Here is a 53483-nt window from a genome sequence, read left to right on the forward strand (position 1 = left end):
TCTACAACTAACACTTCTCCCTATACACCCATGAGCACTTCCCTCTCTACTGCTAATATCTCTCCCTATACACCCATGAGCACTTCCCTCTCTACTGCTAATACCTCTCCCTATACACCCATGAGCACTTCCCTCTCTACTGCTAATATCTCTTCCTATACACCCATGAGAACTTTCCTCTCTACAGCTAACACTTCTCCCTATACACCCATGAGCACTTCCCTCTCTACTGCTAATATCTCTCCCTATACACCCATGAGCACTTCCCTCTCTACTGCTAATACCTCCCCCTATACACCCATGAGCATCCCTCCCTCTCTCTTTCTCGCATGCGCTAATACCTCTCCCTATACACCCATGAGCACTTTCCTCTCTAATGCTAACACTTCTCCCTATACACCCATGAGCACTTCCCTCTCTACTGCTAATACCTCTCTCTATACACCCATGAGCACTTCCCTCTTTCTACTGCTAATACCTCTCGCCATGCATCAAAGAGCTCTTCCCTCTCTACTGCTACCTCTCCCTATACACCCATGAGCACTTCCCTCTTCATTACTAATACCTCTCTCTATACACCCAAGCATTCTGCTAGCATTTCCTGTTGCTCTATTACATTGTCTGCGTACCTTTAAGTTTTCTGAAATAATGACCCCTATATCCCTTTTCTCAGATAACGAGGTTAGGACTGTATCACATAGTCTATACTTCCCTTAGATAGACAGGAAGGAGTAAATATTTGCAAGAGTCCAAGAGACGTCTCCATGCGCCCCAAGTAGGATTTCTTAGGGACTTGCTAGGAGCTCAGCTAGACTTCTTTTGCACAGCAGAGGGAGTCTTGGCTAAAGAAGATATACCCACACACTGGCATAAATAGCAATGCAAAATAAATTTGGTAAAACACAGTGATAGAACTACAGCCATACGACAACCAGTTACTCTAGGAAACAGGATCTGTTCTGGGATACTGCACGAGAGGGTCCTACCTACATTTATTCTTCAGGACTAGTAATTAAGAGGACTAACTCAGTTACTCAGCAAAGATATGTATGCACAAGTGCCTTGAGCATTCCAGAACCTGCAAAGGGCTTCAGGCCAGGCCTGGTCAGGAAAAGTAGCTACAACTGTCTGTCTACACCCGGATAAGTGGCATTGTAGAGCATCTGTGGAACTATAAGTACCACAAGGATATGACAGGAGCCCACCAATCCCACTTGGGAGAGAGTAACTTTGGTTCTGTACCTACAACCCATTTTCCGTGGCTGAGCAGAGTGAAAGAGAATCTTAAGGATCCCCACATTTTCCAAGAAATCTCAGGGTGTTCCTTTGTTTTAGTCTATCAAATTGGATTGTTAGTTACGCTATAAATAATAGAGACATGGGGGGAGATTTATCAAAACCTGTGCAGAGGAAGAGTGGTGCAGTTGCCAATAGCAACCAATCAGATTGCTTCTTTCATTTTCCACAGGCCTCTTTAGAGGCCTGTGGAAAATGAAAGAAGCAATCTGATTGGTTGCTATGGGCAACTGCACCACTCTTCCTCTGCACAGGTTTTGATAAATCTCTCCCATGGTTCTCAGGCACCAGCAAGTTTCCCTTTCATTTCTTCTTTGGAGGGAGTGTCTCACATAGTTAAAGACTACACACTAAACAGGTTCTTTAAAGGAGTACTCTGGAGCAAAGTTATTTTATGGCATTGCACAGCTAGCACGAAGTTATATAATAAAGTCAATTACCTCAGTAGTGTCGCTTGCACGCATCCTTGACTTTTACGATATCCGGAAGTACAGCTTGTCTGCCAGAATTATGAATTTCGTTCCCCGACCGCGGCAATCTTTGTAACGAAACGTCACCACTCTCAGTCTTCTCCTCTCTAAGCCTGCCCCCCTCACCGCGATCCAGTCACTCCCATCCTTTGCATATTCATATAGTCTTCGTTTGCACAGCCGTCATTGGCTGGGCTGTGCAAACGCGTCAGAATATCCTCCGCCAATCAGCGTGATCCGGCCGCGCGTGCGCACATACCATCTCTTTTGGACCGGACATGGGATAACTGTAGGATACTATCAGCGCGATCCAGGCGCGCGTGCGCACATGCAATCTCGCCGGGACCGGACGTGATAATTGTAGGCGAATGATATCCCTGATAGTTACGCTGGCGTAACTAACAGGGATATTCTACAAACGACTTAGTAACTTTTTTTTAGCATATAGCTATATCTACGCTGGGAGCCGAGTGCAGCAGAGGAGCTCCCTTTCATTGGTGCAGGGGAGTGGAGGGGGAGGGAGACAAAGATGAAAGGGGTGTGTTTAGGGGTATGTGCGGCAGCGGGGGCGTTTTTATTAAAATTATTAGGTAAGAGAGAGGGGAGGGGTTGAGGAAGAGGGAGGCACAGAGGGACAGGAAATTGTAGCAAGGCAGCATGGGGGATGACGATTTTTACGTCATCCTCCACACCACCATAACCAGGAAGTAGCAGAAAATACGTGGCCCCGCAGTGGGAGAATGGCTGGAACGATTTCAGAAATAAGTACATGCGCAGAGAGGTACAGCCAAGGGGAACATTTGGGGGGTATAAATTTTTAAATCAGAGTACTCCTTTAAGAATGGAGCAAGAAGACCATGTACTTCACAGTTGCTCTTTGTCTCCAAGAGCTATGAGGCACACACTGGCCATCAGGTTGACCCCTTTTGAGGTAGATAACTCTAAATTAGGAGCATGACACAGGCATTTTGGGTGGCAAGGGCAGAAGTAAAAAAAATGGTGCCCCTCCCCCATGCAGGGCCAATAAACATATATAAACTCCCTCTCCTTACATACAGAAGGCCATGATGTGCAGGCTTGATGATGTCTGCCCCAAGTGATCTTCTCTGGCTCCTCTACCGGCAGGCAGTGTACACAGCATGATCCAGGCCTCCATTAGACGTGTGGAAGCCACAGGGTGTGAGGAGATACCTGATCTCTTCGTGACGCCAAGGTACTGTTATCCTACACACGGTCCAAGGTTGGAGACAGCTTCTCCTGGGCCAGACACGGGAGTAAAAGAACACACTGACGTCAGGTTATGGATAACTGTCTTTACTGAGCTGGGTGCAGATGGTTATACACAAACCGCTGGCTTTAGGAGAGCGAGTGCAGCGTAACCCCTTGGGAGCCCTGTTGCCTTGCTGGGATTGTGGTGCTTTCACCAAATAAATTGATACTGACTTGTAAGACGGGTAGATTGATCCTGGTAGCTATGGTTCTGTCAAGGTATTATAGCCTTCTCCACCAGGGCATGAACGTCCACCGTGCAGGTGATCCTTGCAGAATGATTGGATTGAATACATTTGATATGGGCCTTCCCTTGAGGCTTCTACACACAGCACACCTTAACCCCACTGTGACTCAGGAACAACTGGACTAGAACTGGGGCGACTCCTTCCCCCACTACACTATGAGGGCAAGAATTTTGGGGTTTCCATTGGCAGGCAGGGTCACATGGAGTTTACGCAGCTCCTTTCTTAAGGGTACAGTAACAGATTTAACATACAACTGAGTGACAACAATAAAATAATTAGAAAAATATATTAATCTCTCCATAGAGTGCAAACATAATCAATATGGCCAAAAGTCTTCCAATGGACCCAACACTTGTTCTCCAATACTGCCCAAAGAAGTCTGAAGCCACAGGACACCTATTGGTGCTGGGACACCCCACATGCCCAGTATGTGACGCCCCCTTTCTACACAATGGAAGAGATTCATCAAGACCTGTGCAGAGAAAAAGTTGACCCATTGCCCATAGCAACCAATCAGATTGCTTCTTTCATTTTTAGAACTAATTGGTTGCTATGGGCTAATGTGTTTATGCCCCTGAATAGGATACACATATTTGAAAATATAGACACCAAAGTTGGACACCAAAGCGCATCTTCACCAGCTTAGACAAAAATCCTAGCACCATCCCAGCCTTACACCGACCTTTCCATTCTAGGTGAGGTGTGAAGGGTGTAACACTCATCTTCTGCATTCCCCTAATACTTTGGATTTCTTCCATAATGAATGGCTCCAGTATGATAACGTTTTTACGATTTGTGTGATAAGGTGAGGTGTTTGCACTGGCGCTAGGATTATTGATTGATCTTCTCAGGTGCTCGGTCTCTAAACAAAAACTGGGAGGTAAGAAAGGGACAAAAGGAACGCAATACAATTTGGGTCTGTTTTATGAAAAGCCAGCCCTCCACCCCCTCCTTCACTGTGTATGAATTGTAGTGTTGTAGAGGTGAGGAGCTCAGTGTGTGTGCAGGTGACAGAGACGGGAGACATGAGTCGGTACCCAGTAGAAGCCAAGGCTGTCGGACTGGTGCAGCATGATAGACAGAAGGTAAGTCCCCATCCTCTGCTTCCCCTGTAATACCCCTTCACATTGAGGACCTTCCCTCCATCATCTGCCTCCCCTATAATATTACTTCTTCACATTGAGGACCTTCCCTCCATCATCTGCCTCCTCTATAATATTACCCCTTCACATTGAGGACCTTCCCTCCATATCCTGCCTCCCCTATAATATTACTTCTTCACATTTAGGAACTTCCCTCCATCTTCTGCCTCCCCTATAATATTACCCCTTCACATTTAGGAACTTCCCTCCATATTCTGCTTCCCCTATAATATTACCCCTTCACATTTAGGAACTTCCCTCCATCTTCTGCCTCCCCTGTAATATTACCCATTCACATTGAGGACCTTCCCTCCATCTTCTGCCTCCCCTATAATATTACCCCTTCACATTGAGGATCTTCCCTCCATCTTCTGTCTCCCCTATAATATTACCCCTTCACATTTAGGAACTTCCCTCCATATTCTGCATCCCCTTTAATATTATCCCTTCACATTGAGGACCTTCCGTCCATCTTCTGCCTCCCCTATAATATTACCCCTTCACACTGAGGACCTTCCCTCCATCTTCTGCCTCCCCTGTAATATTGCCCCTTCACATTGAGGACCTTCCCTCCATCATCTGCCTCCCCTGTAATATTACCCCTTCACATTGAGGACCTTCCCTCCATCTTCTGCCTCCCCTATAATATTACCCCTTCACATTGAGGACCTTCCCTCCATCTTCTGCCTCCCCTATAATATTACCTCTTCACATTGAGGACCTTCCCTCCAACTTCTGCCTCCCCTATAATATTATCCCTTCACATTGAGGACCTTCCCTCCATCTTCTGCCTCCCCTATAATATTATCCCTTCACATTGAGGACCTTCCCTCCATCTTCTGCCTCCCCTTTAATATTACCCCTTCACATTGAGGACCTTCCCTCCATCTTCTGCCTCCCCTATAATATTACCCCTTCACATTGAGGACCTTTCCTCCATCATCTGCCTCCCCTATAATATTACCCCTTCACATTGAGGACCTTCCCCCCATCTTTCCCGATAACTTATACTACCCTTCTATAATTTGTTTATAATATAGCAAACATATAGACAATGCACACCGGCTCTTGCACTGATAGCCTAGAGTCCCGACGTGTTTCAGTCAATGTATGATCTTAATCATGGGCATGGTCATGTATTGACTGAAACGGGTCTGATTACAGTTCTTGTGACCATGGATATACACATTTTAAATATGTTCTATAAATCAAAGTTTTACTGAAGTTTCTTTTTTCTGGATCATTCCTTTTGGAAACACAGCAGTCCACCGGGCGATACATTTAAATGGTACCTAAAATTACCCTGCTGTATACCTATAGATTACCATAATGTCACTTCTGGCTCCATTTTGTCCTCTTTACGATTGGCTATGATTTTTGTTTAAACTGTTTAAACGTATCTCCTGGCGTACTGCTGTGGTACAGATCTGAATAAGGAAGGGTCTCTCAATAATAAAGCTGATCCACTGGTTATCCCTTTGGTGGTACCTCCAGTAATCAGGTGTCATTTTGGGGGAACCCAGCAGCAGGGGTTCAGTTTACCTGCAGTGCCCCCACAGGATACATAAAGCACTGCGCGGTTCTCATTGAAATCAGTGAGCTGTATAATGCATGGACATGGCATTGATTTTGATTTATATAATTTATGTCTCTTGTGTTCTCGCAGCTCTACATGTTCTCCATTCTCTGGTCGGACTGTAATGATATTCTCATATACAGGACATGTGACGACTTCAAGAATCTCTCCGTAAGTCTCCTATGTCTTGTATTTGTATTCACCATGTAAGCTATGGAGCATTATACAGCAGCCTTAACATATGGGATTAATATGTAGACAGATAACAGCCCCTATAATAACCACAATAACAACCCAGAGTCCCCATAATAATAGCCCCAGAGTCCCCATAATAATAGCCCCAGAGTCTTTATAATTACAGCCCTGCTATTCTCATAACAGCCCCAGTGTCTTCTTAAAGGGGTACTCCGGCGCTTAGACATCTTATCCCCTATCCAAAGGATAGGGGATATGATGCCTGATCGCGGGGGTCCCACTGCTGGGGATGCCCGTGATCTCGCATGCCGCACCCCGTTAAAATCAGTCCCCGGAGCGTGTTTGCTCCAGGTCTGATTACTGTCAATCACGGGGCCAAGACCCCCCTACCACCACCACGTGCACCAAGACCAGCATTTGCATACTTCAATTTATCTATTTATTTTGGGAACGGTACATGTGATGAGGGCAGATGTTGTTACCCTAGGTGCAGATGGCATTAACCCCTTGTATTCGTGATGCCAGGGTGTGGTTTATCCTCAATACCACCCGAAGGTATACCGCTGGATCCTGGGCTAGGCACAGGGGCAATAAAGACTCTGACGCCAAGTTACGGACAACGGTAGCTTTACTGAGGGTAGATAGATGTACAGACTATACAGTTCAGCCAGGGCCCAAGGAGGTGACCAGTGACACAGAGACCTTAAGGGCTTGCTGGGACTTGTAGTAGGACTGGACAATTCAATGCAGACCACGCTGACTTGACAGTTGCTGACAGGGACTGACTTGACTGACAAAGCTGTGACTGTATCTTACTTGCATATGACTATGGCTGCAGACTGGACTTGAGACCTCCAATGACTCTGGACACAAACACTAGGACTCGACATCACTGCACTGGACCTCAGCAACAAGAGAGAGCAGAGCTCTAGGAGAACGAGCTAGGTCCTCACAGGACTTATAAGGGGAGACTAGCAGGGAGCCCATAGGTCACCCCTGGGATCACCTGATCACTGGTACCTTCTGGGTAATAATCACATGGTACATTTCTTAAAGCAACAACACATTATACATTATAATACATAGCAAAACATATATACATATAAACAAGTACAAGGGGACACTGAAGGGAGGCTGCAGGACAGGACAGCAAGGGTGCGAGGTAACACCTCCCATACTGGGCCACCACAGTACAATGGAATAAAAAAATGTAACCTGCATTAGATTCAGCATCTCACACACTAATATCATGTAAAAACAGGTTAGTGTGGGTGATGCTTCTCACAGATTCCCTTTAAGGGGTACCGCGGGGAAAAGAAAATGTTTTCAAATCAACTGGTGCCAGAAAGGTATACAGCTTTGTAAATTTCTTCTATATAAAAATACTAATCCTTCCAGTACATATCAGCTGCTGTATGCTCCAGAGGAAGTTGTGAAGTTCTTTCCAGTCTGACCACAGTGCTCTCTGCTGACACCTCTGTCTGTGTCAGGAACTGTCCAGAGCAGGAGAGGTTTGCTATGGGGATTTGCTCTTTCTCTGGACAGTTCCTGACACGGACAGAGGTGTCAGCAGAGAGCACTGTGGTCAGACTGGAAAGAACTACCCTACTTCCTCTGTAGTATACAGCAGCTGATAAGTACTGGAAGGATTAATATTTTTATAGAGAAGTAATTTACAAATCTGTATAAAGTTCTGGCACCAGCTGATTTTAAAACACATTTTTTTTTCCTTTGGAGTACCCCTTGATGAAAGAATCAAATTACTTGTAATGAGAAACATGCAGGGCATAAAATGACAAATAAAACAAAATGCTTATACTAATAATAATAAATAAATAAAAAGATAGAAAGATCACATTATGGAGAAAATTTTGGATTGCTGGATTGGTGTTTTTCTTCATTTTTAATTTTTTTGTTTGTTTGTAATTAAGGTAAAAAAAATAAATAAATAAAAAACACCCTTACAAAAGTTGTGTCTGTTTGTAGACAAAGTTCAGTATAACACATCCTTCTGTCTGACCAGATGCGATCCTATCCCGGACATGGTCTATTGTAGTAATTGCTGGGTATAGTAAGTATAACCCTCATTCTCTGCTTTGATCACGCAGAAATTACTCGCACAGAAGTTCCCACTGGAGGCGGGCGCGGTCAATAAAGAAGAGAGAATTCTTCCCATACTTAAAGGTTAGTGGCGCATTTCATACACACAGATAACATCGGGGGCGGATGCAGGTGATGCGTAAAATTTCAGCGGTCTGTGATGAATGTGACAACACTTCCAGGAAAAAACTCTTTTTTATATATATCAACTGGCTCCAGAAAGTTAAACAGATTTGTAAATTACTTCTATTAAAAAATCTTAATCCTTTCAGTACTTATGAGCTTCTGAAGTTAAGGTTGTTCTTTTCTGTCTAAATCCTCTCTGAAGCCCAGTTTAGAAGCAAATCCCCATAGCAAACCTCTTCTAAACTGGGCGTTTCCCGAGACAGGTGTCATCAGAGGGGATTTAGATAGAAAAGAACAACCTTAACTTCAGAAGCCCATAAGTACTGAAAGGATTAAGATTTTTTTTATAGAAGTAATTTACAAATCTTTCTGGAGCCAGTTGATATATATAAATAAGTTTTTTCCTGGAATACCCCTTTAAATTTGGATCTTTATGTCTAGAAAGCAATGCTTTCCAAACAATGTGTCTTCAGCTGTTGCAAAACTACAACTCCCACACTGTTTGGAAAACACTGCTATAAAGAGTCATCCTAAGGATATGTTCACACTATGGATTTGTAGCTGAATCTCCGCTTGCGAAATTCAGCGAGCGGAGATTCAGCCTGGCAGCCAGCGGCGGCAGTAGGACCGCGCGGCACTGCGCCGTCACCATTGACGGCTATGCAGTGCTCGCGGACTTCCGCGCAAAGAATGAACATGTTCTTTCTTTGCGCAGAACAATTTCAGCGGCGGAATTGTCCTAAGGCTAGGTTTCCACTTGTTTTACCAGTTTGTTTGTTTTTTATTCCTGTCATTTTTTGACCTGAAAAAAAAAAAAAAACAACAACACAAAAAAACTTTGGGATGAGTGTGTATAAACTGCATCTGGTAAGAGGTAGAGTAAAGAGGTGCACAATTTTGCGCAATTTGCACTAGTAACTAATGAGTAACCACACCCACAAAGAGAAGAAAAATCTTCACTATGGCTAACAGAGGGGGGGGGGGGGCTAACCTAAATTTGCTAGCTAATTCATAAAGCATATATTTTGAGCTTAGACCATCAATAACCAGGTTTTTCCACCAAATATTTACAATTTTGCCCTTGATAGATCTCCCTCTCAGGGCTCATTCACCCTACGGATTTGCCAAACAGAGTTCGGCTCTGGAAATCCGCTTGCAAAATACGGTACAGCAGCCTCCTATTGTTTACAATGGGATTCTGCTGTACCGTTAACACTATGGAATTTCCACGGTGAACGCCGAAAGCATGTTCGTTCTTTCGGCGGAATGCGCTCAGAAATGTATTGCCGTCTATGGAGACGGCACATTTCCGAGCGGTCCTAGCGCCGACTTGTTTTACTGCCAACCACTCCAGACAGACTTTCTACCCGGAATAGCTCAATTTGCAATTTCTAATACTGGTATATTCTTCTGATACAAAGAAGCCTTCCTGTCCCCCTGGCTCATAAGGGGGGGGGGGGGGGGGGTTCTGAATGGGCCCACATCTGTAAGGTCTGGTTACACCCGGTAGCAGTTCCCTTTAAGAAATCAATTGCCCCTTCAGTTTGACTTGGCCAGTAGCACTAGGAGGGGTTGACTTTCTTCCCCATTAGTCATGTAAATATTAGACTTTCCCTATTTGTGGATTTTACGAGGACCATGTAATATCACATCCTTAAACACAGCTGTTTAATATGAGGAAGTTAGCCAAAAAAATCCGGACAGAAAATAAAATCTCAGAAAACAACGAATCCAGGAATTTACGAGCCGGTTTATTGGAGTTAATGAGCCACAATCTGCCGATCAGTTACAAAGGCTTGCGTATATAGGATGGTTCTGTACAGATCTTGGCACTGAAGACAATGCAAACTTGTCAGAAGATACCTTAGTGTTGCATAATATTGGCATCGTAAAACGGAGTTGGTTAGTATTGACACACCAATTCGTTGGGCACTCCTCATTAAACATCCATTTGTTGGCCATTTTTAAGGCCTTCTAGCCAGAAAAACCTACAAGATCTCCAGAAATGTCCACTTTGGGGTCTATGTACTAAAAGAGGAATTCCATCTTCCATCTTATCCCCCATCCACATGTCTGATCACGGGGGAAGGGGGAGGACTATTATTTGTTCGACCACTGGGACCCCCCCCCTGCAATCTTTTGTTTGGCGGTCCGGTTGTCAGGAATAGCTCTGCTATGCCTGTTTAGTTTGGACTGGTTTTCCCTTAAGTTTTCCCTCAGTCAAGATGGTGGATTGTGTCTCAGCTGGGTGCCATCTTACTTCCTGTCTGATATATAAACCCCTCAGGCCTGTTGCTCAGTGCTTGAGTATTGTGTCTGTGTTCCTGCCTGTACAGTCCTCTAGCCTGGAACTTGCTCTCGGGTCTGTTCCTCTACTTGCGGTTTACCCTGCTAACCTTGTGTACCTGCTGACGGATTATCAAGTCTCCTCCTGATACCTCGCCTGGATCTCTGCTTATCTTCCTGCTACTCCTGTGCAAGTCTCCTGCATTTTGGCCTTGTCTCTGCCATTGGTCTCCAGCAGTATCCACCAGTATCGTGACACCGGTGTTCTGAAGCTTTGTTAGCAGAACACCGACTCTTCCCTCACTTAGAGCTGCCGCAGTCGACAGTCCCCCTCCATATACCTCTATGGGAGAGCCGGAGATACATGGAGAGGGAGAGTGTTGACCACTACTCCGTCCAGTGGTTGACAGTAAAGTAATGGCAGGGAGTGACCTCTATCAAGAGAGCCGGGGAGCGGGGCAGGTCCCAGCGGACGGCCCCCTGCCATCAGACACTTATCCCCTATCCCATGGATAGGGAATAAGATGTAATGTATCGGAGTTTCACTTTGAGTCCCACCCTGGGTCAATCCCATGATAAAAAGGGATGGTTTCAAGTGTATGCATGGAGTCATGCCAAAGTGGCCCAAGAATACTTTGTCAACATTGGCCTCCGCACACCCTTTACTTACTCAACAGTCAAGTGATAGATGCCCCAGTAAGAAAGCATTGAGCTGTATCTGTGACTTTGTTATGATTTCCACCATTCTGGATACCCAGTCATTAAATTACGGGACCTAATACTTGAGCTTGGCCAAAAATGGAAAGGTTAACCAATATGTTGTTTTTTTTCTTTGCCATTATAGATGTCCCATTGTTGTTCCGTAGTAAGTTCTCCAATCGGTTCTTGGAGAGGCTCCATCTATTAGAAAAGTATTGCAAGGAACTTCTTCAGACCGACCCCAAGATCTCCCAGTGTGAAGAGGTTATCCAGTTTTTTACTCCTAACAAGCAGGACCTTTCTCCGTCCTTTCCTGAAAACAGGTCTGTAAAGCATAAGGTGATCTTAGAGATTATACATGGGGACAAATATTACTGATACCACAAATCAGAAACTCTTTATTGGATTATGTAAAATGGTATAACAACCAGGAAAAACTCTGATGCATTTCGGATCATGCAAGATCCTTAGTCATGGCACGCGTGCCATGACTAAGGATCTTGCATGATCCGAAATGCGTCAGTTTGCCTGGTTGTTATGCCATTTTACATAATCCTAAAATAGTTTCTAATTTTACCACACTTCTGACGTTGGACATTCTTTTGCCTTATCCAATGTTGCCGTTGGATAAGGTAAATATTGGAATGAGGAGTACCTAAAACCATATTATGACTATGTCTTATTTACAGTATGGTGATAATGCCATCAGACAAAGACCAACAAAAGCAGGTTACCCACCCACCCAAGTCAACAAAGCCCACCACCACCCAGCCCATCATATCAGAAGCCTACGTCTGCATCGATGCCTTTGAGACCAAAGATACTAAGAACAGGTCATTCAAGGTGAAGAAGAATCAACTCATTGATGTTCTTATCAAAGATCCTTCTGGTAGGTTCTACATGTCACCTGTGATAAGAGCAGTCACCACCCTTTATATGTAAAACATTAGGCTTCTCTTGCTTTCTCCTAGGCTGGTGGTTGGTGGAGAATGAAGAGAAACACCTGGCATGGTTTCCGGCTCCTTATCTGAGAAAGGCCGAGCCTGTAGATAATACTGACTCAAAGAGGAAATCATTCTATAAAGGTTGGTCCAGGACACCATGTAACCTCGTTGCCCTAGTCTTTATGGCTACCACCAAGACAATGACCAGAAACCATTGATGATGAAGTTCAACATGGTGGCATAAGTCATTAAGATGCATGAAAATGGAATTTTACCTAAATTCTAAACAACCATATAGCCATGGCAGAAGATAACACCAGCTGAGATGGTTCCCTCTAAGTCTTTCTATCTAGTAAGCAGGGAAGTAGGACCTTTGGAGTTGCTCCATCTATGGCAGGTGATACAGAACTGTATCAAACAGTGTTAGCATCCCTGGTGGTCTAGGGCAGTGAAGGTATTAGTGTCAGCATCACTGGTGGTCTAGGGCAGTGAAGAGGTTAGTGTTAGCATACCTGGTGGTCTAGGGCAGTGAGGGTATTAGTGTCAGCATCACTGGTGGTCTAAGTCAGTGAAGAGGTTAGTGTTAGAATCCCTGGTGGTCTAGGGCAGTGAAGAGGTTAGTGTTAGCATCTCTGGTGGTCTAGGGCAGTGAAGGGGTTAGTGTTAGAATCCCTGGTGGTCTAGGGCAGTGAAGGGGTTAGTGTTAGCATCCCTGGTGGTCTAGGGCAGTAACAAGGTTAGTGTTAGAATCCCTGGTGGTCTAGGGCAGTGAAGGGGTTAGTGTTAGCATCCCTAGTGGTCTAGGGCAGTGAAGGGGTTAGTGATAGCATCCCTGATTGTTTAGGTCAGTGAAGGTATTAGTTTCAGCATCCCTGGTGGTCTAGGGCAGTGAAGAGTTTAGTGTCAGCATTCTTGGTGATCTAGGGCAATAAAAGGGGAGTGGCAGCATCCTCAATGGTCTAGGAAAGTGAAAGAATTAGTTTTAGCCTCCCTGGCGGTCTAGCCGGGCAATAAAATTATTAGTGCCAGCATCCCTGGTGGTCCAGGGCCAGTGTAGAAATTAATATTTTCAGCGATCTAATGTAGGGAAGCAGTTAAGTGCAAGATATCTAGTATTCTAGTGAAATAATGTTCATTTTAGGGTCCCTGGTATTTTAATCGCTTGGTCTTCACTTTCTTCCTTTGTTTGTGTTAGGATACTGATAACTGTTCTGACAATTATTATTATTACTATTATTATTATTAATAATAATAACAATAATAATAATAATAACAACAACAGTAATAACAATAATGTTAATAATAGGAATAATAAAGATGATGATAATGATGATAATAGTAATAACAAAGTTATTATAAATAATAAGAATAATAACGATGAAGATGATGATAATAATAATAATAATGTTATTATAAATAATAAGAATAATAAAGATGATGATGATAATAATAATAACAATGTTATTATAAATAATAATAGCAATGATGATAATAATAACAATGTTATTATAAATAACAAGAATAACGATGATGATAATAATAATGTTATTATAAGTAATAAGAATAAGAATGATGATGATAAGAAGTATAACAATAATGATGATGATGATGATGATGATGATGATGATGATGATGATGATGATGATAATATTATTATAAATAATAAGAATAATAACGATGATTATACTAATTATTAATATTATTATTTTCATGTTGATGATGAATAAATCCCTATTTTTACTCTACCATGCCTCCACTATTCCTTTCCCTTCATGTTTCCTAAAAAAAAAAAAAGGATAAAGATAAAAAAAAAAAAAAAGTTCCACCCAGCACCCCCCCTCCCCCTCCCTCCAGCCTCATTGATACAATACTTTTAATAATACTTTTTTAGGACTGTATTACTATGCAGAGAAGGGCTACGAGGCGCAGCACACCGATGAAATCTCCCTGACGGTCGGCGTTGTGGTCGAGGTGATAGAGAAATCCGAAATTGGATGGTGGCTGATTTGGTAGGACTGTTTTTTTTATTTTTTTTATTATGACGTTTTCCAATCAGAGTGCCTCCAGCTGTTGCAAGACTACAACTCCCAACATGCCCGGACAGCCGTTGGCTGTCCGGGCATGCTGGGAGTTGTAGTTTTGCAACAGCTGGAGGCCCTCTGGTTGAGAAACACTGTCCTATGGTTTTAGTTTCAAGACAAACTGGTTTTACACGTGACTGATTTCACGGCAAACGATTTCTCACCTATTAAAGCTGTCAGGACATGCTGGGAGTTGTAGTTTTGCAACAGCTGCCTGGGAAAAACTGGTCTAAGGGTACGTTCCTACGTGAATAAATTGGATGTCAATGGGAGGCCAGACTTTAGAATTTTCGGAAATTTTGAAATTCTGCAGTGTGCACGTTGCAGCAGAACCACATTGAAAACAATGGGACTCTGCTGCACCGGAATTTTGGAAAATTCCGCCGTGTGAATGGGCCCTTAGGTCAGTATTTTCCAACCAGGGCGCCTCCAGCTGTTGTAAAACTACAACTCTCAGCATTCCTGGACAGAAGTTGGTAGTGAAGCTTCCTCATTCTTTCGGCAGTCAGCGCCAGCCACCCTCGGAATCTCCCGACGGTGATTCCTTAAGATATGTTCACATGGCGGAATTTCAGTGCAGTATTCCGCAGAAGAATTCCTCCGGACATTCAGCTGAAATTTACTGCCCATAGAAGCTAATAAGATTTCGCTGACCCATTCACAGAGTGGAATTTACACCACGACCTGTCTTAAAGGGGTACTCCGGTGCTTAAACATCTTATCCCCTATCCAAAGGATAGGGAATAAGATGCCTGATCGCGGGTGTCCCGCAGCTTGGGACGCCCGGGATCATGCACGCGGCACCCCGATTGTAATCAGTCCCCAGAGCGTGTTCCCTCCGGGACTGATTACCGGCGACCGCAGGGTCGGCGGCGTGTGACGTCACGCCTCCGCCCCCGTGTGATGTCACGCGTGACAGCTACTTTCTGGAGCCAGTTGATATATATAAAAAAAAGGTTTCTCCTGGAATACCCCTTTAATTCCTGACACGGACAGAGGTGTCAGAAGTAATTAATAAATCTGTATAACTTTCTGGCACCAGTTCATTTGAAAACATTTGTTTTGCTCAGGAGTAACCCTTTAATGACCGACATCAGCATGAATATTTTATGTACAAAGCTGGCCAATCAGACATGTGACCTGACCTAGCACTTTAGGAGGATAGCACAATGTACATCACTATAGTCAAGGCACTATGGTTGGGAACAAGATGTTGGGCACATGGGCCTGGTAGGTAGTGGGCATCCCGTTATGTTATGATTGATACATAGGCTTCAATGGGGGAGATTTATCAAAATCTGTCCAGAGGAAAAGTTGCCCAGTTGCCCATAGCAACTGTGGTAGCGGGGTGTGATGAAGGCAGATGTTGTTAACCTAGAGCAGTGGTCTTCAACCTGCGGACCTCCAGATGTTGCAAAACTACAACTCCCAGCATGCCCGGACAGCCGTTGGCTGTCCGGGCATGCTGGGAGTTGTAGTTTTGCAACATCTGGAGGTCCGCAGGTTGAAGACCACTGCCCTAGAGGCAGATGGCATTAACCCTTTGTATTCGTGACGCCAGGGCATGGTTTAGCCTATAACTACCTGAAGGTATACCGCTGGATCCTGGGCTAGGCACGGGGACAATAAAGACTCTGATGTCAAGTTACGGACAACGGTAGCTTTACTGAGCGTAGACAGATGGTAAAGTCTATACAGTTCAGCCAGGGCCCAAGGAGGTGACCAGTGACACTAAGACCTTAAGGGCTTGCTGGGACTTGTAGTATGACTGGACAATTGAATGCAGACCACGCTGACTTGACAGATGACAGGGACTGACTTGACTTGACTCATAAAGCTGTGACTTTATCTTACCTGACTTGATGATGGCTGCCGGACTGGACTTTGAGGTCTCCAACACTCTGGACACACACACTAGACAAGACTGCACTGGACCTCAGCCGGAAGAGAGAGAGAAGCTCCACCCAGGGCTTATATGGGGGAGACTAGCAGGGAGCCCATAGGCCACTCTGGGGTCACCTGGTCACTGGTACCTCCTGGGTAACAATCACATGACACGTCACATGGTATAACTCTTAAAGCAACATTACATTTTATAGCACTTTACATGGTAAAACATATTTACAATGGGGAAACAAGTGCAGGTGCCTTGGGCACACTGAAGGAGGCTGCCTGACAGGACAGGAGCACGGGGTAACACCTCCCGTACTAGGCCACCACACAACCAATCCGATCGCTTCTTTCATTTACAACAAGGCCTCTGCAAAATGAAAGCAGCGATCTGATTGGTTGCTATGGGCAACTTTTCCTTTGCAGAGGTTTTGATAAATCTCCCCCCAATGTGTTTCCTTATAGGCTGACATTGCTTCATTTACAGTGGTAATAATCTTCTGGGTTCTTGATTTCTTCCTCCCATAGTTACAATGGAAGATTTGGGTACGTCCCATCCATGTTCCTCAAGCCATATAAAAATCCACACCAAAAACTGCAGGTGACCTTAGACCATAACCTGTCCGGCTCCTCTCCAAATCTCTCCAAGATAGTAAACAATCTAGATACAGACTCCGACCCCCAATATAGGACATATGAGGTCGGGACCCCCAAGGGGAAGCTACAACGGATGAAATCAATATCATTGGATGCTCTCAATGAGGGATCTGACCTGACTTCAGTCACGTCGAGCAGACAGAGTAATGTATATGTGGAATGGGAGATAAAGAAAGACAAGGAGCTCACGTCTCCTTCCATGAGCGGGAACCCAAGATCTGTCCACACAGTGGCCTCCATCCATGAGCGGAAGATGGGTGATGACATGGAGGGAAAAGAAAGGAAAGATTCTGGATTTGAGGAACGTCTGTCACCACGGACATCCATCTCCTCAGACGATGCCGGCCCCACACCACCAGCTCTACCACAAAGGCCTACATTGGAGGAGATCCGGTCCAGATGCACCACCATAACCAGGAATGCCGCTCTACAGGGAAGTGTATGAACCGGTGCACAGGAAGTGACATAAGGAAGTAGACATGTTTATCAATGCTTAGGGGAGAATTATCAAAACCCGTCCAGAGGAAAAGTTGCCCAGTTGCCCATAGCAACCAATCAGATCACTTCTTTCATTTTCAACAAGGCCCCTACAAAATGAAAGAAGCAATCTGATTGGTTGCTATGGGCAACTGGGCAACTTTTCCTCTGGACAGGTTTTGATAAATCTCCCCCTACTTTAATGCCCATACAAGGGCCTGGCCTAGGGTTGCCACTAGAGATGAGCAAACTTACAGTAAATTTGATTCGTCACAAACTTCTCGGCTCGGCAGTTGATGACTTTTCCTGCATAAATAAGTTCAGCTTTCAGGTGCTCCCGTGGGCTGGAAAAGGTGGATACAGGAGACTCTTTCCTAGGACTGTATCCACCTTTTCCAGCCCACCGGAGCACCTGAAGGCTGAACTAATTTATGCCGGATAAGTCATCAACTGCCGAGCCGAGAAGTTCGTGAGGAATCGAATTTACTGTAAGTTCGCTCATCTCTAGTCTCTAGTTGCCACCTTTCTTGCAAAAAAAACAAAACATACCGGCCATGCTAATTTGCTTAATTATATATGCGTGACATCACAGGATACACATAATGGAGGAACATTTTTTCTTATTCTAGCCCCTATAACTTATTTATTTCTCCTTATATGGGGCCTGTATGAGGGGTCATTTTTTTGCACCCCGATCTGTAGTTTTTAACACCATTTTTGTTTTGATGGGACTTTTTGATGACCTATTTTTAATTAAATTCTGGAGTTGCAGTTACTTACTAACTACAACTCTCAGCATGCCCTGATACAGCCTGTGGCTCAGCAGCTGCCCCAAACGAAAACAACAACTCCCAGCATTTTGTGCTATATACCATAGTAGTATATAGTATAGGTCAGTGTTTCCCAACCAGGGGTGCCTCCAGCTGTTGCAAAACTACAACTCCCAGCATGTCGGACTATATAGTAGTATATAGTATAGGTCAGTGTTTCCCAATCAGTGTGCCTCCAGCTATTTCAAAACTACAACTCCCAGCATGTTAGACTATATAGTAGTATATAGTATAGGTCAGTGTTTCCCAACCAGGGGTGCATCCAGCTATTTCAAAACTACAACTCCCAGCATGTCGGACTATATAGTAGTATATAGTATAGGTCAGTGTTTCCCAACCAGGGGTGCCTCCAGCTGATGCAAAACTACAACTCCCAGCATGTTGGACTATATAGTATTATATAGTATAGGTCAGTGTTTCCCAATCAGTGTGCCTCCAGCTATTTCAAAACTACAACTCCCAGCATGTTAGACTATATAGTAGTATATAGTATAGGTCAGTGTTTCCCAACCAGGGGTGCATCCAGCTGTTGCAAAACTACAACTCTCAGCATGCCCGGACAGCCAACGGCTGTCCGGGCATGCTAAGAGTTGTAGTTTTGAACAGCTGGAGGCACTCTGATTGGGAAACACTGGTATAGGTTATGGTGCAACATTCCGGGAGTTGGAGGATTGGTTGGATAAATACCAGCCATTGCATTTCCGGTATTTTTAATTAAAAAAAATACCGTCAGGGTGGCCAAAATGCCAGTAAAATACCGCCCAGGTGGCAACCCTAGCATGGCCATATTAGTAACTATATTTAATAATTGAATACTGAATTTAATAATCAAGTGTCAAGTGTTTTATATATATATATATATATATATATATATTCTATATAAATAAAAATAAAAAAAACTATGCGTTAGGACCTGGGCTTAAAAAAACAACTAAGAATAAAATCAAATCATGTGTTTTATTTTTTTCTATTTTTTTTTCTATTTTTTTATATGTTTTTGTATGATTTTTGTAATGGAAAAATAGAAGTTTATAAAAAAAAAAAAAAGTTAAAATATGTATCATTGGTCTATACAAAATAGAGCCTGTCACAGTGGAGAAGGGGGCGCTCTAGCTTCGGTAGACTCTATTTGCAGTTTTCAAGGTCAACTTGAACTTGGGCTCCGTCTTAACGAAAGGCACTGCAATGAGGCAACGCTTCCACGCAATTACATTTTTGGTGTTTTTGTTATGTAAAAAAAAAAAAAATGCCACTTACAAGATGGCTAAAAAAAGTTGTCTTGGAGTTCTTTTTCTGTGGCATATTTTTTCCCCTGCACTTTAATCATTACAAGTCATGTGATTCATTATTCATTATTTCTATTGAAGTTTTGTGGGGGACTTATGTTTAACCCACATTGAATTTTTTCTTGGTGTTTTATTCTCACCATAGAATTCTATGGGAGAGAAAAAATGCCAAGCGCCAAAAAAGCCAATGAAGAGGGACAAAACACTAAGTGGGTTTGGCGAATATCTGGCCACTGCATGTTTTTTTTATTTTTTTATTTATTTATTTTTTTTTTGCTTCCATGGACTTCTATGGTATGAAAAAAAACACCAAGAAAAATGCAACATGGGTTTAATATTGGGCATCTAGTACGTGGTGGCCATAGGTCCAAGATATTATTGAGATAATTAGGGTAGTAGTTCTGAGTAGCCACAACAGCTTAAAGGGGTATTCCAGGAAAAAACTTTTTTATATATATCAACTGGCTCCAGAAAGTTAAACAGATTTGTAAATTACTTCTATTAAAAAAATCTTAATCCTTTCAGTACTTATGAGCTTCTGAAGTTAAGGTTGTTCTTTTCTTTCTAAGTGCTCTCTGATGACACCTGTCTCGGGAAACGCCCAGTTTAGAAGAGGTTTGCTATGGGGATTTACTTCTAAACTGGGCGGTTCCCGATACAGGTGTCATAAGAGAGGACTTAGACAGAAAAGAACAACCTTAACTTCAGAAGCTCATAAGTACTGAAAGGATTAAGATTTTTTAATAGAAGTAATTTACAAATCTGTTTAACTTTCTGGAGCCAGTTGATATATAAAAAAAAGTTTTCCACGTGAGTACCCCTTTAAAGGGGTACTCCGGCGCTAAGACATCTTATCCCCTATCCAAAGGATAGAGGATAAGATGCCTGATCGCGGGGGTCCCGCCGCTGGGGACGCCCGTGATCTTGCACGCAGAACCCAGTTATAATCAGTCCCTGGTGCTTGTTCGCTCCGGGTCTGATTACTGGCGATCCCGGGGGCGGAGCATTGTGATGTCACGGTCCCGCCCCCGGGGACTGATTACAAGCTCCGGGGACTGGTGCTGCATGCAAGATCACGGGGGTCCCCAGCGGCGGGACCCCCGTGATCAGGCATCTTATCCCCTATCCTTTGGATAGGGGATAAGATGTCTTAGCGCTGGAGTACCCCTTTAACACATGACCTGCAGCTTGACCAATGGGCTTTGGCTCAGCCCCCTTCTATTTAAGGGGGCGGCCATTAGAATTCTCTCTCTTTCTGCTGAGGTCAGCAAAGCACAGACATCACAGATCCTGCGTCCAGTCCACCTGGAGGCCATAAAGCCTGCACACCAGCCACATTGTCAGTAAGTCATCTCATCTATGTCTGCTGTCTCTACTAAAGCCAAGACACTGATCAAGTCTATTCTAGTCTGCGTGGCTGAACTAAAGTCTATTACAATAACTACAAGTCCCAGCAAGCTGCAGGGCCCTTTCTGTGTTACTGGTCTACTCTCTGGGAATCTGGCCGAGCTGTACAGACTATAACAACTGTCTGACCTCAGTAAAGCCTCCGTTAAACCATAACCTGGTCGTGGACTCTCATTTCACTGCCTGGTGATCGGGATAGCGGAGATATCGTTTGGGTGGTTCCCAATACCCAAAAACCACTCTGGCGTCACGAACATTAGAGGTTAATAACACCTTGCCCCTGGGGTTAATACCATCTTGCCCCTGGGGTTAGCACCATCTTGCCCCACCCTCCTACACCGCTACACCTCATGGTCCCGCCATCACCGTGGGTCACCACAGATGACAGGTAACTGGCAGCTGTGCCTAATCATCTCCTCACCCTGAGTGCGCGCTCTAGAGGATACAGGGAAAGAAGAGGAGCTCACACTGCCCCCTGTGTACCACCCTATTAACAGGCAGTGGCCGGCACCAGCGCAGTGCTGCTTGTGATCCAGCTGGCCAGCGGGATCACTGACGTGAATGACGACATTTTTGAGGGTAGGGGCTCAGGTAGAAAAAGAACAATTCTCATTATTAAAGGAAATCTGTCACCAGCGTCACCTGCACTAACCTGTCGGTACCGACAGGTAGTGCAGGTGACACTGATGACAACGGTACTTACCTTGTCCCGTTCCATGCAGTCGTTATTCGGTTATTCGGGTTCTTCTGCTCCGGGCCTGGCTTGGAGCATGGGCGGAGCTTAATGACATCACCGCTGCTGTTCTCTAGCAGCGGGACCCAGCAGAGAACAGCAGCGGTGACATCACCAAGCTCCGCCCATGCTCCAAGCCGGGCCCAGAGCTGAAGAAATCAGAGAAGATTACCGAAGAACGACTGCACGGATCGGGACAAGGTAAGTATCGTTGTCATCATTGTCACCTGCATTGTCAATCTTCCAAATAATTCAGCGACGAAACTTCCTTTATCAAAGCATGGCGGCCATGTGAGCGAACCCTTAGAATACAGCTGAGAGGAGGAAGCACAGCAGCTCTGCAGACAGGGCCGGCCTTTGGGGTGTGCGACCTGTGCGGCCGCACAGGGCACCATAGCAACAGGGTGCCGGGCGGCCGACACAGCTCGCAGCCCCCGTCACCTTCTGGACATCCCTGTGTCCCGAAAAATCTTTATCTCTCTGTGGCGGCCCCCGCGTTAACTTTAAAAACGCAGGGGCCGCCGGGAGGTAGCACACGCAGGGACGTCACTGGCGTCCCGTGCGTGCGCGCGCCCATAGGAGAAAAGCAGAACCGAGCAGAGCATCGAGGAGGACGTGCTCACATGGTAAGTGACCAGCGGCACATCATCTTCAGTGTTCTGACCTCCGCTCCCCGGTCCCGGGACCTACTGCTATGGCCCATAGGCCATAGCAGAAGATCGTGACCCCGGAGTCGGAACACTGAAGTGGGGCAGTAAACAGGCATACAGCCTCCAGCCATACACTATATGGCTGAAGGCTGTATGTCTGTAGGGGAACTGTACTGCACCTAATGTAAGGAACTATACTGCACCTAATGTGGGGGAACTAAAACCTAATGTGGGGGAACTATACTGTACCTAATGGGGAGAACTATACTGCGCCTGATGTGGGGGAACTGTACTGCACCTAATGTGGGGGAACTGTACTGCACCTAATGTGGGGGAACTGTACTGCACCTAATGTGGGGGAACTGTACTGCAACCTAATGTGGGGGAACTGTACTGCAACCTAATGTGGGGGAACTGTACTGCAACCTAATGTGGGGGAACTGTACTGCAACCTAATGTGGGGGAACTGTACTGCAACCTAATGTGGGGGAACTGCACTGCAACCTAATGTGGGGGAACTGTACTGCAACCTAATGTGGGGGAACTGTACTGCAACCTAATGTGGGGGAACTGTACTGCAACCTAATGTGGGGGAACTGTACTGCAACCTAATGTGGGGGAGCTGTACTGCCAACCTAATGTGGGGGAACTGTACTGCACATCTAATGTGGGGGAACTGTACTGCACATCTAATGTGGGGGAACTGTACTGCACATCTAATGTGGGGGAACTGTACTGCACATCTAATGTGGGGGAACTGTACTGCACATCTAATGTGGGGGAACTGTACTGCACACCTAATGTGAGGGAACTGTACTGCACATCTAATGTGGGGAAACTGTACTGCACACCTAATGTGCAGGGACTTATACTGCCAACCTGTCTGATTAAGGGGGACTGGTGAAGTGGGAGGGTCTGATTAAGGGGTGAAGGGGGGGAGATGGTCTGATTATGGGTTACAGGGGACTGAGTAATAAGAACATGGGACTGGTGTCTCGGGGGGTCTGAGTCTGCTTAAGGGGGACTGGTGAAAATATTTGTTACAAAGATTTTTTTCCTCTTTGTGTATGTTTATGGGGTAATGGGGGGGGGGGGGGGCACCACAAGGTTAGCTCGCACAGGGCGCCTGAACACCCAAGGCCGGCCCTGTCTGCAGACACAGCTTTCTGGTCATGACCTGCTATGTGACCTCTGCAGGTTCCGTGCAATGAGTCCTCCTCTCCTTCTCCTCTCTGACCGATGGTTTGCGGAAGCTCTAGGATGTTGAAGGAGACTGGAGGATGCACGGCCTGAAATCTGAGCATTGCTGTGCATCGTCCATTCTTCCTCTCCGAGGGCTCATCCACGCTACTGAATCTCTGCACGGAGATATTCCTCTTCCCACAGAGTATACAAGCTAAGAGAAGGAGAAAGGAAGCTTCAGTCATGCTGCCAAACGAACAGTCATGGAGGACTTCAAGATGACGTAAGATCAATACTTTTATTAAATACACTCAACGCGTTTCAAGGCCGTTCCAGGCTGGAACTGCCTTGAAACGCATTGCATTCATATATAGTTGTAATGTCAGTTTATTTATTTTTTTGTTTAGGTGTGTATTCACACACTTGTTTGTTCAGAGCAGTTTGCTATTCCACTTGGATTGTGAATGGTTAATGCTCTGAGCGAATGAGAACTCGGGTGGAGTTATTTTGGCAGAGTTCTCTTGCATTCTGGTGGTGGTTATTGAGTTACATAGTTACATAGCATGCTTCTTGTATTTTAGTCTGTGTTACATTAGTCGGTTTTAGGATTATTTCTGTTCAGCTTTGTCGGTGTTCACTCTATGCCTGAGTCTTGCTTGTTACCTGTGCCCTGTATGTTATATTCCTGTTTGGTATCCTGGAGTCTATTCAGACTCATCCGGGTTTAGTCTAGTGTTTCATGAATTATATTTCTGTTTCCTACTGGGTCAGCATTTTGTCCACACGGTGGAGTGTGTTCGCTGGCCAGTAGCCTATTTGGCTTTATTATTAATGGCTACTCCTATAGGGGATTGAGGAGTCCAGTTTGTATGTTCCATGTCCCAGTGTGAACAGTGTCCTGTATTTATATCCTGTTTGGTTGATCTCATCTTTTTCCTTTGTATTTGTACTTGATAGTTGTAGTGATAGTTCTCAGTAACTTACCTGTTCAGTTTAGTGTTTTGGCTCTCCTGTTGGTTCTTCTGTTTATCCCCTGTCCCCTGGTCGGTCTTTGACAATAGTACATCCTTTTTCAAGGACTTAGTGAGTCATTGGCTATCCTTAGGATAGGCCATCAATATCTGAATGGTGGATTACTGACACCCAGCCACTCACCCCCAACCATTGCCGCTCCTTTGGGATGTACACAGGAAAACGGAGCCAGAGGCCCTGAGTTCATTGATTAGCGGCCATGTTACTGCAACTCAGCTCCCATTATGAAATGGGTTTCTGTCTTTGTTCGCTGTGTACGTCCAGGTGCAGCAGGTAATTGGCACTGATGCTGGGTTTCGGCACCTCACCCGCCTGATATTGATGGCCAATTATATAATCAGGGAAATCAGTTTCCTGAAAATGATTTAGGGATGTGTTATGCAGGTGTCTAGTGTAATGATAATGAGCTTTAATATAATGAATTTATGATTTGTATTAGGTAATGTGGAAACAAAATATATTGTGTGGTAAGCCTCTGGGGTAGGGGTAGTGTAGTCAAGGTTTTGCTTTGGTATATCAGGGGTTAAGGTTAACCCTATAGTTTGTGACGCCAGGCTGAGGGCTAGTATGCTGAGGTAATTCTCCGGCCTATCGCCGCCCTTCCCAGTAACGATAGGTGCATGCATAAAATGACTGAAGGTCCACAAGGTAGCTGAACTTGAACTTGGATAAACTTTACTTAAAGGCTTGCGGTACATCCAATGAACAGTAACAGTCTCATCAATACAGTCTCTATACACTTCAGTGACTGGCAGTTGTTGCGGACCTTGACTTTTGCTATAAGTCTCTGAATTCAGGATAATTTGCAAAGATCCGTCCGGATTTAGGGGATAGATAAGGTCCGGTGACATTGCAGAGTGCTTAGGGATTGATACACTCACGCTTTGGTAATGATCAGCCATCGCCGCAAGGCTCGGGCCTAACTCACTGATGTCAGCAGCGCAGATCCTTCTCTCATCAAAGCCCGGGAACAAGAGAGCGAGCTATGGCCGCCACTCCCTTATATGGGCAGGGCCGTTTTAATTGGTCCGAATATCTGTCACTCACTGTTACAAGGAATTGTGGGCGCAATACGTCACAGGGACCTCCAAAGGTCCTTAAGCAAAAACCATAGAGTTTATCTGATCACATGACCCGCAGGTCCTGCTATGCTCCGTACAGGTAATTAACCACTTATATACATTTGTACAATTATATCTATAGAAATCCTGAGTAAACTGTAAGATAACTAATATCTAGATGAGAGGTGACAAGGGGTGGACTAAATAAGAAGGACTCCGACGTCCTAGGGACTCTGGCTATGGGGACCTATATACAGGTACCGTATAGGATGCGGTACCGGGACACCACAATTGTGTCTACTAAGAGACAGAGATGGGTGTTTATACCTCCTAATATGCGATTCTTTTTATTTTTATTTTTATTTTTTTATAAACTGTTTATCATTTTTTTTCAATAAAACATTCATTTTAACAAGAAACAAAAAGAGTTATATAAAGCAGCAGCAAGAGTGTGGAATAACACAAAATATCCAAGCAAAACTGTCAGAATATGATAAGAATCCCATATCTATGTAGCTTTAAAGGGGTACTACGCCCCTGGCATCTTATCCCCTATCCAAAGCTGCTGGGGACCCCGGGGATCGCCGCTGCAGCACCCCGCTATCATTACAGCACAGAGCGAGTTCGCTCTGCACGTAATGACGGGCAATACAGGGGCCGAAGCATCGTTACGTCACGGCTCCGCCCCTCGAGGCGTCACGGCCCGCCCCCATCAATACAAATCTATGGGAGGGGGCGCGGCGGTCGTCACGCCCCCTGCCATAGACTTGCATTAAGGGGACGGGCCGTGATGTCACAAGGGGCGGAGCCATGACGTCACGCGGCTCCGTCCCCTGTATCGCCCGTCATTACGCACAGAGCGAACTCGCTCTGTGCTGTAATGATAGCGGGGTGCTGCAGCGGGGATCCCGGGGTCCCCAGCAGCGGGACCACAGCGATCTAGCATCTTATCCCCTATCCTTTGGATAGTGGATAAGATGTCTAGGGGCGGAGTACCCCTTTAAGTTTTTACCATGTCTCTATAAGTTTAGAGTAACGGGTACTTAAATTATCAGTCTATTAATATCTGCAAATGTAATTTAGTCATAGACATAGCATTCTATAAAATTTCTATTAAATTCCAGAAATGGAATAGGTAACATGAAGAGAAGAAAGAAAAGAAAGAAAAAAGGGAAGAAAAGAAAAAAATGAGAGAAATAAGAAAGAAAAATAATATACCTGTTAGACTAAGGTGTGAAATAAAGAATAAATTCATACCCATGCGACTCCTTTCGACCCACCTCCTCTCAGTGTGAGTTATCTCGTCTTCCTAATACAGTGACCCCCCGACTTACGATGGCCCCGACATATGATCATTTCAACATATGATGGCCTCTCAGAGCCCATCGTATGTTGAAGGCAGCATCGACATATGATGCTGCTGTGTGTCGGGTCCATCGTACAAACAGCTATCTGACAGCGCTGACAACTTCAGCAACTGACAGATAGTTGTATAATGTCCCCGTGTGCCCCGTTCTGCCTCCTGTTACTCACATGCTGTCCTGCTAACATGCTGTCCAGGCTTCCACTGTGAGCTCCGTGTAAGCCCCACCCCCCAGTGCAGCCATAGCCAATAGCCTGCAGCATCTTGATGCAGGCATCCAATGAGCTGCTGGCTGCCCTCCCCTTCCTTTCCTATAGAGCTGTAGTCGGCAGGATGGTAATGGAGGACATTCTGTCCCCCCTGAAGGTATTTAAAGAACTGTACAGTACTGTATGCGATGTCACACATCACATACAGTACATATACACACTATACACCCCATACATCAATGTTTCCCTATCAGTGTGCCTCCAGCTGTTGCAAAACTATAACTCCCAGCATGCCCAGACAGTCAATGGCTGTACATGCATGCTGGGAGTTGTAGTTGTGCAACAGCTGGAGGCACCCTGGTTTGTTAAACACTCCCCATACAATGGTCATCCCAGAACCAATTAGCAGTTTCCCATAGAGATATGTATTCAACATACAATGGTTCCGAGGCCCCAGAACCAATTACCATTTTTACATAGACATATGTACTCGACATATGAAGGTTTCAACATATGATGGTTCTCCTGGAACCAATTAATATCATATGTTGAGGGACCACTGTATGTGATTCTTACATTGGGGGGTAGGGAGGCTTCTTCAAGAACCCCCAAGTTTTTTTTTATAGTAAGCCTCTGTCACTTCCTATATCTATTATTCCTGACCTATAATCCCTCAATAACGACACATATTTGGGGACATAGAGGGAGATTTATCAAAACCTGTGCAGAGGAAAACTTGCCCAGTTGCCCATAGCAACCAATCAGCTTGCTTCTTTCATTTTTATGAAGGTCTGTGAAAAATGAAAGCAGCGATCTGATTGGTTGCTATGGACAGCTGGGCAAGTTTTCCTCTGCACAGGTTTTGATAAATCTCCCCCATAATGATTGGGAATTTTTGCTTGTTAAGAATGTATAATTATTTATTTAGTTAGTTAGTTTATGCTATTGTGGTAATTGTTTGTGTTTTTTGACATATAGGGCTTCGTTTTATATAATTTTTACACACATAGGGGGAGATTTATCAAGACCTGTGCAGAGAAAAAGTTGACCAGTTGCCCATAGCAACCAATCAGATCGCTTCTTTCATTTATTTAGAGACCCTTTTTAAAATGAAAGAAGCAATCTAATTGGTTGCTATGGGCAACTGGTTAATTTTTCCTTTACACAGGTTTTGATAAATCTCCCCCCCTAGTGGAAGAGTGTAGAGGAAGAGGGGTGCAGTTGCCCATAGCAACCAGATTGCTGCTTCTTCCATTTATCCAGAAGTCTTTTTGAAAATGAAAGAAGAAATCTGATTGGTTGCTATGGGCAACTGCACTGCTCTTCCCTTACACAGGTTTTTTATAAATCTTTCCCATAGTATTTCATCATTATTGGCTTTAAGAGTATGACAGGGTGTAAATGTCAAAAAAATCAAACAGAAACTTTAAAAGTTGAAGTTATATTTGTGCGCGCTAGTGTATAACGTTTAATCGATAACATGACTTCTCTAAATGGCGCCAAGACGAGGGATTTGGGTGCACTAAAGGGGTACTCCGGCGCTAAGACATCTTATTCCCTATCCAAAGGATAGGGGATAAGATGCCTGATCTCGGGGGTCCCGCTGTGATCTTGCACGCAGCACCCCGTTGTAATCAGTCCCCGGGCCCCGCCCCGTGTGACGTCCCGCCCCGCCCCCTCAATGCAAGCCTATGGGAGGGGGCATGACAGCTGTCACGCCCCCTCCCATAGGCTTGCATTGAGGGGGCGGGATGTCACACGGGGGCGGGGCGATGACATCACAATGCTCCGGCCCCCATGATCGCCAGTAATCAGACCCGGAGCAGACATGCTCCGGGGACTGATTATAACGGGGTGCTGCATGCAAGATCATGGCGGGACCCCCGCGATCAGGCACCTTATCCCCTATCCTTTGGATAGGGGGATAAGATGTCTTAGCGCCGGAGTACCCCTTTAACTCAAAAAAGCTAACATCCAATAAGAAAAAAGAGAGAACGAAAATCTAAAATTTTTGAGTTGGTGCACACACGTTAATAATTCTAATACATTTTAGTAAAGCAAATGCATATTTTTAATATCTGTATACAGTACAACATAGCAGGGGTTAATCACTATGCAATCTCACATTGACATAGAAAATCATATGAAAACAACAATTAACCCCTTAAGGACTCAGGGTTTTTCCGTTTTTGCACTTTCGTTTTTTCCTCCTTACCTTTTAAAAATCATAACCCTAAAAATCCATATTATGGCTTATTTTTTGCGTCGCCAATTCTACTTTGCAGTGACATTAGTCATTTTACCCAAAAATGCACGGCGAAACGGAAAAAAAAATCATTGTGCGACAAAATCGAAAAAAAAACGCCATTTTGTAACTTTTGGGGGCTTTCGTTTCTACGCAGTGCATATTTCGGTAAAAATTACACCTTATCATTATTCTGTAGGTCCATACGGTTAAAATGATCCCCTACTTATATAGGTTTGATTTTGTCGCACTTCTGGAAAAAATCATAACTACATGCAGGAAAATTTATACGTTTAAAAATGTCATCTTCTGACCCCTATAACTTTTTTATTTTTCCACGTATGGGGCGGTATGAGGGCTCATTTTTTGCGCCGTGATCTGAAGTTTTTATCAGTATGATTTTTGTTTTGATCGGACTTTTTGATCACTTTTTATTCATTTTTTAATGATATAAAAAGTGACCAAAATACGCTTTTTTGGACTTTGGAATTTTTTTGCGCGTACGCCATTGACTGTACGGCTTAATTAATGATATATTTTTATAGTTCGGACATTTACGCACGCGGCGATACCACATATGTTTATTTTTTATTTTTTTTACACTGTTTTATTTTTTTTATGGGAAAAGGGGGGTGATTCAAACTTTTATTAGGGAAGGGGTTAAATGACCTTTATTAACACTTTTTTTTAACATTTTTTTTGCAGTGTTATAGGTCCCATAGGGACCTATAACACTGCACACACTGATCTCTTATACTGATCATTGTTATCCCATAGGGACCTATAACACTGCACACACTGATCTCTTATACTGATCATTGTTATCCCATAGGGACCTATAACACTGCACACACTGATCTCTTATACTGATCATTGTTATCCCATAGTGACCTATAACACTGCACACACTGATCTCTAATGCTGATCACTGGCGTGCATTAACACGCCTGTGATCAGCATTATCGGCGCTTGACTGCTCCTGCCTGGATCTCAGGCACGGAGCAATCATTCGTCGATCGGACACCGGGGAGGCAGGTAAGAGCCCTCCCGGTGTCCGATCAGCTGTTCGGGACGCCGCGATTTCACCGCGGCGGTCCCGAACAGCCCGACTGAGCAGCCGGGTCACTTTCACTTTCACTTTAGAAGCGGCGGTCAGCTTTGACCGCCGCTTCTAAAGGGTTAATACCGCACATCGCCGCGATCGGCGATGTGTGGTATTAGCCGCGGGTCCCGGCCGTTGATTAGCGCCGGGACCGACGCGATATGATGCGGGATCGCGGCGCGATCCCGCTTTATATCGCGGGAGCCGGCGCAGGACGTAAATATACGTCCTGCGTCGTTAAGGGGTTAAAGGGGTACTCCGGTGAAAACCTTTTTTCTTTTAAATCAACTGGTGGCAGAAAGTTAAACATATTTGTAAATTACTTCTATTAAAAAAATCTTAATCCTTCCAGTACTTATTAGCTACTGAATGCTACAGAGGAAATTCCTTTCTTTTTGGAACACAGTGCTCTCTGCTGACATCTCTGTCCATTTTAGCAACCATGCATAGAAGATGTATGCTAAGGGCAGCATGGTGGCTCAGTGGTTAGCACTGCTGCCTTACAGTGCTGGGGACTTGGGTTCAAATCCCACTAAGGACAACAATAAATAAAGTGTTATTATTATAAATCACGTCAGCAGAGAGAACTGTGGTCGTGATGTCATCAGAGAGCATTCCAAAAAGAAAAGAATTTCCTCTGTAGTATTCAGCAGCTAATAAGTACAGGAAGGATTAAGATTTTTTAAAAGAAGTAATTTACAAATATGTTTAACTTTCTGCCACCAGTTGATTTAAAAGAAAAAAGGAGTACCCCTTTAACAATTAGACAGCTACTAGGTAAATATTTAGTCACTGACTCATTTCCCGTTTAAATATGGCAAGTTATATATGAGCTATATTTAAACGGGTACTGTCATTAATTAAAACACATTTTTGCTATTGCACTCCTTATGGTAAATAAAAAAAATCTTTCTAATGTACTTTGTTTAAAAAAATAAATAAAAATTCTATGTTTTAATTGTGTTTAAAAATAGCTGCCACCCACTATATGTCTCCCTACTTGTCCAGAGCACATATCCCCCCCCCCCCCCCCCATCTCTTGCACAGACTTTTGACTCCTGCTGCCCTGGCAGAAGTTCAAAAGCAGGAAATGCTGAGGGGGGTGTGTGTGCAGCCTTATCCAATCATAGCTCATCTCACACTGAACTGCTCTGGGCTGTGTGTATCAGAGTGAGGGAGGAAGTTCTCCCCTGTATGGCTTCAGATGATGTCACGCTTGCTGGGGAACGCCCCTTCCCAGTCTGTGAATCTGACTGAGCAGAAAATACAGAACAATATCAAGGTAGAAAACTAAAAAATAATAAAAATAAAGGCGGGGGGGGGGGGAGGCAGTGAACTGGGGGATTATAACATTTAAAAAGATCATGATAGGTACTCTTTAAGAAAAACATGTAAATCCTGAATCAGCAGGCGAGGTTACAAAGGGTCCCACTGTTCTGAGTAACTCCATTTTCTTTTGTCCACCACTTTGGGATCCTGATCTGCTGACTTAAAGGGGTACTCCGGTGCTCAGCGTTTGGAACAAACTATTCCGAACTCTTGAGCCGGCGCCGGGAGCTAGTGATGTTATAGCCCCGCCCCCTCATGATGTCACGCCCTTCCCCCTAAATGCAAGTCTATGGGAGGGGGCATGACAACCGTCACACCCCCTCCCATAGACTTGCATTGAGGGGGCGGGGCTATGGCATCACGAGCTCCCGGCGATGGCTCCAGCGTTCGGAACAGTTTGTTCCAAACGCTGAGCAGCGGAGTAGCCCTTTAAAGTTACCTTCAACTCCACCAATGTTCATACCCCCTTTACTGGGAATCGTCAGCCTGACCTGAAAACTGTTCACTAAAGGTGCCACCTGGGACCTATTACCAAACTGGCTGAGCCAAGGGAGCATCGTGATTAGGATCTCCAGCGTAACCCTGCTTAATACCTCTATTATGTCAACTGGACATGGGGTACAATGCCCAACAACCTAAGCATTTGTGTCGAAAACCTTAAAATGTGAGTTTTTGTACTGCCAGCCGACTGTCCCCCACCCAAACCTGATTCCCACACATTTCAGGGTAAGACAAGACTATGGCCCTGATTTACTAAGAGTGTTGTGTAGGTTTCCTTGTGGGTTTTAATTCCCTACAATTACCCTTTTCCACTGTATTTACTAAGGTTTCCCTACATTTTGCTTCTTTTTTTTTTTTTTGCACATGCTCTGATCTGTCGGGTTTTCCTCAGCTGAAATCCACCAAATTTTTTGTGGAAACTTTAGTAAATATGTTGGGTTCTTGTGAAAATGTCGGGAACACGCCCCTTTTCGGTGACCACGACCCCTTTACCCAATGGACACGCCCCCTTTTCGGTTTTTCTTAGTAAAATGGAGAGTTTGTCGGGTTTTTTTCAATTCTGGCTCAAATTCGGGCGCAATGTGCCAGAATCTGGCGCACAACCAGACAAAACATGTCGGGTTTGCAATAGTAAATGAGGGCCATTGTCTGAAGCTCATGGTGCCTCTACCACGCTAAGCCTCAAGATGTCCTACAATGCTTTGCAAACACTATTTTTATTTTATTTTTATTTTTTATTTTTTTTAAAGAATGCCAACTCTCTTATTTGTTCCTCAAATACTGGCATAGATGGGAAAAGCCCATAACCAGTCACCAAACATCTTTGGGATTTTCCCTTCCGTCCTCTTTCTTTCCTTCTCGGAGGAATATGTATTCTTGAAGTAGAAGAGAAACTAATTCCACAAACTCACAAATTCCCTATTCTCAATCTTTTCTCTTTGCTGTATAATACCCCTTGTGAAGGCTCAGCAAACGAGTGCCGATTAGCCAGATAGGCGCATGTTGGCTGTATCCTCTCAGCCTGTCTTAAAGGGGTATTCCAGGCAAAAACTTTTTTATATATATCAACTGGCTCCAGAAAGTTAAACATATTTGTAAATTACTTCTATTAAAAAATCTTAATCCTTTCAGTACTTATGAGCTTCTGAAGTTAAGGTTGTTCTTTTCTGTCTAAGTCCTCTCTGATGACACGTGTCTCGGGAAACGCTCAGTTTAGAAGCAAATCCCCATAGCAAACCTCTTCTAAACTGGGCGTTTCCCGAGACAGGTGTCATCAGAGAGCACTTAGACAGAAAAGAACAACCTTAACTTCAGAAGCTCATAAGTACTGAAAGGATTAAGATTTTTTAATAGAAGTAATTTACAAATCTGTTTAACTTTCTGGAGCCAGTTGATTTAAAAGAAAATGTTTTCCAGTGGAGTACCCCTTTAAATAGTCTGTACCCCATTTGCAAAAATTTTGAGTGCCCGCTTCTCCTCTGGGATCTGGACCTATAGTAGCACAAGCCTCTGCGCAGCCATTATTCCACTATACGCTCACATTCCGCTGACCTTATTTCCATCCAGATGAATCATAGAATGATCTTGTAATTATGTCACAGTTTACTCCTGAGTAAAGAATTTGGAAAGTTTATGATTCCTCAATAATTATTACACCGATTTAATGAACCACTTTATAAACACTCCTTAAAGGGGTACTCCAGTGGAAAACTTTTTAAATCAACTGGTGCCAGAAAGTTAAACATATTTGTAATTTACTTCTATTTAAAAATCTTAATCCTTCCAGTACTTATCAGCTGCTGTATACTACAGAGGAAGTTATGTAGCTCTTTTCTGACTGACCACAGTGCTCTCTGCTGACACCTCTGTCCGTGTCGGGAACTGTCCAGAGCAGGATAGGTTTGCTATGGGGATTTGCTTGTACTCTGGACAGTTCTAGACACGGACAGAGGTGTCAGCAGAGAGCATTGTGGTCAGACAGAAAAGAAATTCAATAAGAAAAGAACTTCCTGTGGGGTATACAGCAGCTGATAAGTACTGGAAGGATTAAGATTTTTAAATATAAGTAATTTACAAATCTGTTTAAAGGGGTATTCCAGGAATTGTTTTTATTTGACTATGCTACAGGGGCTGTAAAGTTAGTGTAGTTCATAATATAGTGTCTGTACTTGTGTGTGACAGTTTTCTCACAATTCTTCTGTGATCTTCACCCCAATATTTATCTTTACCAGCATACAAAATGACTGTTGTCTCAGATTTTTCCCAGGTTGCAATGTGGCCGAGACCTGACATCACTAGTCAGCTGATCACAGGGAGCCTGTCAGCTTCAATGGGTGGAGCGATCGCTTGGTGGGAGAGAGAGATCAATCTGCAACAGCTGTAGGCACCCTGATTGAAAACCACAGATCTTTTGAATGAATGCAGCTCATTTATGTTTCAATGGGTGGGGTGGCTGATGTGTGGGAGGGAGGAAAATGGAATTATGGGATTTGTAGGCAATAGAAGAAAACACAAACAGGAAATACCAGTTCACAGAAAGCTAGCCACAGTGTTATGGTAATCTCACAACATAGCTATTTAGCCCCAAGACAAACGCAGATCCTTCCTAAGCATGTCCATTACTGTCTGCCAGGTACCGTACGTACTAAAATCACCTTATGATGGATAAATCCTTTTAGCTTTCTGGCATGAGTTGATTTTAAAAAAAAATTGTTTTTCACTGGTACCCCTTTAAAGGAGAAGTCTCATGCATAAAAACGCATACCCTATGTGCAGAATAGGGGATAAGTTTTAGACCATGGAGCATTATGACCCTCACACAAAGCGACCACCATGTATCTCTATGGGAGTGCCACCATGTATCTCTAAGAGGGTGGAAGGGGGAGAAAAGCTCTCTCTTAAAGGAGAAGTAACAATTTAACACTCTCATCGATAAGGCTCAAAATATACTCTGCACCTGCGCAGTTGCAATGATATACATGGACGTGGTTGTATGGGAACTACACCCCAAAAATGTCATAAGCTAACGTAATTTTTACATCATTTTGGGGTTAGGTATAGGATTTAGGGACAGTTTACATGCAGGCATGGGGGAAGTTAGATGCACATGTTGTCAACACGTATGATTCATGCACTAAATATAGATGTGTGAACGTGACCGAGTATTACACCGCACCACGCCTAAGCTTCTGAAGGATGCAGGGGGAATGTGTAGGTGTCCTAATAGCTGTGTCCATATAGCGCAGTCAGTATGCAATCCCAGACACCACCTATGCACAAGGGTGGTGCTGTTTCTTTAACCCAATTAACTTCCATATTCGGCTGCGGGACATGAGGAGGAGCTGCCAGGCACTTCTAGTGTAAGATGATCAGATCCATATCTCTATATCTCTCCCTACATCAGAAAAGCACCGCAGACTGTCTGAGGATCCCACTGAAAACACCCTGACCCATTAAAGGGGTACTCCGGCGCAACGCATCTTATCCCCTATCCAAAGGTCCTGCCGCTGGGGACCCCCGTGATCTTGCACACAGCACCCCGTTACAATCAGTCCCCGGCGCATTGTGATGTCACGGCTCCGCCCCCGTGTGACATCACGCTCCGCCACCTCAATGCAAGCCTATGGGAGGGGGTATTGTGATGTCACGGCTTCGCCCCCGTGTGACATCACGCTCCGCCCCCTCAATGCAAGCCTATGGGAGGGGGTATTGTGACGTCACGGCTTCGCCCCCGTGTGACATCACGCTCCGGCATCTTATCACCTATCCTTTGGATAGGGGATAACATGTCTTAGCACCGGAGTACCCCTTTAAAGGGCTACTACGCCCCTAGAAATCTTATCCCCTATCCAAAGGTCCCGCCGCTGGGGACCCCCCGTGATCTTACACACAGCACCCCGTTACAATCAGTCCCCGGTGCATTGTGATGTCATGGCTCCGCCCCCGTGTGACATCACGCTCCGCCCCCTCAATGCAAGCCTATGGGAGGGGACATTGGGACGTCATGGCTTCGCCCCCGTGTGACATCACGCTCCACCCCCTCAATGCAAGCCTATGGGAGGGGGCGTGATGTCCGTCACGCCCCCTCCCATAGGCTTGCATTGAGGGGGCGGAGTGTGATGTCACACAGGGGCGGAGCCGTGATGTCACAATGCTCCGGCCCCGTGGACTGATTGTAACGGGGTGCTGCGTGCAAGATCACGGGGGTCCCCAGCGGTGGGACCCCCGCGATCAGGCATCTTATCACCTATCCTTTGGATAGGGGATAACATGTCTTAGTGCCGGAGTACCCCTTTAAAGAGCTACTACGCTCCTAAAAATCTTATCCCCTATCGAAAGGTCCTGTCGCGATCTCTGTGCAGCACCTGGCGTTCTAAACAGTATGGTTAGAATGCTGGGTTCCCGTTGCCAGGGTCGTGATGTCACGCCACTCCCCCTCCATTCATGTCTATGGGAGGGGGCGTGACATCACGACCCCCGCCACGGGAACCCAGCATTCTAACCATACTGTTTAGAACGCCTGGTGCTGCACGGAGATCTCAATCAGACATCTTATCCCCTATCCTTTGGATAGGGGATAAGATGTCTAGTGGTGGAGTACCCCTTTAAGGACTTGGCCTATTTTGGCCTTTAGAACATCTTTTTTTTTTTTTTGTCATTTAAAGGCAAACGGTCACCCGAGGTTATAGTGCTGGTGAGCAGGAGACCGATGCGGGGTCTCGGACTTCTATACCTATCTGCAGACTGGAGCCCCGATCACCCGAATGTCCCCCTCTTCCAGCGCTGACTTGCGCTTTGAGGCGGGCCCTCCGGTTAGATTTAAATATTCATAAGCGCTGGTCACGTGACTGCTCGTGCCTACTGATCGCTCACATGACCGGCACTTATGAATATTTAAATCTTTAAATAATTTAATAACTTATTTGTTTGAATTGTTACAGACACGACAACAGTCTGAGTATGTATATATATATGTATATATATATATATATATATATATATATATACACTGTATATTTATTTATTTTTTACATTCAATTACATTTTTATTGTCCCACTTGACCCTATTATTGCTTCTGTATTGAAGTATTTTTGTTTGCGTAATGCTGACAGGCATCCTATTGGGGCCTAGGAAGTGTAATAAGATGGCAGAGCAGACAATTGTTAAAGGGGTACTCCGCTCCTAGACATGTTATTCTCTATACAAAGGAGAGGATAGGGGATAACATATTTGATCGCGGGGGGGGGGGGGGTCCGCTGAGTGTTACGGAAGCCTGGGGCTTCCATGATCTCCTGCACCATTCACACTACTGAATTTCTGCAGCGTTCCGCTCGTGACTTCCGGTAGTTGACACACAGAGCTACAGGGAGCTCGCTCTGCCATCGTTCCTTGACTATTGGCAGCACATCTGCATTGTCATATACACTGCCGATGTGCTGTGTGTGACCTTACCCTAAATAACCATTAAAAAATATGTTCCTATAAAATTCTACCTGACCTGCCAATCACAGTTTTTTCTATTACGATGCATTTGTCCACCAGTGTGTGGGATAGAACTTACCATCCACAAATTCAGTGTCAGGTGATCCCCCTTTGTTGTATACAGAGCATAATGCCATCAGGTAAGCACATGGTGGAAGACGGCACTCACAAATTCTAGGATAGGGTTAAAAATGCACCCTGAATTCTTGCACCCTGAATCGGCTGTGCCAAGGGACACACTAGTTCGGTGCCCCAAATGTGCACACTACTGACGAGTCCAAGTCTCACCCAAAAAACAAGTGTTCTTCAAATTTATTACCTCTAAATGGCATCACGGAAGAGATAGTAGTGAAGGCCCATGACTGTGTACGGAGAAACAATTCATGTAGGTTAAATGGGTTATCCAGGAAAAAAACTTTTTTTTATATATATCAACTGGCTCCAGAAAGTTAAACAGATTTGTAAGTTACTTCTATTAAAAAAATCTTAATCCTTTCAGTACTTATGAGCTTCTGACGTTAAGGTTGTTCTTTTCTGTCTAACTGCTCTCTGATGACACCTGTCTCGGGAAACACCCAGTTTAGAAGCAAATCCCCATAGCAAACCTCTTCTAAATTGGGCCCAGTCCCTTTTCCCTGCTACCGCGGCCATTTACATTACACTGTGGTCAGCCTATCAACGGACACCGCTGCAGCCGGCAATAAGCTGAATGCAGTGTAACGCAACAGGGCCCAGGACAGCAAGAAGTCCGCGACTGGAGGACGGGACACTGATATCATTGCACCAGGGGAATGTCAGTAGGTGAGTTAAAGGAAAAATAAAAAAAGATCCCATAGAGTACTCCTTTTAACTTTTATTTTTATTAAATAATGGAATTGCCCAGTTTTGATAACGTTTATTTTGATCCCTTGACAATAAACTTTTTATAGGGTGTCCATCTGTTTATATATATATAGACATTTTTTTTTTCCAAATTAACTGGTGCCAGAAAGTTAAACAGATTTGTAAATTACTTCTATATAAAAATCTCAAATCTTCCAGTACTTATCAGCTGCTGTATGCTCCAGAGGAAGCTGTGTAATTATTTTCTGTCTGACTACTGTGCTCTCTTCTGACACCTCTGTCCATGTCAGGAACTATCCAGAGCCGGAGAGGTTTGCTATGGGGATTTGCTCCTGCTCTGGACAGTTCCTGACACGGACAGAGGTGTCAGCAGAGAGCACTGTGGTCAGACTTGAAAGCACTACACAACTTCCTCTGGAGCATACAGCAGCTGTTAAGTACTGGAAAGAATAAGATTTTTTAATAGAAGTAATTTACAAATCTGTTTTACTTTCTGGCACCAGTTGATACGAAAAGAAAAAATAGTTTTCCACCGCAGTACCCCTTTAACGACGAAGGACGTAAATGTACATCCTGGTGACGTGGTACTTAACGCACCAGGACGTACATTTACGTCCTAAGCATAACCGCAGGCATCGGAGCGATGCCCGGATCATGCACGGCAGGTCCCGGCTGTTGATCGCAGCCAGGGACCCGCCGGTAATGGCGGACACCCGCGATCCCGCGGATGTCCGCCATTAACCCCTCAGATGCCGTGATCAATACAGATCACGGCATCTGCAGCATTGCGGACACTAAAATGGATGATCGGATCGCCCGCATCGCTGCCGCGGCGATCCGATCATCCTGCATGGCAGTCGGAGGTCCCCTCAACTGCCTCCGCTGTCTTCCCGCTGCCTTCCCGCAGACCAGAGCAGAAGATGACCGATAATCCTGATCAGTGCTATGTCCTATACATAGCACTGAACAGGATTTGCAATCGAATGATTGCTATAAATAGTCCCCTATGGGGACTATTAAAGTGTAAAAATAAAAGTTAAAAAAATAAAGTAAAAAAAATGTGAAAACCCTCCCCCAATAAAAACGTAAATAAAATGTTAATGATACCGTACGGTGAACGGCGTGAACGTATTTTTTATAACTTTTTTATTCCCAAAAAAATTTATAAAAAATGTATTAAAAGTTTTATATAAGCAAATATGGTATCAATAAAAAGTAAAGATCACGGCGCAAAAAATGGGCCCTCATACCGCCGCTTATACGGAAAAATGAAAAAGTTATAGGTCTTCAAAATAGGGGGATTTTAAACGCACTAATTTGGTTAAAAAGTTTGTGATTTTTTTTAAGCGCAACAGTAATAGAAAAGTATGTTATCATGGGTATCATTTTAATCGTATTGACCCAAAGAATAAAGAACACATGTCATTTTTACCGTAAATTGTACGGCGTGAAAATGAAACCTTCCAAAATTAGCAAAATAGTGGTTTTCTTTTTAATTTCCCCACACAAATAGTATTTTTTTGGTTGCGCCATACATTTTATGGTAAAGTGAGTGATGGCATTACAACGGACAACTGGTCGCGCAAAAAACAAGCCCTCATACTAGTCTGTGGATGAAAATATCAAAGAGTTATGATTTTTTGAAGGCGAGGAGGAAAAAAACGAAAACGTCAAAATAAAATTGTCTGCGTCCTTAAGGCCCAAATGGGCTGCGTCCTTAAGGGGTTAAACCTACAAAGATCTGCTGTAACGTGCCAGCATGAGTTCAATCTGCGCCACCACTAGTAAAATAAAGGATTACACGGTCATCATGGAAACAACACGGCTGTCTGTGTAACGCGGACCTGCCAGTCGTCCCAAATTTGTTGGCACCATCTCAGGAACTGGGCATCAAAAGAAAAGGGGTTTGTGTTTCTCTCACCCAAATTGGTGGAGGGTTGTGAGGGGTGGGAAGGGGGGGGGGGTTAAAGGGGTACTCCACCCCTAGACATCTTATCCCCTATCCAAAGGATAGGGGATAAGATGTCTGATCGCTGGGGACTCCCGCAATATAGCATGCGGCACCCACCTGTTTCTGCTCCGGAAGCGCTGGAGGGTCTGGGTCCCGACCACGGGAACGGAAGTTTGTGACGTCACGACTCCGCCCCCGTGTGACGTCACGCCCTGTCCCCTCAATGCAAGTCAATGGGAGGGGGCGTCACGCCCCCTCCAATAGACTTGCATTGAGGGGACAGGTCGTGACGTCACACGGGGGTGGAGTCATGACATCAGGAACTTACGTTCCCGAGGTCTGGACCTTTGGATAGGGGGTAAGATGTCTAGGGGTGGAGTACCCCTTTAAATGTTTTTACTTTGCTTTTCCGGGATGGAACAGTTCCTCCAGAGCGAGAAACGCTATTTGTTTTCATTTTCCAATTATAGAAATCCTAAATGGCCGTCCCCCTTTATTTCCTAATAGCACATTCCTTTAAGGTTCACACATGGCGGCATCTGGACGAGTTTTTTTTTTTTTTTTGGATAGTTCTACGACTCATTCTCTACATATGATATCATATTAATAACAGGTTCTACAGTCTTCTCCGCTCTTCATGAAATCATACGATGAACAAGAAAGGGAAATACCCAGCTACCTGTACACCGAGTCCATTTACTTCCTCCAAGACGAGGAGTTTCCTCCTTGAGTCAATGACTCCTGATTGGCGGAGTAATTATTAATAACGCCGCAGAACATTATATAAAGTGCCTGTCCCTATCTATAGACATAACATAGGATTACAAGATGCCTCCACAGGCCAAAGTCGGGCGCCATCCTCTGGAAGCCAAAGCTGTTGGTGTTCTTCAGAATGGGAAATTCAAGGTAGTGTAAAAAACCTATATGTTCTTTTTGGGGCTCATTCTCACTGCAGAATTTCCTCGCTGTATTTCCTCCGTAAATGTCCTTTACTAAAACCATGGAAAACAATTGGAAGCAGATTCAAGCAGAATTATAATTCTGCCTGGAATACTTGTGGAATCAAAGCCCCATTGATGTTAATGGAAGGTCCTGGTAAGGATTATTTTCTTCTTCAAGAATGGACATGTCCATTATCAGTATTATCAGGACTTTCCATTAACATCAATGGGGCTTTGATTCCACAAGTATTCCAGGCAGAATTATAATCAATGGGGCTTTGCTTCCAGGAGGATTTCCATGGGTTTGTCTTGTATTGCAGTAAATCTTCATTGAAGTGTATGGCATTGGCCAAGGCAGGATGACTTCTTAGCTCCCCTTAGCTCTTGGATCACCTGTTCACCCTGTTTTTGTCACCCCAGTTTTACTACCCAGGAGTATTGTAATCGGCGCATGTGGTCACCCTTGGAAATCCAAAATCTTGTAGACCAGGGGTCTCAAACTGGTGGCCCTCCAGATGTTGCAAAACTTCAACTCCCAGCATGCCTGGACATGCCCAGACAGCCATTTGCTGCAGGTAACGGCTGTTGGGCATGCTGGGAGTTGAAGTTTAGCTAAATCTGGAGGGCCACCAATTTGAGACCCCTTATTGTAGACCAAGAGTATGGTGGAGATAGAGTTTTGGACATCAGGGTCCAGGGAGGAATTCTGTTTAGGGTCAAGAACGTCTCTTTCTAGCCAAAGACCCATTGGTCAACCACCTTGTAGGTTTTCGTCTTCTTCTGGATGAACATATGTTTGATCTCTATAGAACTGTGTATTTGTTTTGCTCCACTAACATTGTATGGTGTATGGTGCAGGGCAGATGTTGTTACCTTAGGGGCAAATGGAATTAACCCCTTGTATTTGTGATGAGCGTGGTTTAGCCTATTACCACTGGAAGGTATACCGCTGGATCCTGGGCTAGGCACTGGGGCAATAAAACTCTGACGCCAAGTTACGGACAATGGTAGCTTTACCTGAGGTAGACAGATGGTAAAGTCTAAACAGTTCAGCCAGGGCCCAAGGAGGTGACCAGTGATGCAGAGACCTTAAGGGCTTGATGGGACTTGTAGTAGGACTGGACAATTGAATGCAGACCACGCTGACTTGACAGATGACAGGGACTGACTTGACACATAAAGCTGTGACTTTATCTTACTTGACTTGATGGCGGCTGCAGGACTGGACTTTGAGGTCTCCAACACTCTGGACACACACACTAGACAAGACTGCACTGGACCTCAGCAGGAAGAGAGAGAAGCTCCACCCAGGACTTATATGGGGGAGACTAGCAGGGAGCCCATAGGTCACTCTTGGGATCACCTGAACACTGGTACCTCCTGGGTAACAATCACATGACATATCACATGGTATAACTCTTAAAGCAACATTACATTTTATAACACTTTACATGGTAAAACATATTTACAATGGGGAAACAAGTGCAGGGGGCCTTGGGGACCTGACAGGACAGCAGGAGCACGGGGCAACACCTCTCCCGTACTGGGCCACCACATTACTAAAACTTCTATTTGAAGGATTTGTCCACTTTGGGCTCAATAAATCGATCAGAGAATGTCCCACTGCTAGGATACCCAACAATTACCCCCTTATCTATGAGGAAACAAAGACTTGTCTGAGTAATACAGGACAGGTCCTACAAAACCAATGAAACTGTTTGTACCGGTCCCCACTTTGGCCAAGAAATGAGGTTCCTGAACCTAGGACCTTCCTTTGAATTCCCTAATAAGATGGAGAACAATGGGTCCCTAAAGCTATTACCATATTGTAACCTGGTCTTGTTAATATGTAATGACCTATGTTTATTATACTATGTACTTAGATTTTTCTTTACTGTCCAATATCTGTTTTAAAGAAAAATTCTTTAATAAAAAAAACCAGTTGAACAATAGAAAGTGTTGTATTGTAACCATTGAAACATTCTATGGACCAACTTGATCTCTGAGGTTGCTCTGGGAGCCTACTTGATCTATACAGTGATCCCTCAAGTTACAATATTAATCGGAAAAAAAAAAAAAAGTACACCATATAGTTCACACCCAGTATCTCAAAAAGTAACAATCTTTATTTTAAAATTACAAACACATTTTTATATTTGAACTAACAAAATAATATATTTTAAAATGACAAACAAACCAATCTAACCAGACAGACAGACATTTAAAGGGGTACTCCGCTGCTCAGCGTTTGGAACAAACTGTTCTGAACGCTGGAGCCAGCGCCAGGAGCTTGTGACGTCATAGCCCCGCCCCCTCATGATGTCACGTCCTGCCCCCTCAATGCAAGTCTATGGGAGGGGGTGAGTCTATGACAGCCGTCACGCCCCCTCCCATAGACTTGCATTGAGGGGGCGCTATCAGACACCAGTCAGTGCATGCACTTCAGTAATACAGTTAAAGAGTAGTACAGAACATGTAATACCACCCTGTACTGTAGGGAGCGCTACCAGACACCAGTCAGTGCATGCACTTCAGTAAAACAGGTAAAGGAGTATACAGAACATGTAATACCTCCCTGTACTGTAGGGGGCGCTACCAGACACCAGTCAGTGCATGCACTTCAGTAAAACAGGTAAAGAGTACAGAACATGTAATACCTCCTTGTACTGTAGGGGGCACTACCAGACACCAGTCAGTGCATACACTTCAGTAATACAGGTAAAGAGTACAGAACATGTAATACCTCCCTGTACTGTAGGGGGCGCTACCAGACGCCAGTCAGTGCATACACTTCAGTAATACAGGTAAAGAGTAGTACAGAACATGTAATACCTCCCTGTACTGTAGGGGGCGCTACCAGACACCAGTCAGTGCAAACACTTCAGTAATACAGGTAAAGAGTAGTACAGAACATGTAATACCTCCCTGTACTGTAGGGGGCAGTACCAGACACCAGTCAGTGCATACACTTCAGTAATACAGGTAAAGAGTAGTACAGAACATGTAATACCTCCCTGTACTGTAGGGGGCACTACCAGACACCAGTCAGTGCATGCACTTCAGTAATACAGGTAAAGAGTACAGAACATGTAATACCTCCCTGTACTGTAGGGGGAACTACCAGACACCAGTCAGTGCATACTCTTCAGTAATACAGGTAAAGAGTAGTACAGAACATGTAATACCTCCCTGTACTGTAGGGGGCACTACCAGACACCAGTCAGTGCATACACTTCAGTAATACAAGTAAAGAGTAGTACAGAACATGTAATACCTCCCTGTACTGTAGGGGGCACTACCAGACACCAGGCATGCTAAGAGTAGTAGTTTTGCAACATCTGGAGGTCCACAGTTTAGAGACCACTGCCCTAGAGTCTACTTACGCAGCTGGCATGGGGCCATTGGAGAAAGGGGGTCCATACTGGATATAGAAAACCTTTCTTGAGACCCCCACTTCGCAGGGCCTACAACGTTAGAAAACAAGAGTAGGGGGACAACCTGCCGGGTGGTCTCTGGTGGCTCCATATAAAAAATACGGTCATTTAAAAAAATATATATATATTTGAGTAATTTTTTCTTCTTTCATTTTGGCAGATCAATATATTTTCAATCCGCTGGTCCGACCACAACGACATCGTCATCTACCGGACGTTTGAAGATTTCAAAAAGATGCATGTAAGTAAGATTACAACAATATTCGTCTAATAGGTTGTCCCAGTCATTATGGTGAATTATGAGGTCTGCGGACGAGGCGGACGCTCTGGGGGTTGTAATTATCTCCAAACCCAATGTTTATATAGGGACTAATGACTTTGTTGCACAATGAATATTCTGGTATGTAAGGCGAGGTCAGGACTATAGGGTAGGTCATGTGATGGCAACGCACTTGCCGCTTAGCCATTTGGGGGAGATCTACTATGGACGTAGTTTTGGTGGGCCAAAGCTTCACCCATTTTTGGTACGCAAAAAGTTACACTTAGGGTGCATTCCCACACGGGGTATTTTGCTGCGTATTTTCTGCGTATTTGCTGCTGCGTATTTTATTTTCTCTGTTGAAGTCAATGGGTAGGAAAATACGCAGCACCAAATACGCAGCAAATACGCAGCAAAATACGCCATGTGGGAACGTACCCTTAAGGAGGGCGCAACCCTAGCACACCCACTCCATCACTTTATACCCCCCCCCCCCCCCCCCACTAGAGGCGTTAAAGGGGTACTCCACTGGAAAACTTTTTTTAATCAACTGGTGCCAGAAAATGTAAACAGATTTGTAAATTAATTCTATTAAAAAATGTTAATCCTTCCAGTACTTATCAGCTGCTGTATGCTCCACAGGAAGTACTTTTCTTTTTGAATTTCCTTTCAGTCTGACCACAGTGCTCTCTGCTGACACTTCTGTCCATTTTAGGAACTGTCCAGAGTACAAGCAAATCTCCATAGCAAACCTCTCCTGCTCTGGACAGTTCCTAAAATGGACAGAGGTGTCAGCAGAGAGCACTTTGGTCAGATATAAAGGAAATTAAAAAAATAGAGAACTTCCTGTGGAGCATACAGCAGCTGAAAAGTACTGGAAGGATTAGGATTTTTAAATAGAAGTAATTTACAAATCTGTTTAAGTTTCCAGCACCAGTTGATTTAAAGAAAAATGTTATCCATTGGAGTACCCATTTAAAGGGGTACTCCGCTGCTCAGTGTATGGAACAAACTGTTCTGAACACTGGAGCCAGCGCCGGGAGCTCGTGATGTCATAGCCCCGCCCCCTCAATGCAAGTCTATGGGAGGGGACGTGACAGCATTAATACTACAAAGTCAACATTTTTGCGCAGAAATGGCGATTTTTCAGCAAACCGCCATATCTGTGCAAAAATGTGCAAGTTTACAAGATTTGCGCCTTAACATTTGTCCCCCATTATGAGTTTTCAGCCATGCACGTCTTTTCAATTTGCGTTGTGGTCTTCATAGAACTATATTAAAAAAAAAAAAACGAAATGTTGTGGACAGAACATATTATTGGGCAGATTTTTTTTTTTTTTAAAGTGTTGTAATAGGCCCGATGTGCCATTGTGCGCAAGAAATGTGCGTCGAAAAAAGCTTTAATGGCTTTTTTTTGGTTTAAAATTTATTGGATAAAACAAATCCACAATTTAATTTTCCTTCTTTGTTCATAGAGAGAATTAAGAAAAAGACTCCCGCTAGAATCCGGATTACTACGAAAATCCGAGACTATGATTCCTAAACTAAGAGGTAAATGACTTGTGGATGGCACTGACGGATCCCATTCATGTCTATGGTGTTCTACTTAAAGCTGTATATACAAAGGGAGCCACTTACTGGTGTATATAGAAAGGACACCACCTAATGGTATATATAGAAAGGGAGCCACCTACTGGTGTATATAGAAAGGACGCCACCTAATGGTATATATAGAAAGGACGCCACTTACTGGTGTATATAGAAAGGGCGCCACCTAATGGTGTATATAGAAAATACGCCACCTAATGGTGTATATAGAAAGGGCGCCACTTACTGGTGTATATAGAAAGGGCACCACTTACTGGTGTATATAGAAAGGGCACCACTCAATGGTGTATATAGAAAGGGCGCCACCTAATGGTGTATATAGAAAGGGCACCACTCAATGGTGTATATAGAAAGGGCGCCACCTAATGGTGTATATAGAAAGGGCACCACTCAATGGTGTATATAGAAAGGGCGCCACCTAATGGTGTATATAGAAATAGAAAGGGCACCACTCAATGGTGTATATAGAAAGGGCTCCACTCAATGATGTATATAGAAAAGGCGCCACTTACTGGTGAATATAGAAAGGTCACCACTTACTGGTGTATATAGAAAGGGCGCCACCTAATGGTGTATATAGAAAGGGCGCCACTCAATAATGTATATAGAAAGGGCGCCACTTACTGGTGTATATAGAAAGGGCGCCACTCAATGATGTATATAGAAAAGGCGCCACTTACTGGTGAATATAGAAAGGTCACCACTCAATGATGTATATAGAAAAGGCGTCACTCAATGGTGTATATAGAAAGGGCACCACTTTATTATGTATATAGAAAGACTCAGTTAGGGTTTCGAGTACAGCACCAGGCTTTCCATTTGTTTCCTCCTCCATGCAGGGTCCAGCGTAAGTTCTTGTCATCTGAAAGGCCCCATAGCGTCTGCTTGGGCTCCTTGTATGGTGCATTTTAGGCTCCCCGGTTTGGGTTTACCACATAGAGGGATAAGAATCTCTAATCAGTGTTTCATCCGGGCGGACCGGTTCCCCGTCATTATGAAGGGCCTTTCCCTACACCGCCATTCCTATGACTCACGTGTTGACTTTCCTTCCCCTCCCTACAGATGTGCCAATCTTCCGAATAAACCGGAGCAGCAGTCGCTGTATAGAAAGGTTACGACTACTGCAGAGATACTCCCAGGACTTGTTGAAAACGGACAACAAGATCTCGCAATGCGAAATAGTGATGGCGTTTTTCACACCCACCAACAAGGACCTCAAGGCAGACTTCCCCGAAAATAGGTTTGTGAAATATAATTCTATTACCTTCTACTCCAGGCAGGATACGTGGACATGTTGTTGTATTTGGTGACCCAAAATTATTCCTTGACCTGAAATCAGAAAATGCGCAACTTTTGCGCAATAGCTGGAAAGACCAAAAGTATAGGGGTTGTAAGTGCATCACACACTGTGTGTCCCTAGGCCAATGTTTCCCAACCAGGGTGCCTCCAGCTGTTGCAAAACTACAACTCCCAGCAGGCCCAGACAGCCAAAGGCTAACTAATAAAGTTTACCAGGATAGGGGATAAGATGTCTGATCGCGGGGGTCCCCGCAATCTTGCATTCGGCACCCTCCTCTTTGAGCTGCACGGCGCGCTGCCAGCTCACAAACTGCCGGGGGCCGAACACTGGGCCGGAGTATCGTGATGTCACCCCCCCCCCCCCCCCCCCGCAATGCAAGTCTATGGGAGGGGGCGTGACGGCCATCACGCCCCCTCCCATAGACTTGCATAGCGGGGGCAGGGAGTGACGTCACACGCGAATTCGTAACGTCACGATACTCAGGCCATCACGCCCCCTCCCATAGACTTGCATAGCGGGGGCGGGGGGAGACGTCACACCGGGGCAGAGTCGTAATGTCACCATAATCCGGCCCCGTGGTCGGCACCCGGCAGTTTGTGAGCTGGTAGCGCGGCGTGCAGCTCAAAGAGGTAGGTGCTGAATGCAAGATTGCGGGGGTCCCCAGCGGTCAGGCATCTTATCCCCTATCCTTTGGATAGGGGACAAGATGTCTTAGGGCCAGAGTACCCCGTTAAGTTATCCCACTCAGGACCCTCCTGCTGTAGAGGACCCAGCATGTCCATTCATTCCATGGACAGCCCAATGATCGGCATGCAATGCTTCTTTTTTCCTGTGGAGGCGCTGCAAGGGAATAGAACACTTACTGCTGAGTTCCCATAAAGATCCTATCGATTACTATGTGTCCCAGCTTATGAATTATGGATAAATATAAAATGTCAAGACACAAGATCCGACTCCTCCAAGACTCGTAATTCACATTTAACTCCTCTATACGGTTTACAGCATGGTGATCCTGCCGTCCGAATCAAGAGAGCCGCAGAAAAGAGAGGCGTCAAGACAACTACCGCAACCACCGGCCTCCGAACCCATCGTATCCCAAATGTACGTGTGTATCGAAGACTACGAGACCAAGGACACCAAGAACCGGGCCTTCAAAGTCAAGCGCAACGAGCAGCTGGGGGTGTTGATCAAAGAAAGCTCAGGTGAGAGGTTCCCCGCCATTGACCGGTACACGTCGGTTTAGGGTGCGTTCACACGGCCGTCTGTCCCCGTTTCCCCCCCCCCATTTAGGTTCTGTTGTTGCTGCTGGATTACAAACGGTTGTAAAATAATCCCATTGATGTCAATGGGATTTCTTTACAACCCTTTCACATCTGTTTGCACCCGTTTGCGCTCATTTCGTTTTTTTTTTTTTATGGGAGAAAAGACGGTGCACGCAGTATTTTTTCTCCCGTCAAAAAAAATGGAAGAAAAAAAATGGATACAGTAAATTTAACATTGAAGTCTATGGAAAATGGATGAGCCTTTAATACATCAGTTTTTTCAATCCGTTTTTTCATGCTCAGAACAAAAAAAAATTTTTTTCCGGTTTATTAACTGAACAATAACGGATCCAAATGGATACAAACGGATAACAACCGTTTGCATCTGTTATTATCCTTTTTATTTTTGACGGGAGAAGAAAGGAAGGGTCTAGACGGCCGTGTGAACGCAGCCTTATGGAAAAGACATGGCATCTCTATGGGATACGTATTAACACTTGTTAACCCATTTTAGGGTGGTGGCTGGTGGAGAACGAGGAGAAACGGGTGGCCTGGTTTCCAGCTCCTTTTCTCAAGACTGTAGAGAAGGAAGAAGACACCGATTCAAGGACGGAATCAGAGGATGAAGGTATGTTGTATACCTCTTATTGCATTATACTTCTGTCCTGCACACTACTATTGGGAACTTCATTTCTGGATTCGGTCATTTTCTTTTTCACCACTAGGTGACACAATGGACTCATGTCTAGATCAGAAGCCCCCAAACTAGTCCTCAAGGCCCAGGATTAGAGTTTTTCCCAGTTTTATTCCAATAGAGTAACTGAAAGAAAGAAAAAACAAGAGTTCTGGTGGACTTTGAGGACTGGTTTGGGGACCATTGGTGTAGATTAGTTTTTCCCACTACAACTCACAGCATGTCACAAACATAGGGGCTAATTTCGAAAAGATGCCAGTCCTGATCTGCAAACAATGAGTCTACAACTTTGGACCTCCAGCTGTTGCAAAACTACAAATCCCAGCATGCCCAGACAGCCAAGGGCTGTCTGGGCATGCTGGGATCTGTATTTTGGAACAGCTAAAGGCACACTGTTTGGAAAATAAAAGTCTAGATTGCAATCAATAGGTCTACAACACTGGACCTCCAGCTATTGCAAAACTACAACTCCTAGCATGCCTGGACAGCCAACGGCTGTCCAGGCACGCTGGGATTTGTAGTTTTGCAACAGCTGGAGACACACTGTTTGGAAAGCACCAATCTAGATTGAGGGTGTATTTATCGAATGCACAGACAGGACTTCTATTTATGATCTATTCCCGGCTTTGTATTCAACAATTGCAGTTAAAAACCTGAACGTGTGAATACAGCCTAAAGGTTTGCGTGTTCTGTGTTGCCCACGGACAAAATCCAACAATAGCACACCGTGTGGTCAGACGTGGTATTGCAAGCAAACATTATCACAGGTTTTAATGTGAAAAGCATCATTGCCGACGCCATACAAATACGATTTACTGTACTTACTTTATCCAGGAGTCCGTTACTATACGACGACATCTTATGATGCCATGAGCTGCGACGAATTGTCCATCTCCAGAGGGGTCCTAGTAGAAGTCAGGGAGAAGTCAAACAATGGATGGTGGCTGATCAGGTAAAAAAAAAATAAAAAAATGTATATAAAATGGTTCATACATAGTAAAATTCTATGTCGACGATATGTCATTATAATATAGGTTTAATTCAGAAAAAAAAAAATAACTAATTATATATATATATATCTGGAGGTCCCGGATGTGTTCATGCATTTACACAGTCTACTTATTTTAAAGGGTTGCTCCACTGCTAGACATCTTATCCCCTATCCAAATGATAGGGGATAAGGTGTCTGATCACATGGGCTCCTGCTACTGGGGCGGCGGCAGTGGTTGTGACATCACAGCCACGCCCCCTCCATTTATGTCTGTGGGAGGGGGCTTTATGGCCGACATGCCCCCTCCCATTAATGAAGGTGGCGTGGCTGTGATGTCACAATCATGGCTTCCGGCTCTGAACAAAATGTTCAGAACGCTGGAGCACCCCTTTAATGGGCACAATGTAATTCTTCATTTCCCCTGGGGTGGCACTGCAGGAAAATACTCTCTCTGGAGGCCCTGGTTGTGTTCATGCCTTTACACAGTCACTTATTTTAATAAACACAATGCAATTCCCCATCTGCCCTGCGGAGGCACTGCTGAAAATTTTTACACTTGTTGCCAGGTTTCCCTGCATGTTACTGCAGGAAACCCCTTGCCACCAGAATGTTTTTACTGTATAAGTAACTTCAACACTGCCCCCAATGGACATAAATGTACTTAACATGCCTGAAACAATTTTTCTAAATCCATCTTTCCCAACAGGTATAATGGAAAAACCGGATTCGTCCCAGCAATGTATTTGAAACCCTACCGAAACTGTCACCAGCTGGAAACCATGATGACCCAAGGAACCTCTATGTTAAATCTCTTCAAGGCCTCTAGCAGCTTGGAGATGAACAGACCAGAAGAATTGGGGTCACAAGATGACAGTATTTTAGCTCCTCATAATGCAGACAGAGCTTCTAAAGTTACCCTGGACCGACGAAAGTCCAGGTCTATCAGTGGTTTTCCACTGAACACTCAATATGGCTTCCAGCACCCTCCTACTGATTCAACCCAAAAGGACAAGGTGGTGGCTCCAGGCCCTGGACCAGAGATAAAGCCTAAGCTTCCCAAGAAAGAAGCCATCGGAGTTCCACCACTTGATTCCAAAGCCATAGAAGAGCCACCAACACCACAGCCACGGAAGATAAGTGTTGAAGCAATCGTCATGGAAAGCAGTCCGAGCAGACCTATAGAAGCTAGTAGACACCATAATAGCCATCTTGACTCCGCCATTACCCCTCAGGTTCCTCAACGGCCCAGACAGCATGAAATTCTGAGCAAATGTACAACCGCAACAAAGATGGCCCTCAAGAAACGGGAGATTGCTCCCATGTGCAGCTAAAGACACCAAGACCATTCCTCTGAATCCTTCTAGTTATATATTTATTGTATATATATATATATATATATATATATATATTATAATTTTTTTTTTTTTTATATTAAAATCTGTCAGTTCACCAACACTAGTATAGGGCCTTGTTCACACTGCCGTCAGACTCCGCTATTCGCAGTTCCATCTGCAACACAGCCAGATGGCCATGCAAAATTACTGGATCACCGACGGACCTCATACGAGTGAATGGGGTCCGTCGGGACACAATAGTAGCCGTTTGCATCCGATCTGTTTTAGGGTTCGATCGGTTAAAAAAAATAAAAAATAAAAGACAATTGGACCCTTAACACGTCAGATGCGAACAGCAATGTAAACGAGGCCTTATATGTATAGCCAGGATATGGGGGTTTGACCGGGATATTTTTTTGATTCCTCCAGAAACATTGCCATCTAAGGGCTGTGTGTGGTATTGCAGTGCATTTCATTCATCGTTTAAAATTATGACTGAACAGCTTGTTTTATAAAATATAATTTATATAGATTTAGATACTTGATGCCTAAGCTTGTATGGCACGTTGGCGCAGTGGTTAGCATTGATGCCCGGCAGTGAAAGGGTCCTCAGTTCAAATCTTAGGAGACAACATCTGCATGGAGCTTGTATGTTCTCCTGGAGTTTGCTGAATTTTCGGCTAGTACTCCAGCCCCTCCTCCAAATAATAATAATATGTGAGCCCCAATAGGGGGCAGGGACTTATGTTAAAATTTCTATACAGTGCTATGGAATATGTCAGTGCTAAATAAGTTAATATATTATAGTATATATATCTCAGTCATTAACTGAGTAATAGTTGTCTGACAATCAGTATATTATGTTACATTGCATCAATGAGAAATAAAAACTAAAATTTGAAACAAACTGACTGGTCCATTTTTATTTCCCTAGTGGGGTGTATGGCCTCTTATGAATATTGTTATATTACTACTGTTTAGTACAACGTTTCCCAACC

At 44.4% G+C, this 53483-nt stretch overlaps 2 protein-coding genes across 6 annotated transcripts; both read left to right on the forward strand.

Moving 5' to 3' along the window:
- The first annotated feature begins 3883 nt into the window (after positions 1 to 3883).
- LOC130284852 (NADPH oxidase organizer 1-like) lies at positions 3884 to 17469 on the forward strand. Its single transcript, XM_056535711.1, has 8 exons — positions 3884 to 4368; positions 6092 to 6172; positions 8305 to 8380; positions 11553 to 11730; positions 12097 to 12296; positions 12379 to 12492; positions 14243 to 14360; positions 16851 to 17469. The coding sequence occupies exons 1-8, from the start codon at positions 4246 to 4248 to the stop codon at positions 17422 to 17424; spliced, it is 1464 nt and encodes a 487-aa protein (XP_056391686.1). The 5' UTR covers positions 3884 to 4245; the 3' UTR covers positions 17425 to 17469.
- A 9357-nt stretch (positions 17470 to 26826) lies between these two features.
- Positions 26827 to 52532, forward strand: LOC130284853 (NADPH oxidase organizer 1-like). Of its 5 annotated transcripts, none has more exons than XM_056535713.1 (9): positions 27269 to 27366; positions 41276 to 41568; positions 45198 to 45278; positions 46772 to 46847; positions 47967 to 48144; positions 49207 to 49406; positions 49981 to 50094; positions 50995 to 51112; positions 51858 to 52532. In XM_056535713.1, the coding sequence occupies exons 2-9, from the start codon at positions 41491 to 41493 to the stop codon at positions 52480 to 52482; spliced, it is 1470 nt and encodes a 489-aa protein (XP_056391688.1). In that variant the 5' UTR covers positions 27269 to 27366; positions 41276 to 41490; the 3' UTR covers positions 52483 to 52532. The 5 variants fall into 5 exon arrangements, with proteins under 5 accessions (XP_056391692.1, XP_056391687.1, XP_056391688.1 ...); XM_056535715.1 differs by lacking the exon at positions 27269 to 27366 and adding an exon at positions 34748 to 34765; XM_056535717.1 differs by lacking the exons at positions 27269 to 27366; positions 41276 to 41568 and adding an exon at positions 26827 to 26868.
- Positions 52533 to 53483: the final 951 nt, after the last annotated feature.

Source organism: Hyla sarda, chromosome 8 (assembly GCF_029499605.1).
Source record: "Hyla sarda isolate aHylSar1 chromosome 8, aHylSar1.hap1, whole genome shotgun sequence".
Taxonomy (NCBI): domain Eukaryota; kingdom Metazoa; phylum Chordata; class Amphibia; order Anura; family Hylidae; genus Hyla; species Hyla sarda.

Coding starts and splice junctions, on each gene's coding strand:
- LOC130284852 (XM_056535711.1), top strand. CDS start 4,246: ATGAATTGTAGTGTTGTAGAGGTGAGGAGCTCAGTGTGTGTGCAGGTG. Junction 8,381..11,552: donor AATTCTTCCCATACTTAAAG/GTTAGTGGCGCA, acceptor TTGCCATTATAG/ATGTCCCATTGTTGTTCCGT. Junction 12,297..12,378: donor TCTTATCAAAGATCCTTCTG/GTAGGTTCTACA, acceptor GCTTTCTCCTAG/GCTGGTGGTTGGTGGAGAAT.
- LOC130284853 (XM_056535712.1), top strand. CDS start 27,268: ATGCAGGCATCCAATGAGCTGCTGGCTGCCCTCCCCTTCCTTTCCTAT. Junction 46,848..47,966: donor TATGATTCCTAAACTAAGAG/GTAAATGACTTG, acceptor CCCTCCCTACAG/ATGTGCCAATCTTCCGAATA. Junction 50,095..50,994: donor GACGGAATCAGAGGATGAAG/GTATGTTGTATA, acceptor TACTTTATCCAG/GAGTCCGTTACTATACGACG.